Here is a 72,089-nt window from a genome sequence, read left to right as displayed (position 1 = left end):
GCTAAGACATTAATTACTAAATTTGAATTGAAGCTTAGATACTTTTGGCTCTGTTTGTTTGGTTATTTGAGACAGAGTCTCACTCTGTCACCCAGGCTGGAGTGCAGTGGCACGATCTTGGCTCACGGCAACCTCTGCCTCCCAAGTTCAAGGGATTCTCATGCTCTAAAAAGTCAAAAGTCAAAAGTTGATTTCGACTGTAGAGCTCTTAAAAAAAATCTTTTGACCAGATTTTAGATGGACAAATAGCAAACGTTCCTATTTCTTGGCTTCATTTCTGAAATTTGCACCAAGAAGAAGCTTTTTGTTTTTGTTGTTTTTTGTTTGTTTGTTTTTTGCAGGGCTGGGGGTATATTTGCCTATTAGAGGTCTAGAATAATCACTATTTTATTTATTTATTTGCTTTTCCCGAGACAACTCTGTCACCCAGGCTGGAGTGCAGTGGCTCGGTCTCAGATCACTGCAACCTCCACCTCCCAGGCTCAAGTGATTCTCATGTCTCAGCCTCCTGAATAGCTGGGACTACAGGCGCATGCCACCATGCCTGGGTAATTTTTGTGATTTTAGTAGAGACGGGATTTCACTATGTTGGCCAGGCTGGTCTCAAACTCCAGGCCTCAAGTGATCCGCTTGCCTCGGCCTCCCAAAGTGCTGGGATTACAGGCGTGAGCCACCATGCCCAGCACTAGAATAATCACTATTTAAAGCTGTTGTCTTTGAAATGTTTTAACAAACTTGTTGAGTATGTGGTTCCATTTAGCTCAGGAGAGAAGGCTGAACAAACAAAGGGACAAAAAGTTTTCATAAATTTCATAAATTTAAATATAAAATATATAAATATTTTATATTTAAAATATAAACCGATGTTTAAAATCAAAGGTATACCTGAACAAATGAGAAAACCAACACAAATAAACACAGGAGACCCAAACCAAGAAGCCCTTTTAAACCAAGCCCTTCATTAAAACTTGGCTTTAATCAAGTTTCCCAAAGAAGGAGCAAAAGTTAGCAGCCCTTACAAGATCCAGACCCCTCCCAAGGACAGCTTAGAGAAAGTTTCCCTAGCAACAATTGGGGTGCAACCCCACATTTGTTCACCATATTCTCTATGGCCTCAGCTTTTCAGCCCAGTGTCTGCCAGATCTTCCACAAAGGCAGACCTTCCCGTGTGTGCCCAGCAGACAGACAATGAGAAGAGACAGTCACTAAAAGAGGAAAACAAAAGCTGCCCATGGGGGTGGAAAGAATTACAAATGGGTACCCCAAAACCTCAAGAGTCACACCAAAAATTCAAAACAATTAACCAAACTAATTCTTATAAATGTTTCTCTCCTGAGCTAAAGATATCCCCTGAGGAAAAGAATTTTTTGGTTGGTCCAGAGAACTTTAGATCTGTTTCAAATCCAGTCTCAGCTGGAATGCTGCTTAGCTAATTCCCTAAATGCTAACATTTCAAAAACATGGTAAGGTTTACATCTCCAAAGGACTGAGAAAGGCCTGGAAAATGCTGGAGTGACTTTAGTAAATCCTGCAGCAAAGTTGAGCAGGCAACTTGAACATTTAAAGAATTTTCTGCGGGTGTTAAAGGAGAACTCTCCAGAAAAAAAAGTTTTAGCCGTAACAGTCCAAATTTCCAAAGGTTGGCCAGGTGCATTGGTTCATGCCTATAGTCCTAGCACTTTGGGAGGCCAAGGCTGGAGGACCACTTGAGTCCAGGAGTCTGAGACCAGTATGGGGAATATAGTGAGAAAGCCATCTCTACAAAAAAAATTTTAAAAAAATTAGCCGGGCATGGTGGCACATGCCTATATAAGTCTCCACTACTTGGGAGGCTGAGGTGGGAGAATCACTTGAGCCTGGGATGTCAAGACTACAGTGAGCTGTAATTGTGCCACTGCAACCTCTGCAGTTTGTCTCAAACAAAACAAAACAAAATAAATTTCCAAAGGTATACCTGTAACTGGGACTCAAAACCTGTAAGCCTTTTTATGGGGTATAATCAGATGCATAAATTATGCCTGAAGAGGGTGCAAGTATGCAGTTCCCCTCAAGACCTGAAGTTTCTTCTAAAGATAGCCTAAGAAAGTAAAGACCCTCATTATCAAGGCAATGAAGGTTGAGACAATTAAGACAAATTTCCCTGAGAGATGACACATTTGAAAAAACAGACATTTCAGACCCCCGGCTGGACTCACAGCTGGCCATCTGACATAAGCCCAACAATGTATGCCCTCTGAGGTGGTAGAGACTGGAGAATAAATTTGCTGGTGACAAAGCCAAGCTTCTCAAGAAATTAAGCAGGATGAAAGGAGAATCTTATGATTTTTCCTCTTTATGACAAGCCCTACAAAAAGAGAGTGACAAGGGAAATAAAGACCATCTTTGGAAACTAAAGAACAATAACCAACAGTACCTGAAGCAGATTCACAAGAGTCACATTTCAAAAAACTAATTGTTTTTTCTTTATTTGTAATTTTCTTTTTCCTGCCAATCTGAACCTGGAAAAGAAGAAACGGAAATTTTTTACCTTCCTCTCTTGACCAGGTACCACAGATAGAAGTCTGGGAGAAGCTAGTTGGGTGCAGTGGCTCATGCCTATAATTCCAGTACTTTCGGAGGCCGAGGCAGGTGGATCACGAGGTCAGGAGTTCGAGACCAGCCTGGCCAACATGGTGAAACCCCGTCTCTACTAAAAATACAAAAATTATCTGGGTGTGGTGGCAGGTGCCTCTAATCCCAGCTACTCGGGAGGCTGAGGCAGGAGAATCGCTGCAACCCAGGAGGCAGAGGTTGCAGTGAGCCGAGATCACGCCATTACACTACAGCCTGGGCAGCAGGGGGAGACTCTGTCTCAAAAAAAAAAAAAAAAAAAGAAGTCTGGGAGAAGCTGACTTTCGTAAAAAATCCTACCTATTTCTATTGGCTTCTGCAAGTTCTCCCAGGTTTCCAATCAAAGGTCTTGGAGTGAGTGGAGTGTCTCTATTGGTCCCAACTGAGTTGCCAAATTGTAGAGGAGAAAATATAATTTTTTTCTTTCCCTCATAGGTTCTTATTTGAGACACTCCCCAAAACAATGAAGCCATCCTTGTAATTAAAGCTGGCAACAGAAAACACCTGAAAAAAGGCCTCAATCTGAACCATGTCAGGAGGTTTAGAACACAGGAGGACTCATCCAGTGAATTCCAGGGCTGTGAAGATCAATGGATTGCAAAAGCGTCCTGCAGGTACCTTTGCTTGGGTCCATGGTGGCATCAGAGATCAAGAGGGAACTGCTCTGTATCCCACTTCTGACACCACGTAATATAAACTAATAAGAAATAAAACCAATGCTGTGGATCAGCAAACAAAAGAGAAGATATTTTAGCCCAGCATGATGGCTCATGCCTGTAATTTCAATACTTTGGGAGGCTTAGGTGGGAGGATCACATGAACCCAGGGGTTAGAGACCAGCCTGGGCAACATAGTAAGACATTGTCTCTACAAAAAATAAAATTAGCTGGGCACAGTGGTGCATGCCTGTAGTCCCAGCTTGGGAGGCTGAGATGGGAGGATCACTTGAGCCTGGGAGGTGGAGGTTGCAATGAGCCAAGACTGTGTCACTGTACTCCAGGCTAGGTGACAGAGCAAGAGACCTTGTCTCAAAAAAAAAAAGAAGGTATTTTAATTGGTGTTTTTCATGACTTGCAATTTAGGAGACACAAATCTGTTACATTCAGACAAGACTGGGCAGGGGCTTATAAAGGTTTCTTGCAAGTTTACACAACTTGAAAATTTTAGCACAATCCATGATTGACAATGGTTGATTGACAGCTTGTATGTCTCTAGGCAGCGATGAGCTTAATTCAGCACAGTTGTCTCCTCAGGAGGTTGGTGATTAGACCTGATGTAAATAGTTCAAATCAAATGCAGCTGCTTCTTAAAGAAGTTTTAAATTTGGCTCAGTTCAAAGAGGTCAAATTCCTTCTGGGTGTGTACGTGACTGGGGTCCAACTCCTTATGCCCTCTTGGCTCCTTTTTAGAGACCTCTGACATAATCATCTCCATTTTAGATTTCTTTTCACTCTATCTATTATCTATATATCTATCTATAGTGTATGTGTGTATGCATAAATGCTGTTAAGAATTCCTTTGGATTTCACAGAATGCATAGATTAATTGGAAGAGATTTTCCTGTTTTTAATTTTTAATTTTATGTTGAGTCCTCTGATCCAGAGACTGTCTCTCCATTTATCCAGGTGTTCTTTTATATCCTTTTTTTTTTTTTTTTGAGACAGGGTCTTGCTCTGTCACCCAGGCTGGAGTGCAGTGGCATAATCTTGGCTTACTGCAACCTCTGCCTCCTGGGCTCAAGTGATCCTCTCACCTCAGCCTCCCAAGTAGCTGGGACTACAGGCATGCACCACACCCAGCTAGTTTTTCTTTTTCTTTTTCTTTTTCTTTTTTTTTTTTTGAGACAGAGTCTTACTCTGTAGCCCAGGCTGGAGTGCTGTGGCTCAATCTCAGTTCACTGCAACCTCTGCCTCCCCAGTTCTGGTTCAAGCAGTTTTCCTGCCTCAGCCTCCTGAGTAGCTGAGATTACAAGTGTGCACCACCATGCCCAGCTAATTTTTTTTTTTTTTTTTTTTTTTTTTGAGACGGAGTCTCGCTCTGTTGCCGGGCTAGGGTGCAGTGGTGCAATTTCAGCTCACTGTAACCTCTGCCTCCCGGATTCAAGTGATTCTCCTGCCTCAGCCTCCTGAGTAGCTGCGATTACAGGCGCAAACCACCATGCCCAGTTAATTTTTGTATTTTTAGTAGAGACGGGGTTTCACCACATTGGCCAGGATGGTCTTGAACTCCTGACCTTGTGATTCACCCGCCTAAGCCTCCCAAAGTGCTGGCATTACAGGTGTGAGCCACCATGCCTGGCCTAGTTTTTCTATTTTTAGTAGAGATGGGATTTCATCATGTTGCCCAGGCTGGTCTCAAACTCCTGTGCTCAAGTGATCCTTGCGCCTCAGCCTCCCTAAGTGCTGGGCTTACAGGCATGAGCCATTGCATCTGGTTGTTTATATCTTTTTATACAATCATACAGTTTTATGCAGTCTTTGTAGGTAGTCTAGTTTCTCCTGCTATTGTAAAGAACATTTTTCCATTGTGTTTCCTGATTTATTATTTTGTCCTATATATTTAGTTGTGATAAGTATATATAACATAAAACTTTGCCATTTTAGGCCAGGCACAGTGGCTCATGCCTGTAATCCCAGCACTTTGGGAGGCTGAGGCAGGTGGATCACAAGGTCAGGAGTTCAAGACCAGCCTGACCAATATGGTGAAACCCGCCTCTACTAAAAAAATACAAAAATTAGCCGGGCATGGTGGCGTGTGCCTGTAATCCCAGCTACTCAGGAGGTTGAGGCAGGAGAATTGCTTGAACCCAGGAGGCAGAGGTTGCAGTGAGCTAAGATCACGCCATTGCACTCCAGCCTAGGCAACAGAGCAAGACTCCATCTCAAAAAAAAAAGTTTGCCATTTTAACAATACTTAAGTTGTTAAGTATTGTTAAAATGGCAAATTTTTATGTTATATATATTTATCACAACTAAATATATAGGACAAAAGAATAAATTCACTATTTCCAATCTGCTTAATACAACAATTCAGCATTAAGTACTGTGATTTCTCTGAAATGTGTATTTGGTCTTCATCTTGTTTCCTGGCACACAACTTCTAAAATCCTTAGAATCTTCATTAAAAAAAACTATTTATTTATTTTAAAAAATAAAGACAGTGTCTCCCTATGTTGCCCAGGCTGGTCTCGAACTCCTGGGCTCAAGGGAACCTCCTGCCTTGGCCTCCCAAAGTGCTAAGAATACAGGCGTGAGCCACCATGCCTGGCCTCCTTGGAATCTTCAAAGTGATGTGTCTTTTTTTATGCTAACGTTTGGCAGCCTGTAGGTAGCTTCAGTGGGGTCTGGTTACCTCAAAAACCAAGGTCAGAATAAGAATTGGGACTTTCAGCCCCACCCCTCAACCTCCAGGGAGCAAAGAAGGGCTGAAGGTTAAGTTGATCACCAAAGGCAAAAGATTTAATCAATCATGCCTACGTACTGAAACTTACATAACAAGAGAACAGGGTTCTGCGAGCCTTGGAATAGCTGAACATGTGGAAGTTCCTGGAGTGTGGCGCACCTAGAGAGGGCAAGGAAGCTCTCCATCCCTTGCCCCATACCTCTCCCTATGCATTGCTTCCTCGGTATCCTTTGTAATATCCTTCATAATAAATTGGTAAATGTGTTTTCCTGAGTTCTGTAAGCTGCTTTAGCAAATTAATTCAACCCAAAGACAGGCAACATAGTGAGACTCCTGTCTCTACAAAAAATTTTTTGAAAAAATTAGCTGGGCATGGTCGTGCACAGCTGCAGTCCCAGCTACTTTGGGAGGCTGAGGTGGGAGGACTGACTGAGGCCAGGAGTTCAAGGCTGGAGGACTGACTGAGGCCAGGAGTTCAAGGCTGCAGTGAGCTGTGATCACACCACTGCACTCCAGCCTGGGCAACAGAGTAGGAATCTGTCTCTCTTTTTTTTTTTTTTTTTTTTTGAGGAGTCTCGCTCTGTCGCCCGGGCGGGAGTGCAGTGGCGCTATCTCGGCTCACTGCAGGCTCCGCCTCCTGGGTTCACGCCATTCTCCTGCCTCAGCTTCCCGAGTAGCTGGGACTACAGGCGCCCGCCACCACGCCCGGCTAATTTTTTGTGTTTTTAGTAGAGATGGGGTTTCACCGTGTTAACCAGGATAGTCTCGATCTCCTGATCTCGTGATCCGCCCGCCTCGACCTCCAAAAGTGCTGGGATTACAGGCGTGAGCCACCGCGCCCGGCCTGTCTCTTTTTTTTTTTTTTCGAGATGGAGTCTCGCTCTGTTGCCCAAGCTGGAGTGCAGTGGCGCCATCTCGGCTCACTGCAAGCTCCGCCTCCTGGGTTCATGCCATTCTCCTGCCTCAGCCTCCTGAGTAGCTGGGACTACAGGCACCTGCCACCACGCCCAGCTAATTTTTTTTTGTATTTTTTAGTAGAGACGGGGTTTCACCGTGTTAGCCAGGATGGTCTCGATGGGGTTGAACTAGGTGGCCTCTAAATATCTTTGCATCCCCGAACAGCAGCATTATACATTTAGCCCTTAACTGGAAGCCCTCAAGGAAACTCAGACTCTGGGCTTCCTCCTTCATACCTGTCAGGCCACTTGAATATGACTTTTCATTTCTAGGCTACTTGCCTTTTCCTTTTTTCTTCTTTTTGTCTTCCTTCCTCCCTTCTCTCCCTGTTTTCTTCCTTCCTCCTCTTCTTTCATTATCATGAAAAAATTTATCTCACATAATGAGAAGTCCAGGTGAAAACAATGCTGCCTTTTAATGGGCTTGGTGCAAAAGTAACTGTGGTTTTTGACATTAAAAGTAATGGCAACGGCCGGGCGCAGTGGCTCATGCCTATAATCCCAGCATTTTGGGAAGCCAAGGCAGTGGATCACCTGAGGTCAGGAGTTCGAGACTAGCCTGTCCAACATGGCAAAACCCCGTCTCTGCTAAAAAATACAAAAATTAGCCAGGTGTGATGGTGGCCGCCTGTAATCCCAGCTACTCAGGGGGCTGAGGCAGGAGAATCATTTGAACCTAGAAGGCAGAGGTTGCAGTGAGCAGAGATCATGCTGTTGCATTCAGCCTGGGCAGCAAGAGCGAAACTCTGTCTCAAAAAAAAAAAAAAAACAAATGAATGGCAATAACTTAATATGAAATGTATACTTTTTTTGAAAATCTTTTGGGGAAAGGAAAACACCTTGTGATTTTGATTACCCTGAGGATGTCCTAGGTATGGCTTGGGGATTTATGTAACTTTAAGGACCACCCTAGAGTAAGCATGTTAATTATGATGGCTTTTGTCCACTAACTTCAGAAGTAGCCATTAAATAAAGCTGCAACCTAAGTCCTCAGTTTCCTGATCCTCCCTAGGGATTTATTAAGTTTACTTGTTATGGGATGTTTTTATATGACCAATCTTTATATTTCAACCATCTTGCCTCAGTTACCTCTTCTTGAGTCTTTTCCCACATCCAACTTGTCCTTGGTTTACATCAACCCTTCCAAACTCTTACCCCACTAGCTGGTCTATTTTTTTTCCCAGTCTTACTTATTACCATTCCAATTCAGGCCTTCACTGCAGCCTCACATACCTCACATACACCATAATATATGATGTAGGCAGTAAAAATTATTTAAACCCTGATTTCATGGACTTTGGAATCTTTGGGGAAGCAAGATACATAGACATAAAACTATTATGAATTAATATAGTCTATGGTTGCTTTGAAAATGAGAATGATATAGAGTGTAAAGTCCCTCATCACATGCCATGAATAATGAAAGATTTTAAACCAAAAAAAAATAGAAAGTATAAAGATGGTGGCCAGGCGTGGTGGCTCACACCTGTAATCCCAGCACTTTGGGAGGCCAAGGCAGGTGCATCACCTGAGGTCAAGAGTTTGAGACTAGCCTGACCAACATGAAGAAGCTCTGTCTTTACTAAAGATACAAAAAATTAGCTGGGCATATTGGGGTGTACCTGTAATCCCAGCTACTCGGGAGGCTAAGGTAAGAGAATTGCTTGAACCCGGGAGGTGGAGGTTGCGGTGAGCCAAGATTGTGCCATTGCACTGCAACCTGGGCAACAAGAGTGAAATTCTTACTCAAAAAAAAAAAAAAGATGGTAAAGAGATTTTACAAACTATAGATTTTTACATTTAAAGGATCCTCAAATTAAAAGACAAATAGAGAACAAAAATTTAATCAAGATGATAAATGGTTAATATCCTTAAGATAGAGAGGTGAATATTAAAAAGTCTTTATGTTCTTAGGAAAAGTTCTACAGCCATAGTAACAAGTAAGTAGCAGAACTGGCTTAACCCGCTGAAATCAATGGCAGCTTGCTTTGGTGAAAATGTCTTCAAAAACCAACTAATCAGAGACAGCTCAATGTCTGAAAGGCAGCTAGTCAGCAACAGTCTTGCCAGGACAAGCTATTCTAGTCTCTGTAACTAACACAAGCCATAGTTCTATGACCCACTATTGCCTCTATAATCAATACAACTGTAAGGGTTTAAGGAAGAAGAAAGAAACACAAAAAGGGGCTCAATAGTCACAGACAAGTGTATTTTGGAGAATAAACCTGAGAGGGAATTCTGGCTGGTTTAGGTCAGGGGCCTTCTCTCTTATAGACTAAGGATATTTAAGGGTTTAGGGAGGGAGAGCTTATCACAGATTTGGAATGTTTCTGGGTGGAGGAGAGTTTTATTGTGGGGTTGGCATGTTTCTGGTCAGAGGGGGATTTATCTTGGGGTTGGAATGTTTCTGGTTGGAGGTGTCATTTAATGGTCATGCTGACATTAGCCATTAGGGTGATGTTTCTGGGGCTGGATTAGGCGTTTTTTAATCAAGGGGAACTTAAAATGGCGGTGTTTGTCCAAGATGGTGATGCTCTTGCTCTGTCAATCCAGATCCTATAGTTATAAAAGGACAAGGGGCAGTGTGTTCTTTCTGGCTACTTCCTGCTAAGGCGAGGAGTGAGGAGAGTTCTTTGATCTCAGATTGACTGTAGGACTAATGCCGTCTGTAGATGTTTTGAGGTAGTTGTCTGTGAAATGGCCATGCTCCTGTCAGTTAAAAATCTTTGAAAAAGGTTAATTAGGCAGCGTAAAAACATTAGTCCTAGACACATCATTAGGAGAGGGCCCAGGAATGGGATGACCCATGTTGTGATTTTGTTCCAAAACCAACAATCTATTTGGTTGTTTTGGTATTCACTTAGTCTTTTAGCCCTTTCTGTAAGTTTTTCAGCAGCATCTCTTACTAGGCTTGATTGGTTGAGGTAGAGGCAACATTCCTCACCCAACGAGAGGCAGAGGCCATTTAAGATCTCCTTTTTCAGCCATTATAAGATCTAGTCCCCATCTATTTTGGAGGATTACTCCAACCAAGCAGTCTAGTTGGTCTTGGACTCTTATAAGACTTTGGGCCGTATCTTCTAAAGAACCCTGTAGTTCTGTTGAAAGCGCTTTAAAGTATGTTAAGGAGGTGGCCAATCTGCCTGCTCCCAATCTAAGTCCGGCGGTTATACCCAAGGTGGCCATCAAGGGAATGACGTGGGAAGCCCTCCTCTTCCTAACATATTGGGCAGATGGAATGGGCAAAGTTTGACTAGGAGAAACTAGTCCAATGCAGGGGGAAAGATAAACTAGAGTACGTGTTCTTGTACAGTTGGTGGGGAGACAAAGATATGTATTGGTTCCATATAAAAATAATAAGACTTGGCTGGGTGCGGTGGCTTACACCTGTAATCCCAGCACGTTGGGAGGCTGAGGCAGGCAGATCATGAAGTCAAGAGATCAAGACCATCCTGGCCAACATGGTGAAACCCCATCTCTACTAAAAATACAAAAAAAAAAAAAAAAAAAAAAAGCTGGGCGTGGTGGCACATGCCTGTAGTCCCAGCTATTTGGGAGGCTGAGGCAGAAGAATCACTTGAACCCAGGAGGTGGAGGTTGCAGTGAGCCAAAATTGTGCCACTGCACTCCAGCCTGGGCAACAGAGTGAGACTTTGTCTCAAAAAATAAAAATAAAATAAAATAAAAAATAAGCCTTTGTTGTAAATATAGGCAGAGATATGGAAAGAAAGCAAGTGAATTAAGGCTGAAGTGTTTTTTCTTTCCTGAGGTTCATTACTCCGGTGGACAAGGAGGAGGCCAGAGAGACATCCACTATAGTAGAGATATAGGAAGAGTTATTCTTTATACATTTAATACAATCAGATATTGCACCATTGATATTGAGCCATGGATAAAGTGGGCACTAGGGACAGCATAAATTAGGTCAGAGGCATTGGTTGAGGGAGAGGCTGTAAAATGAGCCAGTTGTGGAAATGCTCCATTTGCATCAGGTGATATGTGATAGTCAACTCAGTTAGTGTGATGGTCAGAGGGGTGTTTAACAATGATAGTGCATTGGTTAGGTGTTAAGGACCCTACAGGGAAATTTCCCTCAGAGGCTGAAAAGCAAAGTGAGGCTTGTTGTAAAAGGGTGGTGTGTTTAGTTATGGGCCCTTCAATGGGAGGGCCTTGGGGCTTGAGGCATTGTAGGGAGTTGTAATAGGTTTGAAATGATTTGTTGGCTTGATTGGCCCTGGAAGTGGGATAATCACCTACCAGGGCGTCAGCTCTTTCAAAAAAGGAAGCTCCTTTTCGGAGTTTATAGATTATGGTTATGTTTCCTGTTAAAAGGTCATGAAAGGGTGTAGGAAGGGCTGTATAGGCTGAGGAAGACAGTGATAAGCACATCCAGGATTCTGGAGCAAAGGAAGAGTTAGCTTGCAGCATGAGGGATTGTGTAAGGTTTATAGAGCATTCCAGTTTGAGAGCAGTGAGGAGTGGTTGTATTGGTCAGGTTGATGTGATTATGGAATTTATATTGAAAGAAACAAGCAAAAGGAGAAAAAGGTTATTTGAGTAGGAGTAAAGTCCTGGAAAGCTCCTTGAAGCCATAAGTCCCATAGAATAGTAAGGAGCTGATCAGGATGGATAATGGGAGTTTCATAATGTTACCAATAAAGGTCTGTAACAAGATTGGTTGGGAAGCGATGAAAGTTTGAGAGAGAAAGAGACATAGCAGCTTATGTAAATTTCTCTTCCTTTTCCTCCAGGATTTGGTGAGGTGAAGGGAAGTGGGTCCTGTGGAGACACAAAAGAAGGCTGAAGGGGTTTTCGATTTGGTTGTTTTGGTATGTAGTGAAGAGAAGTCTGTTCTCTTGAGAGAGGTATAATGAAACCAGTTGGGGAGTCCCTGGGGTTTTGCTCCTGTGCTGTTGCAGGAATCAAGGGATAGGAGAGACCAATGGGTGGGACAGGAGGATTTATTAGGTGCGTACTGGCCCAGAGGATTAACATCCAAAGGCTGAGCCCCGAACAAAGACAGGGCTTGACTTTTATACATGCGTCCAAAAGGGGGTTGGCTATACATGCATCCAAAAAGGGGTTCACCAGTTTGATGGTGCAAAACCTGTAGGGCGGGCAAGCAGGCTTACAGAAGCAGAACAAAGGCAGTTTGTGAAACAGTGACAGATTGTGCAACTTAAACTTATCTTGTGACCTTATACAGAAGGAAAAACAGGAACTTACAAAACTTTGCAAAATAATTATGAGAATGGTAAGGGGGGAAGGGGAAGCTGAAAGAGGAGAAAAACTTGTTTTTCTCACCCCTGCTCCAAGATGGGAAGGAGAGGCTCTGGGGCCCATCCCTTGAGGGCCCTGGCTCTGCAGATGAGGCTATCAAAGCCCTGCCAGAGCCCCGCCTATCGCTGAGCCCAGGGTGAGTTAGCCTAGTACAAGAAACTTTTTTTTTTTCCTGCTTCAGTGGGTGTAGTAAAGATGATCTGATAAGACCCATTCCATTTAAGTGTGAGGGGAGGGTTGAGGGGAGAACTGGGATCTTTTACCAGAACCCAGTCTCCTGGCTGTAGGAAGTGATTAGAGGAGTCAGCGATGGGTCGTGTCAGGTATTCGTCAGCATATTCCCAAATGAAATGGCAGATGGTATGTAGAAGTGGGGAAATGAGGCCAGGCGCGGTGGCTCAAACCTGTAATCCCAGCACTTTGGGAGGCCGAGGCAGGCAGATCACAAGGTCAGGAGATTGAGATCATCCTGGCTAACACGGTGAAGCCCCATCTCTACTAAAAATGCAAAAAATTAGCCAGGCGTGGTGGCGGGCACCTGTAGTCCCAGCTACTCAGGAGGCTGGGGCAGGAGAATGGCATGAACCGGGGAGGCGGAGCTTGCAGTGAGCCAAGATCATGCCACTGTACTCCAGCCTGGGCGACAAAGCGAGACTCTGTCTCAAAAAAAAGAAGAGGGGAAATGAGAGGGGTTGGTAGAGGTGGGGCTTGACCCTGAGGTACAGCAAAAGGGTCAAGTGGTCTCCCATACATGAGTTCAAAGGGGCTGAGCATTAAAGGTTTACGTGGGAGCACCAAATTTTTAGAAGGGCCAAAGGTAAAAGTGTAACCCAGTCTTATGTGTCTGGAGTGAGTACCTGGTGTGGGTGTTTTTTAGAATGCCATTCATTTTTTCACCCTTTCCCAAAGATTGAGTTCAAGAGCGGATGCACAGCTTCCAGGTGATTTGTAGGGCTTGTACAAGTGTTTGAGTAATTTCAGAAATGAATTCAGGACCATCAGACTGAAGAGAAAGAGGCACCCTGAACCTGGGGATGGTTTCTGTTATTAATTTGGAGGTGACAGTAGAAGCTCTTTCAACCCATCCTGAAAAGGTATCAACCAGAACTAAAAGAAATCGAACTTTTTTACTGGGGGCATATGGGTAAAATTAATTTGCCAGTCCTGTCTTGGAAGGTGTCCCCTGGCTTGATGGGTTGGGAAAGAAGGGGTCTAGTGTTGGAGTGGGGTGAAGCTTTCTGACAAAGAGCATTAATAGGAAATGGCTTTCAACTGTTCCTTTATATCTGGTGTTATATGTATGTGGAAACTTAAAAAATGTTGTAGGGGGGAATGGCTAGTGTAGAAGAGGTTGTGGGTGTCCTGTAAAATAATTATTTTTTCAGAGGCAGGTAGGACTAATTTGTTTTGTATGAACCAGTATGGGGGTTTGAATTGTGTCCCCGCCATGACTAGTTGTTGTATTTGGTGTTCTGAATAAAAGGAGGGGATATGTTGTGTGAGGGGAAATAGGTATTGAGGAATTGGATGATTGGTTGAGGTGTGTTGTGCCCAATAGTCAGCCTCACGGTTCCCTAAAGAAATGTGGCTTTTATCTGATTGATGTCCTTTGCAATGGATAACTACATCCTTTTCTGGAAGTATAGCTGCCTTTAGTAGATGATGGATTTGTTTTCCATTAATGGTAGGAGTTCTCTTAGCCATGAGATAGCCCAGCTTGTTCCAAATTTGGGCATTGGAATGGATGATTTTACAGGCATATTTAGAGTCGGTGTATATATGAACTTGTGTGTTTTTTGCTGGGGTTAGTGCTCTTATTAGGGCAACTAATTCTGCTTGTTGGGAGGATGTGCCCAAAAGCAAGGGGGCAGCCTCTATGACTCTTCTTGGTGGGAGAGAGTGTATCATCATGACAAATGGCAAAATTTGCTATCCATAATTGGAAATATCCCTCAATGATGGCATATCCTGTTTGGAGGGGAGGATTTTTTGATGCACTGCCATCTATAAACCAGTCTGGGCTCCCTTTATGTTAGTGGAAGTAAGGTGAAAGAACATGGTGAAAGAAGCAACAGTGTTGGTCGGGGTCCAAAATTGCTGTTGAAGGTAAAAGAGTAGGAGAATTAGTGGGGGAGCACCTATGAAGAGAAATAGAGGGTTGAAGGAGGGTTGAATGTAGGGCTTGCATGTGAGAGGATGAGACGGAAGTGAGCGTCTTACAGCTGAGCATATCTTGTAGACTGTGAGAAGAAAATACCTAGAGGGGTTCGTAGAATGTGAGTTTTTGTGCCTCAGGGATAATTAAAGAGGCTGTGGCCAAAATTTTTAAGCAAAGGGGCCAGCTTTTGTAAATGGGGTCTAGTTGTTTTGAAAAATATGCCACTAGTTGGAGGGAATCTCCCATGGGTTAGGCTAACAGTCCAAGGGCCTGATTATGAGAACTGTGTAAATATAGGTGAAAAGGTCTTAGGGGATTTGGAAGACCTAAAGTGGGGGCCTGTAATAAGGCACATTTTAGGTGAGAGAAAACATGATAAAGGCCTGGGTTGGGAGTGAGTGGTTGATCAAAATTTCCTTTTGCAGGGCCGGGCACAGTGGCTTATGCCTGTAATCCCAGCACTTTGGGAAGCTGAGGCGGGTGGATCATGAGGTCAGGAGATTGCGACCATCCTGGCTAACACGATGAAACCCCATCTCTACTAAAAATACACACACAAAAAATTAGCCAGGCGTGGTGGCATGCACCTGTAGTCCCAGCTACTTGGGAGGCTGAGGCAGGAGAATGGCATGAACCCAGGAGGTGGAGCTTGCAGTGAGCCGAGATCACACCACTGCCCTCCATCCTGGGTGACAGAGCAAGACTACATCTAAAAAAAAAAAAAAAGATTTCCTTTTGTGTGTTCATAAAGAGATTTAGTGATAACGGCAAAATTTGCTGCCCATAATCAGAAATATCCCACTAATCGAAGGAAAGAAGTAAGTCCCTTTGTTTTAGGAAATGGAATTTGTTGAATGGCTTGTTTTCATGTCAGCAGAATTTCTTGGGTATTTGTAGTTATGATTAATCCTAGGTATAAAACTTTTGCAGAAGTTAATTGGGCCTTCCTTTTGGATACCTGGTACCCACATTCAGTCAAAAAATTCAAAAACTTGGTGGTGTTTTGAATACAATATTCTAGAGACAGGCTGCAAAGAAGTAAATTGTCAACATATTAAAGCAAAATGGTAGGTTGTAGAGGTAGTTGGGAGAGGTCCAATTGAAGTACCTGAGCAAAATAGTGAGGGCTGCCCCTAAACCCCTGGAGGAGGACAGGTGAGTTGTTGGGAGTAGGCTGTGTCAGGGTGAGTCCAAGTGAAACCAAAAAGGTTTTGAGAGGAGGGATGTAGAGGGATAGTAAAAAAGGCATCTTTGAGGTCTAATACAGAGAAATGGCTAGTGTTGGGAGGAATTTGTGACACTAGGGTGTAGGGGTTTGGGACAACAGGACAAACAGGAACAATAGTGGAGTTGATTTGTCACAAATCCTGAACCAGTCTATAGGAGCCATCCGGTTTTTTAAGGGAGAATAAGAGTATTGTGGGGAGAATGGGTGGGGATTAAAATAACGGCAGCCAAAACTCAGGAGATGATGGCCTTGAGTCCCCATAATCCCTTAGGGTTGAGGGGATATTGTGGGACCGCTATATAGTGCTTAGGATCCTTCAGTGAAATTTGAATTGCAGAACGGTGGGTAGCTGCAGTGGGGGAGTTGGTGTTCTGTACTATGGGGTTTACATGGCTGAGGAATTTGGGATTTAAGTCTGTTTGATGTGGAGTGTTTGAGGAGGGGTTCTGTTCTTGATATAATAATAAATAAGGGTGGCTTTGGTGTAGGGTTGAGAAATGAATGATTCCTCCTAGTTTGTGTAGGATGTCCCTCCCTAATAAAGGAATGGGACAATGAGGAATGACCGAAAAAGAGTGAGTGAGGGTGACTCCCTGAAATGAGTAGTATAGAGGCGGTGTGTTGTATGGGGTTTCTTGTATGCCCTTCATGCCAACAACAGAAATGGATGAATATTCTAATGGGCCTTAATATTCAGTTAATACAGAGAGACTTGTCCCAGTATCCAAAAGAAAGGTAATAATCTTACCGGATACCTTCCTAATTACCCTGGGTTCTGTAGATTCACTAGACATGAGGGTGAAGGAAACCAGGCACCCTCAGTCATCAGTTGTCAGCACCAACAGTGAAGAGATTTCCTCCTGTGATGGTCAGTGAACTTCATTATGAGCCACACCTGAATAGGGAAGGTGTTCCCAATGGGGGCAGTCCATCTTCCAGTGTCCCCAAAGACCACAAGTTGGGCACGGTTTGGTGGGAGGCCAGGGGTTAGGACAAGCCTTTGCCCAGTGTCCAGGGTTGCCACATTGAAAACAGACTCCCCATTAGGTAAGGGAGTTTTCGTTTGGGTTATTAGGAGGCTTTGTGTAACTGGCTTTTGGACAGCAGAGGTGAGCATCTGGTATTTTAAATGGAGATGTTTCTTCTTGAATTTGTGTTCCTCATCTTTGTTGTTAAAGATACAGAAGGCCACATTTAGGAGGTCCTGCTGGGGTGTCTGGGGACCCTCCTCTAATTTTTGTAATTTTTTCTGGATATCTGGGGCAGATTGGGAAACAAATTGGAGGTGGAGAAAAGTTTGACCTTCTCTAGATTCTGGGTCCAAATTGGTATATTTAGCATAGCTTCAGTGATGCACAATAAGAAAAGGGAAGGATTTTCCTGGAGCTCTTGGGTAATTTCTCTGAGTTTTTCATCATTAACTGCCTTATGGGCATGCCCATGAGAAGACAGGTAATCATGTGGTCTCTTCACCTGATGCCATTGTCTTCATGTTGGTAAGTCCAATCTGGGTCTCTACAGGGGACTGCATCATTGACCACTGGATTTTGTATAGGGGCTTGATTATGGAGTTCATCTGCATGTGTTTCAGCTGAACGCCGGATGTGCTTTTTTCATGAGGAATGAGGGTGGAGGTTAGAATGATATAAATGTCATGCCAAGTTAAATTAAAGGATTGAGTTGTGTTCATGAATTCCCTGCAATAATGAGATAGATTTTCAGAGAAAGATCAGGTACTGTTCGATCTGTGACAAGTCAGACATGGAGAAACGGGCATGAACATGAGCAATGCCTTCAGCCCCAGCCACTTCCTGGAAAGGGAGAATGGCAGATGTGGTTTGACTGGTTGGAGTAGTTTTTGAATGGGTAATGGGTGGAGAAGGAGGAGGGGCGGGATTTGGGGTTAAAGCTTGGGGCAGGAGGGGCCAAAGGAGTGGAGGGTTTTGACAGATCCTGCATTTGGGCAGATGCAGGAGGTTGAGAGTACAGAGAGGGTTCGTCTGCAGGAATAAAAGGGGTTTTGGAGGAAGGGGTTTCAGAGAAAGGAGAGAGCCGGGGAGAGTTTTCATTAAGAAGAAGGATTTCGGCTGGGCGCGGTGGCTCACGCCTGTAATCCTGGCACTTTGGGAGGCCGAGGCGGGCGGATCACGAGGTCAGGAGATCGAGACCATCCTGGCTAACACTGTGAAACCCTGTCTCTACTAAAAATACAAAAAAATTAGCCAGGTATGGTGGCCAGCACCTGTAGGCCCAGCTACTCGGGAGGCTGAGGCAGGAGAATGGCGTGAACCTGGGAGACGGAGTTTGCAGTGAGCCGAGATCATGCCACTGCACTCCAGCCTGGGCAAGAGAGGAAGACTCCGTCTCAAAAAAAAAAAAAAGAAGAAGAAGAAGGATTTTGTGAGGGTTGCAAGCTTGACATAGGGAGGGTTGGGATTTAAGGTAGAAGAAAGCCTGAGTATAGGGAACCTCTTGCCATTTGCCATTCTTGGTGATAAAGGTGTCAAGGTCCCTGAGAATTTGAAAGTCAAAAGTGCTGTTTTTGGGCTATCGGCTGTCATTATCTAATTTGTACTGGGGTCAGGCTGTGTTGCAATAAAAAACTAAACGTTTCGGCTCTAGGTCCTCCCGTAAGCCAAGTTTGGTGAGGTTGTGAAGGAGACACCCCAGTGTGGAGGACGTAGGAATATGAGATTGTTTGGCACCATGTGGACTGGTAAGAGGAAGCCAAGGGTGTCTGCTTTTGTTCTAGGCGTCCCCACACAAAAGACAGAGACCCGGAATCCTCTTTACAAAGAGAAGGGTAAAGCTGACGAGACTGGGCGTCCCCAAGATTTCTTCCAGCTTAGTCCCACTGGTCCTCTGAGCACTGGAATGGCAGACCTGAATTTCCCGGGTACTGCGAGAAAGCCAGGGAAGGCAAATCTTTATCAGTTGGCTGGATTAGTGTCCGATGTTGGGTGTTCTGGTTGGAATCAGCAGAGGGCCTCCCAGACTGGAGCTGTGTGAGGAAGAGAGAGAGAAGAGGGAGGAAGAGGGGACAAAGGTTACAGAGTGAAATACCCATTGCAGGTGGTTGGAGGTGGATCCCTGAGACATGAGGGTTTTGAGAACCCACTGGAGAGTAGCCCCAGCCCAAGCCTCATAGTCCCCTTTAGATTAGTTGTCCTCCTCACGCAAATTGCTTGAAAAGTGAAGACAGAGAAAAGACAAGGCGGATGGCCAGAGACCCTCAGGATCCAGGAGTTAGCCTGGGATGAGCTGCCATTGCCCAGTGCTTCCTGGGTTGCAAGAGAGCCTCTACCCCCAAGACCTGTCCAAGGTTTTGGCACCAAATATAAGGGTTGAAAAAAGAAGAAAGAAACATGAAAAACGGCTCAACAGTCAAAGACAGGTTTAGTTTGGAGAGTAAACCTGAGAGGGGCTTCTGGACAGTTTAGGTCAGGAGCCTTCTCTCTTATAGACTAAGGGTATTTAAGGGTTTAGGGAGGGGGGAGCTTATCACAGGTTTGGAATGTTTCTGGGTGGAGGAGAGTTTTATTGTGGGGTTGGGATGTTTCTGGTCGGAGTGGGGTTTATCTTGGGGTTGGAATGTTTCTGGTTGGAGGTGTCATTTGTGGTTTATGGTCATGCTGACATTAGCCATTAGGCTGATGTTTTTGGGGCTGGATTTAGGTGGTTTTTAATCAAGGGGAACTTAAAATGGCAGTGTTTGTCCAAAATGGTGACGCTCCTGCTCTGTCAACAACCACTAGATAAATGCTTCCCCCAAACCTCATAAGATCAGCAGTTTGTTTTCCTTAAGGATATTGTGCCTGATGAATATAGTTTTCCTTTAATAAGTAAGTCATAATATGTATTCATTTAATTTCAGATACTGAGAGGTAGATGCCTCCTCTGACAGAGGCAGATAAAAATAAGCAAAGATGTCATTAGACACATGTGCAAAGGGCGTGAGACAATAGTTCACAAAGGAGGAAATGCAAATGTCTTGAAAAATGAGGAAATGTTCAATCTTTCAAGTAATCATAGAAATGCAGATTGAAATATTGAGATAGCTTTTTCTTTTTTAAAAAAAGATTAATGCTAGTAAGGGTTTACTGAAATAAATGACACCAACTTAAAGCCTTGAAAAATATTTTATCTCAATAGTTTTATTTTTATCCCTTCTCCCATGAGAGAGAGAAAAATAAATAAGGAGAAAGAGAGAGAGAGATGGGGAGTGAGAGGGGAAGAGGAAGGTAGATATGGGAGGAAAGAAAGAAAAAGAAGGGAGAAGCCTTTTGAACAAAATTTGGCTATGTCAAAAATAAAGTCAGATGAGGTATAGAACAAGATCCTGGAGATGTCAAACCAAGTGGTAAGAAGCCCATTTTACAGGAGTTACAGCAGTTTATAGAGCATAACGGAGGAATATTTTGACCTTTTTCAGGATTGGCTGTTATACATTAATATTTCTGTAAGTTCAAGCTGATTTGTCTTGAGCTGATTGATTTAATTTTACTGATTCATGCTGATAAGAATGTAAAGCTTATGTTTTGTGTTTTATGATTAGAGCTAGCCTTTAGGGGAAATAGGGATGACTTAAAGTTTGCTTACTTGGTTATGGGCGATTGGCCTTGGGGTGTATCTTATCAATGGCCTCTATTCTTATTTTTCTTTGACAACCATGCTAATGAGAGATAATAAAAAGAATGAAAGAGCCCTTTTGGCTGTCTGAGCAGCACCATAGTGGTTGGTGAGAACAAGCACCAAAGGTGGCAGAAAGGGAACCAAGAAGAAAGTGGTTGATCCATTTCCTAAGAAAGATTGGTGTGATGTAAAAGCACCTGCTATGTTCAATATAATACTGGGGGCCTGGCACGGTGGCTCACGCCTGTAATCTCAGCACTTTGGGAGGCCGAGGTGGGCAGATCATGAGGTCAGGAGTTTGAGACCAGTCTGACCAACATGGTGAAATCCCGTCTCTACTGAAAATACAAAAATTAACTGGGCGTGGTGGTGCACACCCATAATCCCAGCTACTCAGGAGGCTGAGGCAGGAGAACTGCTTGAACCCAGGAGGCGCAGGTTGCAGTGAGCTGAGATGGTGCCACTGTACTCCAGCCTGGGCGACAGAGCGAGACTCCGTCTCAAAAAAAAAAAGAAATATTGGGGCTGGGCGCAGTGGCTCATGCCTGTAATCCCAGCACTTTGGGAGGCTGAGGTGGGCAGATCACCTGAGGTCAGGAGTTCGAGACCAGCCTGGCCAATATGGTAAAACCCCGTCTCTACTAAAAATACAAAAATTAGCCGGGCATGGTGGTGGGTGCCTGTAGTCCCAGCTACACGGGAGGTTGAGGCAGGAGAATAGCTTGAACCCAGGAGGTAGAGGTTGCTGTGAGCCAAGATCATGCCACTGCACTCTAGCCTGGGCGACAGAGTGACTCCATCTCAAAAAATAAGTAATAAATAAATAAATAAAAATAATAATAAAATAAATAATATATAATAATATATACATAATAAATAAATAAATAAAGGTAAATAAATAAATAAATATATAAAAGTAAATAAATAAATATTGGAAAGATGCTAGTCACCAGGACCCAAGGAACCAAAATTGCATCAGATGGTCTCAAGGGTTGTGTGTTTTAAGTGAGTCTTGCTGATTTGCCAAATGAGGAAGTTACATTTAGAAAATTCAAGCTGATTACTGAAGATGTTCAGGGCAAAAACTGCTGAACTAACTTTCATGGCATGAATCTTAACCATGACAAAATGTGTTCCATGGTCAAAAAATGGCAGACCATGACTGAAGCTCATGTCGATGTCAAGACTTTCCGTGGTTACTTGCTTCATCTGTTCTGTGTTGGTTTTACTAAAAAATGCAACAATCAGATATGGAAGACCTCTTATGCTCAGCACCAACAGGTCCACCAGATCTGGAAGAAGATGATGGAAATCATGACCTGAGAGGTGCAGACAAAATGACTTGAAAGAAGTAGTCAATAAATTGATTCCAAACAGCACTGGAAAAGTCATAGAAAAGGCTTGCCAATCTATTTATGCTCTTCATGATATCTTCATTAGAAAAGTAAAAATGCAGAAGAAGCCCAAGTTTGAATTAGGAAAACTCACGGAACTTCATGGTGAAGGTAGTTCTGGAAAGGCCACTGGGGACAAAACAGGTGGTAAAGTTGAAAGAGCTGACGGCTATGAGCTGTCAGTCCAAGAATCTTGTTTAAAGTTTAGACTTCTAGTAGTGACAAAGAAAAAGTCCTATTTGTGGGGGGGAAAAAAAAGAATAAAAGAGACAATTCAGGTAAGAAATTGAAAGAGTCTAATAAACATTAAAAAAACCCAACCTCACTAGTTATCAGATGTGAATTACAATAACATATACCACCATGTTTTAATGATTGAATTCTAAAGTAATGAGGGTGCAGTAACTGTCTTACGTTCTTCTCTCACTTACTGCTGTCATAGTGGCTCTGTGTATTTCTATTTTTTTTTTAAAGACAGAGTCTTGCTCTGTCGCCCAGGCTGGAGTGCAGTGGCGGGATCTCAGCTCACCGCAAGCTCCGCCTCCTGGGTTCACACCATTCTCCTGCCTCAGCCTCCCAAGTAGCTGGGACTACAGGCACCTGCCACCACGCCCGGCTAATTTTTTGTATTTTTAATAGAGACGGGGTTTCACCATGTTAGCCAGGATGATCTCGATCCCCTGACCTCGTGATCTGCCCACCTCAGTCTCCCAAAGTGTTGGGATTACAGGCATGAGCCACAGCGACTGGCTCTTTTTTTTTTTTTTTTAAGAAGGGGTCTCACTCTGTCACCCAGGCTGGAGTGCAGCAGCGCAATTTCGGTTCACTGTAACCTCCACCTCCCGGGTTCAAGGGATTCTCCTGCTTCAGCCTCCCAAGTAGCTGGGATTACAGGCACCACCACTCCCGGCTAAATTTTGTATTTTTAGTAGAGACAGGGTTTCACCATTTGGCCAGGTTGGTCTTGAATTCCTGATCTCAAGTGATCCACCTGCCTTGGTCTCCCAAAGTGCTGGGATTACTGGCGTGAGCCACCTCACCCAGCCGAAATGTATTTCGTAAAATTCTGGAAACTGGCAAGTGCTTGGATTCAAGGACAAGGAGTGACAACTGCAGGGGGCCTTCTTGCTGTGTCATAACATGTGAAGGCATCACAGGATAAGAAGAGTGCAAGGCTGGCTTTTATCACAAACCCACTCTTAAGATAACTATAAACCCACTAATCTGTTAATTTATGAAAAGATTAATCCATTCATGAGGGCTTAAGGGCTGTCTCTTAAAATTCTCACCTCCTTTTTTTTTTTTTAGAGTCAAGATCTTGCTCTGTTGCCCAGGCTGGAGTGCAGTGGCATGATCATGGCTCACTGCAGCCTTGACCTCCTGAGCTCAAGGTATCCTCCCACCTCAGCCTCGTGAGTAGCTAGGACCACAGGTGTGTGCCACCATGTCTGTCTAATTTTTAAATGTTTTGTACAGATGGGGTCTTACTACATTGACCAGGCTGGTCTTGAACTCCAGTCCTCAAGCAATCCTCTCGCGTTGGCCTCCTAAAGTTCTGGGATTACAGACATGAGCCACCATGCCTAGCCTAGTCCCACCTCTTAATAGAGTCACCATGGTAATTAAATTCCAACATGAGTTTTGGAGGAACACAAACCATAGTGGTATGAATACTTTGAAAAGAGTTTGGTGGTTTCTGATTATGTGAAAGACAGAGTTACCACATGACCCAGTAATCCAACTGTTATATACTTCCCCAAAAGAAATGAAAACATGTCCACACGAAGACTTGTGTGCAACTGTTCATTGGAGTTTTTTTCATAGTATGTATCTCCCAACTGGAAGCAACCAACTGGTGAATGGATAAACTGTTTTACATCCATACAATGCAAAGCTACTTACCAAAAAGAGCTACTTTAGATTTTTCTGTTTGTGAGCCAAAACAAAATAGAAACAAACAAACAAAAAACCTACCAATACACATCACAACATGTATGAATCTCAAAAGCATTATGCTGAAAAGAGCTGAGTGTGGTGGCTCACACCTGTAATCCCAGCACTTTGGGAGGCCGAGTGGGGTGGATCACTTGAGGTCAGGAGTTTATGACCAGCCTGGCCAACATGGTGAAAGCCTGTCTTTACTGAAAATACAAAAATTAGCCAGGTGTGGTGGTGGGCGCGTGTAATCCCAGCTACTCTGGAGGCAGAGGCACGAGAATTGCTTGAACCAGGGAGGCAGAGGTTGCAGTGAGCCAAGATCACACCAGTGCACTCCAGCCTAGGTGACAGAGCAGGATTGTCTCAAAAAAACAAAAAACAAAAAACAAAAAAAAAAGCATTATGCTAAATACAAGGAGCCAGACACAAAAGATTCTACTATATCATTCCACATTTATAAAATTTTAGAAAAGGCAAATATTGTATATAGTGATAGAAAGCAGACTGATGGTTAGATTAATGTGAAATATTTTGCCACATAGTGCAATGGAAATAACATAAAAAAAAAAACAAAAAAGTCAGTGTCTATCATCAAGATAGCTTCTAAGGAAGCTTCTACTGATATTTACAATTTATTGTCTATATCAAAGGCTATTTTACTTGTGGCTTTTTGGAGAGGCCAGTGGAGATTACAGCTCTGCCAAATTACATTTTTGTGAAGCAATTTGCAATCACATTCTTGTTATATGGAGAAAAATCCTTGTTCTTGAAGGGAATTCTTAAAGGGAAGGGATGGTTGCTGTCTTACTCTTCTTCATTTTTCCTGCAGATATCTAATGTATATTCACTTGAAGTAAGTCTTATTTGGGGAGTGTAGCAATATGTGTCAAGGCACTTAACATTGTGTCAAGGGTCACAGTGCCAAGCACCATGTCAAGGCAGAGGGAAGATGATTGATGATGTATCCTGAAGAATACTGCAGTCAAAGCTTGGAGAATGAATTGAGTGCTGTGGAAACCCTGATGACAGGGACTACAATGAGGAAGAAGACCCAGAGCAGCGAAAGCTTTGGCAATCTGGCCAGGGAGACTATTGGATAACTAGGTATCCTGGATTTATGCAAAGGCTCTACAATGAGATTACTCAGTTTATAATTTGGATTAACCTGTCGTTTCTGTGGGCTCACCCAGGAATTTTCCTTACAGTATGATGTAGGGAAATGCCTTTGACCACTCCCCTATCTCTTTATCAATACCTGGGTCACACCTTTACCTAGCCCCCTTCCTTCCTTCCTTCCTTTCTTTTCTTCTTTCATTTCTTCCTTTCTTTCTCTTTCTTTCTTTTCTTCCTTTCTTCCTTCTTTCTTTCTCTATCTTTTTCTTTCCTTCTCGCTTCCTTCCTTCCTTCCTTTTCTTCCTTCCTTTGTTCTTTCCTTACTTCTTCTTTTTTTTTTTTTGAGACCCAGGCTGGAATGCAGTGGTACCATCCAGGCTCACTGCAACCTCTGACTCCTGGGTTCAAGTGTTTCTCCTGCCTCAGCCTCCCGAGTAGCTGGGACTACAGGGGTGCACTACCATGCCCGGCTAATTTTTGTATTTTTAGTAGAGACGGGGTTTCACCATGTTACCCAGGCTGGTCTCAAACTCCTGACCTCACGTGATCAACCCACATTGGCCTTTCAAAGTGCTGGGATTACAAGGGTGAGACACCACGCCTGGCCCCTTTCTTCTTTTTTTTCCTTCCTGCTTCCTTTCCTCCTTCCTTCCTTCTTTCCAGAAATTCGTGTCAGTTCATCCTGTTTCTTTTTTATTGACTAGATCGGGGTCAGAAAACTGACCTGCAGCCTGTTTTTGTATGACCCATGGGCTAAGAATGGCTTTATCTTTTTAAATGGTGCATAACAAATCCCCAACATGCCTGTCTTTTGAGTTATGCCTCTCCCAGTCTGGATCAGTTGCTTTCTACATTTGCTGTTTTTGATCCTGTGATTTTCCTTCGCCATCACTTTGTGTCTCTCCTGTTTCCTCTATTCCCTTCCCTTTCCCTCCCCTCCCCTCCCCCACTCCCCTTCCCCTCCCTCCTTCCCTCCCTCCCTTCTTTCTTTCTTTCCAGGGGAATTGGCAGGGGAGCAGGAAGTCAAATCACATGTCACCATGTGACTCTTGGGACTCCTTCTTCTCGTTTCTTCTCCTTTGTAGTAGGGGCAGGGCCAGCAGCAGGAGCTACAGAGCCAGGGCAGCAGAGGCGGCCACAGCCCTGTGGGAGAGCACACTGGCAACTTGCCAATACCCTGGGCAATGACACCTTTAATGTTCTTTCCATTCAGCTCACTGATGATCTTGCTGCACTGGTTGCCATTGGCCTTGTTGCTTATATTGTACAGGATCTTCTTGATGTCCTTGGTGCTGGGCAAGGGGTTGCCCCCGAGGGCAGCCAGTAGGTAGGAAGGACGACCTTCTGTGACCCGGAGGAAAAGAAAGTCACACCTTCCTCTTTTAGTTTGTTTCTTTTCTTATTCCTGTGTTGCTGCTGAGAAATCCAATCCAATTCCAACTCCCCCACCACCCTTTCGTGCCACCCTTCTACCCCTTCTGGAAGCCTGAGAATCTCCTGTTTGTCCTAGATATTTTACATTTCATAATCATATGCTTTAGTGCAGGACAATTTTCATCTATTATGATGGACACTTTCAGTTTGGTCCTTCTATTCTGAGTGTGTTTCTTCAACTATTTCTTTTTTTTTTTTGGTGACGGAGTCTCACCCTGTTGCCCAGGCTGGAGTGCAGCGGCCCAGTCTCAGCTCACTGCAACCTCCGCCTCCTGGGTTCAAGCGATTCTTCTGCCTCAGCCTCCCAAGTAGCTGTGACTACAGGTGCATGCCACCACATCCAGCTAATTTTTTGTATTTTAGTAGAGACGCGGTTTCACCGTGTTGCCCAAGCTGGTCTTGAACCCCTGAGCTCAGGCAATCCGCCCGCCTCGGCCTCCCAAAGTGCTGGGATTTCAGGCGTGAGCCACCACGCCCGACCTGAAGTATTTCATTGTTGATTTCTTCCCCTCTGTTTTACTCTTCCTGGAAATTCTGTTACTTGGCTGCTGAACTTCATAGATTTCATAAATTTTCTTTCCTTTTTTTCTCTCATTTCCTATCTCCTTGTCTTTTTGCCACGCTTTCTGTGTAATTTCCTCAATTTTATCTTTCAATTCTTCATTAAAATGTTCATTTCTTATCATGTCTTTAACGTCTAAAATTTCTTCTTGTTCTCTGAATGTTCCTCTTTTTACAAAATAACATCTTGTTCTTGTTTTCAGAATGCAGTATCTTTTCTTATCTTATCTTTCTCAAGACTGAGAAATGGAAAACTACAGAAACCACAACTTGAAAAACAGCACAGAAACCACAATTTGCAAGACAGATAAACTATGTCAGCAACAGCTCAGCTTGGACCCAGGTGTTCAGGAAACAAAACCACAGACTTTTTCACAGACAGCCTTGCCTAGCCTATCAACACAGTCAGTGACTCAACTTTGCAACTTTTGACCAATTCTTTCCTGTCCTAACTCTACCCTTCCTTCCTGCCCCTCCCCCAACTCTTGTTATCCCCGCCCTAAAAGCATCCTTTGGCTGACGCCTCCTCAGTGAAACCGTATAAAACTCAAACGTTAAAGCTACTCGGCGTCCATTTGACTGACTCCATTTGCTCACTATCTCCCTTGCCTGGCACATTTCTAATAAACTAAGCTTCCTTAGTTATTGTTATTTGTTATTTGTTTGTTCTATGTTTTAACCATAACAGATTTATTTGCTGCTCTTTTATGAGAAACTTTCTTTTTTTTTTGAGACAGAGTTTCACTCCGACGGGGTTTCACCATGTTGGCCAGGCTGATCTCAAACTCGTGACCTGAAGTGATCCGCCCGCCTCAGCCTCCTAAAGTGCTGGGATTACAGGTGTAAGCCACTGGGCCTGGTCTTTTATTTATTTATTTTTTTGAGATGGAGTCTCGCTCTGTCACCCAGGCTGGAGTGCAGTGGTGCTATCTCGGCTCACTGCAACCTGCACCCCCCGAGTTCAAGTGATTCTCCTGCCTCAGCCTCCTGAGTAGCTGGGACTACAGGCACCTGCCACCATGCCCAGCTAATTTTTGTATTTTTAGTAGAGATGGGGTTTTACCGTGTTAGCCAGGATGGTCTCGATCTCTTGACCTCGTGATCCACCTCCCTCGGCCTCCCAAAGTGAGTGAGTGAGCCACCGCGCCCAGCCCGCGCCTGGTCTTTTATGAGAAGCTTTGACTGAACATGAGTTAATTTTCTTTCATCCACATAGTATTCTGTTTCTCCAAGGTGTTTCCCTGCTTGTGTGCTCTTTGTCTTGCATGATAGAGGCTTACTTAAGAGTTTTGGTAATTTTTGGTTTCTTACGATGAGGAATGAAGGACTACAGCTGATTGGAAGTTTGCAGTATATGGAGAGCTCTTGTATTTCTGATTTTACTGTAGGGCCATTTATTTGTTGGGTAATCTTATCAGTTTCTCTTCTTTCCTCTTGGGCTGCTTTGATTCCTGAGAGAAAGGTGTGACAATCCCCTTCCTAGAGGGTAAAGATCTGGCTGACATGGTTTGGGCACTAAATGATTGATGAAGGCTGTGAGGCAAGAGGCAGGGACTTAGCAATCAGCAAGCATGGTATTGTGTAAACCTCTATTTTTGTTTGGTCCCAAAGCCCTCAGCTGTACTTGATGTTTCCCAGTCCACAGACTCCAAATTCTGCTGAAACTAGGGAGAAACAGTCATCCAGCAGCATGAGAGCAGGTAGAAGATCTGGGTCTGTTTGTGATTCTACAATATAATCATTTCTGTTTTCAATTTTTCTCTACTGTTGCCACATAATTCAGCTTTCTCAGTTCTTCTGAGTTAGTCTGCAATCATCTCTTTGCTTTTTAGCCTTCAAAGGTTTATCATCGGCCAGGTGTGGTGTGGCTCATGCCTGTAATCCCAGCATTCAGGAGGCTGAGGCAGGCAGATCACCTGAGGTCAGGAGTTCGAGACCAGCCTGGCCAACATGGTGAAACCCCGTCTCTACTAAAAATACAATAATTAGCCGTGTGTAGTGGCATGCGCCTGTAGTCCCAGTTACTGGGGAGGCTGAGGCAGGAGAATGGCTAGAACCCAGGAGGTGGAGGTTGCAGTGAGCCAAGCTTGTGCCACTGCAATCCAGCCTGGTGACAGAGTGAGACTCTATCTCAAAAAAAAAAAAAAAAAAAAGAAATGTGAAGACAGGAGATTTGGGAGGGGCCAGGGGCAGAATTATAGGGTTTGGCTATGTCCGCATCCAAATCTCATCTTGAATTTTAGTTCCCGTAGTCCCCACATATTGTGTAAGGCGGTGGGATGTAATTGAATCATGGTGGCAGTTTCTCCCATGCTATTGTTGTGATAGTAAGTTCTCACGAGATCTGATAGTTTTATAAGGAGCTTGCCACTTCACTTGACTCTCATTCTCCTTCCTGCTGCCCTGTGAAGAAGAACATGTTTGCTTCCCTTTCCACCATGATCATCAGTTTCCTAAGGCCTCCTCAGCCATGCTGAACTGTGAGTCAGTTAAACTTCTTTCCTTTATAAATTACCCAGTCTTTGATGTGTTGATGTGTTCTTATAGGAGTATGAGAAAAGACTAATACAAACTATTTCAATAAGCCATAAAAAGCAGTAAAAAGGCCAGACAGGGCCAGGCACGGTGGCTCATGCCTGTAATCCCAGCGCTTTGGGAGGCTGAGGCAGGTAGATCACCTGAGGTCAGGAGTTCAAGACCAGCCTGGGCAACATGGTGAAATGCCATCTCTACTAAAAATACAAAAAATTAACCAGATGTGATGGCAGGCATCTGTAGTGCCAGCTACCTGGCAGGCTGAGGCAGGAGAATTGCTTGAACCCAGGAGGCAGAGGTTGCAGTGAGCTGAGATTGCGCCACTATACTCCAGCCTGGGCGACAGAGCAAGATTCTGTCTCAAAACAAAACAAAACAAAACAAAAAATGGGTCAGGCACAATGGCTCATGCCAGTAATCCCAACACTTGGTGAGGCTGAGGTGGGAGGATCACTTGAGTCCCAGAATTTAAGACCAGCCTGGGAAACATAGTGAGATGCATCTCTATTTATATAATCAAAAAAGAAAAAAAAGGCAATATTCCTTTAACAGTGTGAGTGTCTCAATGACAAGAAATCAGGTATTTCTATTCCCCTAGAGTTGTTTTTCTTTTTCTTTTTTCTCCCTCTGTTGCCCCGGCTGGAGTGCAGTGGCTCGATCTCTGCTCAATGCAACTTCTGCCTCCCAGGTTCAAGTGATTCTCCTGCCTCAGCCTCCTGAGTAGCTGGGATTACAAGTGAGTGCCACCACGCCTGGCTAATTTTTTGTATTTTTAGTAGAGATGGGGTTTCGCCATGTTATCCAGGATGGTCTCTATTTCCTGACCTCATGATCCGCCCACCTCGGCCTCCCAAAGTGCTGGGATTACAGGCAGGAGCCACTGTGCACGGCTGAGCATCTCTTATTTTCTCCACCCACAGGTAAAGAATACTTTCACCAATATTCTGAATTGTATTTTCTCAAGCCCATTTGATAAATCTGCACATTCTTGTCCTTTAAGCCAAGAGTCTTACCTATTAATAAGTAGGTGGAGCTGTACCTGGATATTAATTCAGTAGCATCACCTATGAGCAAAGTGTCCATTTGGGGTAATCAACATCATCACTAATTCTAATACAAAATGTTTTGGCATAGTCATCAGTGACACGTAATTCCTCAAAATAAGTGGCTGTCATTGCTTCAGTCTCTTCATTCTGCCTCTGGTAGCTCCTTGCACTCCCTTCGGCCATATGGCCCCTAGAGCAGCCCTGGGGCTGGTGCTGAGGTCCAGAAGCTCAGGGTGGAATTTTTAGTTTCCAAATATTTTTTATCTGTGGTTGGTTGAATCCCCGGATGTGGAACCCACAAATACAGAGGGCTAACTGCGTATGTGTGTATATGTGTGTGTACATGTTGAATGTTGGTGTTAGTTTATACTTTATGTTCATTTTTAAAACTGTCTTTTTTTGAGACAGGGTCTTGCTGTGTTGCCCAGGCTGGAGTGCAGTGGTACTATCATACTCACTGCAATCTCAAATTCATGGGCTCAAGTGCTCCTCCTGCCTGCCTCAACCTCCCAAGTAGCTGAGAATACAAGTGCTTGCCACCACACCCAGCTAATTTTAAATTTTTTTTTGTAGCAATTGGGTCTCACTATATTGCCCAGGCTGGTCTTGAACTCCTGGCCTCAAGTGATCCTCCCACCTCAGGCTCCCAAAGTGCTGAGATTGCAAGCATGAGCCACCACACCTAGCCTGATTATTTGGTATTTTCATTGTGTTAGTCCATTCTTGCACTACTATAAAGAAATACCTGAAACCGAGTAATTTTTCTTTTTTTTTTTTTGAAACAGAGTTTTGCTCTTGTTGACCAGGCTGGAGTGCAATGGCATGATCTTTGCTCACCACAACCTCTGCCTCCAGAGTTCAAACAATTCTCCTGCCTCAGCATCCCAAGTAGCTGGGATTACAGGCATGCGCCACTATGCCTGGCTAATTTTGTATTTTCAGTAGAGACGGGGTTTTTCCATGTTGGTCAGGCTGGCCTTAAACTCCTGACCTCAGGTGATCCACCCACCTCAGCTTCCCAAAGTTCTGGGATTACAGGTGTGTGCCACCGGAAACGGGGTAATTTTTAAATAAAAGAGGCTTAATTGGCTCACGGTTCCACAGGTTGTACAGGAAGCATGCTGGGGAGGCCTCAGGAAACTTTCAATCATGGTGAAAGACAAAAGAGAAGCAGGCACGTCTTACAGGGCCAGAGCATGAGGAATAGAGAGAGTGGTGAGGTGCTACACACTTTTAAACAACCAGATCTCCTGATAATCCACTCACTATCACGAGAACAGCACCAAAGGGGAAATTTGTGTGCAAGATCCAATCATTTCCCACCAGACCCCGCCTCCAACACTGGGGATTACAATTTGTCATGAGATTTGGGTGGGGACACACCCAATTGGTGGGATAATGACCCAATTCATTATCACTCAATTTAAGTATGTCTTAAAATTAAAAAAAATTTTTTTTTTGTCTTATAACTGATGAAGTGGCAAATATTTCTTAATTTTTCTCATGACATCTGCTTGGTCCCAGGAGTTACTTAATGGTGCACTTTTAAGTTTCCAAGTAAATTTTAAGTAATTTTTTTTTTTGAGACAGAGTTTTGTTTGCTCTTGTTGCCCAGGCTGGAGTGCAGTGGCGTGATCTCAGCCCACTGCAAACTCCGCCTTCTGATTTCAAGAGATTCTCCTGCCTCAGCCTCCCAAGGCTGGGATTACAGATGCCCACCACCATGCTTGGCTAATTTTTGTACTTTTAGTAGAGATGGGGTTTCACCATGTTGGCCAGGCTGGTCTTGAACTCCTGACCTTGTGATCCATCCACCTCGGCCTCACAAAGTGCTGGGATTACAGGCATGAGCCACCATACACAGCCAATTTTAAGTAATCTTTAACTTTAAAATTTTAATTGCCAGAAGGTCAGAGACTGTGGCCAGTAGAATATTCTGATTAGTAGATGTTTTTTCCCTCCATTCTAACTCTAATGCCCTTTCCTTGAGCTAAAGCTTTTCTCCTTAACTCTGTCTTCCTCTAGAATAAGGGAAGACATTTTCGGGAGGTTCTTATTTTCCTCTGACCCCTGGCCACTAGTCCAACTAGTGCAACACATACCTGAATCTTAGAGTAAGTGGAGCACAGGATTAAACTGCAACTCGTGCCACACGTGTCATTTTTAGCCCTCTCCACAGTGCATTGCACGTAGGACTAGTAGATAGCATTTCTTGAAGGCTCACCGTGTGCTGGGCATTGTACTAAGAATATTGTATACAGTATCTCATTTAATCATCACAACACCTTTGTTTTCTGCCACTTTGTGCATGAGGAAATGGAGGGAATGAGAAATTGAGTAACTTCCCCCAAGGCACACAACTTAAGGTGATAACACCAAGAGAAGTGCCCAGTGTTTGTCTGACCACAGAGCCCACGCTATGTGAGCACTCACATGAGATGTGTTGAACAAATCTTATTTTGTCATTTGCTGAAATAAGGTTTGTTCAGCAAATGAACACATTCAGTGAATCTGTTCAGTAGTTCACAGCCAAAATGGAATTTGTTGCCACTGGGTTATGCATCCACATAATCCTCTGTTATCACTTTATATAGTACACTCAACACTTGGTGAAAATCCTCAGGAATTTGGAATTGTCTTCCTTTTGGACTATTTTCAAGCTATCTCTGAAATAAGAATGTGAAGAAATACAAGGCTGGTAAATTATTAAAGCTGCTACCTATCTCTTAATGTCAGCGGTTTTCGTGTTACATGTCTTTCTGAAAAACCAATAGACACCTAACCACATCCTTGTTCTTAATGCTTCCTGTTAATGCTGTTAAAGCTCAGGAAATTGTGAACTTTCTAAATTACTTAAGATAATTTGCAATCTTCCTCAAAAATCACTTTTTGTTGCTTCATCTTGTTGCATAACTTTGCTTTATCCTCACGATAGATCCCATTTTCCACAATTAATTACTTATACATTTTAAATTTGTATTGTATATGTTCATACAAACAAAAATAAAATAAAATAAATTGAATATATATGGAGTAAACTTTATTATTTATTTATTTCACTTATTTATTTATTTATTTATTTTTTTTTTTTTGAGAGGGAGTCTTGCTCTGTCACCCAGGCTGGAGTTCAGTGTCACAATCTCTGCTCACTGCAACCTCCGCCTCCCGGTTTCAAGCAATTTTCCCACCTCAGCCTCCTGGGTAGCTGGGATTACAGGTGTGCACCACCATGCCCGGCTAATTTTTGTATTTTTACTAGAGACCGGGTTTCACCGTGTTGGCCAGGTTGGTCTTGAACTCCTGACCTCAGGTGATCCACCTGCCTTGGCCTCCCAAAGTGCTAGGATTACAGGTGTGAACCACCACCTGGCCTTATTATTTTTAAAGTTTTCTGTGGTTTTTCTTTTTTAAAGTTTTCTTCTTGAATTCAATGACAACAAGCAATGTTTGAAATTATCTTTTGATTTTAAATATCTACTGTTTCTACTTTAAAATGAAAGAAACACGATATGTACAAGTTAAAACAATAGAGCTGTTGATGATCATTTACTTTTTTATTGTGACAAAGTATATATTACATAAAATTTATCATTTTAACTTTTTTTTTTTTTTTTTGAGGCAGAGTCTTGCTTTGTTACCCACGCTGGAGTGCAGTGGCGCGATCTCAGCTCTCTGCAAGCCCTACCTCCCTGGTTCACACCATTCTCCTGCCTCAGCCTCCCAAGTAGCTGGGACTACAGGCGCCTGCCACCAAGCCCAGCTAATTTTTTGTATTTTTAATAGAGACAGGGTTTCACTGTGTTAGCCAGGGTGGTCTCGATCTCCTGACCTCGTGATCCGCCCGCCTCAGCCTCCCAAAGTGCTGGGATTATAGGCGTGAGCCACCATGCCCGGCCTTTTTTAACCGTTTTTAAGTGTAACATTTGGTGGCATTATGTACACTCACCATTGCACAACTGTCACCACGGAATTTCCCCCAGATTGCAGAATTACTTTGGGAGCACTATTTTGGTGATCTGAGGATTTTCAGAGGCTTTCACTTGAATGTTCTTAATATAATAGCCCTCCCTCACTCCATCAATCAAAGAACAGTTGCTAAATATACCTTTTCCCACTATTCATTCTGAGACTAGAGAAGTAACCACTGAATGGCTCCATCACGCCATTGGACACACTGGGAAACTGACTCTGGTCAAAGTTCCATCTATCACCTGGGTTCTGTAAACTTCTACTCTGAGTGGTGGACTATGCTGGATTTGTTGTTGTTGTTGTGTTTGTTTCATTTCATCTTACTTTATTTTGTGTCTCCATGGATTAGCATCAGTTCAGAGCCAAAATCAACTAACCCCCCCCACCAAAAAAAATATTTATCTTTCTCCAGTTTATAGTCACACTGGGAAATGGCCCTACTTGTCTCTGGGGAATGTTTTACTGAAGATCCACAAAACACACCTGTGGTCACATTGCAGTGTGCTTTTGGGCTCCAAGTCTGTGAACTAGCTTAGTTTGAGAAACTGGCTAAGAGTGTGTGAATTTCTGCTACAGTGAATTAAACTAGGTTTCTGCCCACTAGACCTAGAATCATTGCCTGGATATGTGAAGAAGTACTTTGGGCTGCCCTTGTATTTAATTCCTACAGTCTTATGACTGATTACACGATGTTACATATCCCGAAAGGTCATACCCTCTGATCATACACACTTCATCCCTGTGGGTTACTCTGGTAATTGTACTCACCTTGTGTTATGCAATTTGTGTTCACCCAAAATCTGTAAGTTGAAACCCTAACCCCCAATGGGATGGTATTAGGAAGTGGGGTCTTTGGGAAATAATTAGGTATAGATGAGCTCATAAGGGTGGAGCTCCTGCTATAGGATTAGTGTCCTTAGAGAAGAGAAAGAGAGGAGATCTCACTCTCTTTGCCATGTGAAGACAGGCATCTGTGAACCAGGAGGCAAGCCTTTACCACAAACCAGCCATGCTGGCACCCTAATCTCAGGACTTCCAGTCTCCAGAACTTGAGCAATAAATGTTCGTTGTTTAAGTACCCATCTATGGTGTTCTGACTGACTAAACCCAAACTGACTAAGACACCTTGTCACTGCAAGCTAAGGATTGCCACTGGCCTCTACCACTCCTGGATCCTTTATTCCAGCTGAGATCAGGAAATTCAATTCCATGGCAACATCCTTTGCCACCATCTCCTGCTGGCAAAGAACAGCTGCAACAGAGTTTTATAAGAATGCTCAAGTCTCCTTACTGTTGCATCTGTAATGCCTGGGTATAGGGGACGTCCTCCAGGCTCTTCCAGGGATGACTGTCTTTCAGAGTGGCAGGGCAGGCTGTTCATAACAGATTCATGCATTATTCTTGTTTCCCTGGGCCTTTAGACTCCTTCCTCTACTTGTATACAATGTTCATAACAGCATTATTCATAATAGTCAAAAAGTGGAAACAACCCAACATGTGTTCATTGGCACCATCCTAAGGCTTAGTGTTTATCTGCCCTTTATTTAAGATGAAGAGGTTTTCCTTGCACATCCATTTATTCACCCTGTTACCAAAATGCCAGGGGTTCTGTCTAGGTACTGCTGCTTGATCACTGAGACAATGGGTATTGCCAGGGAAGAAGGCTTTAGTTGGGTGATGCAGCTGAGGAGTTGGGAGATGAGTTCTAGATGAGTCCCAAATCCATCTCCCTGACTGATTAAAATTAAGGGTTTGTATAACAGAAAAGAAATGTAACCATTTTTGGGAAAACAAGAATTAGGAAGGGGTAAAGGGGAGAAGTTGGTCAACAAGAAGCAGGTGGCTGCTTAGGCAATCATGATTGGTGAGGGGTCTGGCTCCTCATTGTCCAGATGCAGTGATCTGGTGAGTTTCAGTTCCTTGATAATATCTGGGAGGCCTGATGGTTGGCTTCATGAGGAAGGAACTCAGATTAAGACAAATGTAACTTTCTCAAGTTTTAAGACTGGGAGGGTCAGTTTTCTTTCAGTTTCTTTCTTTTATTCAAAAGAAACCACAAATACCAGTTCTATCAGACAGTTGGGCCATTTTCAACCCAAGGCATCTGAGTTCCTCCTCAACAAGGTAGGGTGACTTTAAATGTCTACGGAGGTGGGGTGTGGCTTGTCCTCAGATTATGTGTTTGTTTATAGGGGTGTGTGAAAAATTTCCCCTATCATTCAGCCTTCATGATGGAAGATCTTTTTCTCCTTTTTTCTTCCTTCAAGTCTCTATTTCCTTTCATTTTCCCCTGCAATCAGCTGCCTGTTCTTCTATCTCCTCCCTATTCCCAGCTGTAATTTTATCTAGTCTTTGTGAATTAAGAAACCGGTTTAAGAAACTGGTTTGTAAGCATGCATTTTAATCATTTCAAGTCACAGTCAAGTTAGCAATTCTTGAATTTTTTTCTGCAACATTGTGGCCTGGGGAAGGTGGGAAAGGAGCTTTTGGGGGATCATTAAGAGAGCACAGCACAAAGGTATACAGCAAATATAAGCAAATGTATACTTCAAGACCTAACCATGCCACGTTATAACAGAAACACTTTTCTCCAGGACTCTTGTTGGCATCACCCCTTAGGATCCAGATATGTTGGAGAAGATACAAATCATTCTGACAAATCAGTAAATATTTTTTGAGGATCATTGCTGTACCATGTACCATGCAAAATGCCAGGAATACAACAGTTAAACACAAAACACACATGATTCCTGCATTTGTGCACCATGTTTTTATGAACCTCATAGTACTGGCTAGAATTGTGAAATCACTGTAGGCATCATCTCTACTGCAGAGAAGAAAACTTTTGCATATATTGGAGAACGGAGCCTCTAGTCATATTTCAATATTGTCTCCAACTCCCTTTTAATTCAAGGCCTTCTTCATTACAATCCACAGCCTAGAATAGAAATTTAGACTAGTTGATAGCCTACAAGAGTTGACAAGGCAGAGGAGATGCTCAGAGATAGAAAAGGAGGCTTGTCAGAGTTTCCAAGTTAACTACATTGTGTATCTCAGATGAGAGAAAAAGGGTTTCTCTTGTTAATTAAGAAATTCCTTTGGAGATTAATGAAGACAGAACGCAGGATGTGCAAGAGAATATTCTCAAACCAAACAGCTTTTAACCTGGGAGAATAAAGAGACCCAAAGGGCTAGTCTTTGTCTAGAGCAGAGAAAACACAGAAGAAAATTTAAAAATATTCTTCCATTCCAATATTTGTATAATCTTGAGGAAAAGTCCTTTTTAAGCAAAAGACAAAATCTTTAATCCAGAGGATATAGAAGAAGAAAAAGATTTATGTTTGGCTACATAAAAATTAAAAACAGCGTAGTAAAACATGTGACTAAAATGTTAAAAAGCAAAGAGCATTCTGGGGAAAAATATTTGCAACACTTAAGATTGACACATACATTTCTTACAAGTAATAAGTCCAACAACTTAATAGGAAAATTGGCATTCTACTGACACTCGTTTGAATTTGGGAAAAAAAATCTTGTAGAAAGAAAATTGGCAAAAGACATAAACCTACTGTTAAGAGAAAAATACATATTAAATAGCATGCATTAAATACTAAACAAAGTAAATATGGCATATAAATAATTGAGAAGATGTTCAACTACATTCATAATTAAGGAAATGCAAATTAAAATAGCAGAAAACCATTTTAAGTAGACGGATAAATCTCCATGGTGCTGGGGAATTTGCTGGAAAATAGACATACTTGGAACTATAAATCTTTGTAGCTGCATTGGTGGGCAATTTGGCATATTTTTTTTTATACTTTAAGTTCTGGGATACATGTGCTGAACGTGCAGGTTTGTTACATAGGTATACATGCGCCATGGTGGTTTGCTGCACCCAACAACCCGTCATCTAGGTTTTAAGCCCCGCATACATTAGGTATTTGTCCTAATGCTCTCCTTCGCCTTGCCCCCCAACCCCTGACAGGCTGCAGTGTGTGATGTTCCCCTCCCCTCAGTGTGTGATGTTCCCCTCCCTGTGTCCTTATGTTCTCATTGTTCAACTCTCACTTATGAGTGAGAATATGCGGTGTTTAGTTTTCCGTTCCTGTGTTAGTTCGCTGAGAATGATGGTTTCCAGCTTCATCCATGTCCCTGCAAAGGACATGAACTCATTCTTTCTTATGGCTGCATAGTATTTCAAAATGTAAAACACAATATTCTTTACATCAGTCATTTCCTGTTTGCTTTCCGACCCATTCCCTACCCTTCTGCTCTGCTCTGTCCCACAGAGGCTGAGCCCTGCAAACTACAGTTCCTAAGCCCCTTTGCCAACGGGCTTTCATTTAGAATCAGCCAATGGAAAGTGATGGCAGGAGACTGAAGGGTGAATAATTGAATGGGAGAGCCAGCATATTTCTTTCCCCTTTCTGCATCTGGGGGTCTTCCCAGCAGCGGCTGCATCTGTCTCATATATGACCCAGCTCCCACCAGGCAGGACAGTCCTTCCCACCCAGCTTCTAGCCTCTGGTCACACCGGCTCCTCAATTTGTCCCTTTAGCCCTTGGTGGTTTTATGCTGTTGCTGATCTTTTCTTTTTTTTTCTGAGTGGGAGACACAGTTTCATTCTTGTTGCCCAGGCTGGAGTGTAATGGCGCCATCTTGGCTCACCACAACCACCGCCTACTGGGTTCAAACGATTCTCCTGCCTCAGCCTCCCGAGTAGTTGGGATTACAGGCCTGTGCCACCACACCCGGCTAATTTTGTATTTTATTTTATTTTATTTTTTGAGACGGAGTCTCACTCTGTCGCCCAGGCTGGAGTGCAGCGGCGTGATCTGGGCTCACTGCAAGCTCCGCCTCCTAGGTTCACACCATTCTCCTGCTTCAGCCTCCCAAGTAGCTGGGACTACAGGTGCCTGCCACCACGCCTGGCTAATTTTTTTGTATTGTTTTTAGTAGAGACGGGGTTTCACTGTGTTAGCCAGGACGGTCTCGATCTCCTGACCTCATGATCCACCCACCTCGGCCTCCCAAAGTGCTGGGATTACAGGCGTGAGCCATTGCGCCCGGCCTAATTTTATTTTTTGTATAGATGAGGTCTCACTTTGCTGCCTAGGCTGGCCTCGAACTTCTAGCCACAAGTGATCCTCCCGTTTCAGCTTCCCAAAGTGTGGGGATTACAGGTGTGAGCCACCTCACCTGGTCCAACCATTTTATTTATAATAATTTTTCCTTCATTCTTAGCTATGTGAGCGTCTGCAGGCAAATACCTCAGCACAAGGATACTCAGTGAAGCATCGTTTTTAAGGGAAAATGCATAGAAACAATCTAGGTATTTATTGATTGGTGATTCATACAATGGAATGCTATACAGCAAATTAAAGGAATGAGGTAGATTTATATATGTGGAAAGATAGGCAAGATATTGTTAAGTGAGAAAAGCAAGATGCCAAACAGCATGTACAGTATGAGTTAAAAAAAAAAATACACATAGGCTGGGTGTGGTGGCTCACGCCTGTAATCCCAGCACTTTGGGAGGCCGAGGTGGGCAGATCTTGAGGTAAGGAGGTGAAGAGATTTGAGACCATCCGGGCTAACATGGTGAAACCCTGTCTCTACTAAAAATACAAAAAATTAGTCGGGCATGGTGGCACGAGCCTGTAGTCCCAGCTACTCGGGAGGCTGAGGCAGGAGAATCGCTTCAACCCAGGAGGCAGAGGTTGCAGGGAGCTGAGACTGCGCCACTGTGCCACAGCCTGGGCGACAGAGCGAGACTCCATCTCAAAGAAAAAAACAACAACAAACAAAACAAAACAGCACAGCCGGGCACAGTGGCTCACATCTCTAATCCCAGCATTTTGGGAGGCCAAGGTGAACAGATGACTTGATGCCAGTGTGTCCAGAATTGATTCCTTCCGGTGGGTTCTTGGTCTCACTGACTTCAAGAATGAAGCTGCGGACCTTCGCGGTGAGTGTTACAGCTCTTAAAGATGGTGTGTCAGGAGTTCGTTCCTTCAGATATGTCCAGAGTTTCTTCCTTCTGGTGAGTTCGTGGTCTTGCTGACTTCAAGAATGACGCCGCAGACCTTCATGGCGTTACAGCTCTTACAGGTGGCCCCGCCCACGTCCTGCTGATTGGTCCATTTTACAGAGCGCTGATTGGTCCATTTTACAGAGTGCTGATTGGTGCATTTACAATCCTTTAGCTAGACACAGAGCGCTGATTGGTACATTTTTACAGAGTGCTGATTGGTGCATTTACAATCCTTTAGCTAGACACAGAGTGCTGATTGGTGCGTTTTTACAGAGTGCCGATTGGTGCATTTACAATCCTTTAGCTAGACACAGAGCGCTGATTGGTGTGTCTACAATCCTCTAGCTAGACAGAAAAGTTCTCCAAGTCTCCACTCAACCCAGGAAGTCCAGCTGGCTTCAGCTCTCACCAGGAGTTCAAGACCAGCCTGGGCAACATGGCAAGACCTGGCTCTACAAAATTGAAAAAATTAGCCGGGCATGGTGGTGCATGTTTGTGGTCTTAGCTACTTGGGAGGCTGAGAGAGGAGGATCACTTGAGTCTGGGAGGTCGAGGTTGCAGTGCGCCATGTTCATGCCACTGTACTCCAGCTGGGGCAACAAAGTGAGACCCTATCGCAAAAAATAAATAAATAAAATAAAAATTTTAAAGACATACATGCATACATATGTGCTTTAAAAAATAGTGTCTAAAAAACACTCTGGAGCTAGACAGCCTGGGATTACATCTCAGTTTCACTACTTGATAACTTGTTGGGCAATTTACTTGAGTTCTCTGTTTCTGTATCTATCCCTGGTTCCTTATCTGTAAAATGGTGTTATGATAATAATCCTCATAAGGTTTTTTTGACTATTACATGAGTATAATTCAAGAGTTGGCAAACTAATAGCCATAGGCCAAATCTGGCTGTTGCTTGTTTGTTTTTTTTTGAGATGGAGTCTCGCTCTGTCACCAGGCTGGAGTGCAGTGGCCCAATGTCAGCTCACTGTAACCTCCGCCTCCTGAGTTCAAGTGATTTTCCTGTCTCAGCCTCCCGAGTAGCTGGGACTTCAGGCACACACCACCATGCCCAGCTAATTTTTGTATTTTTAGTAGAGACAGGATTTCACCGTGTTGGCCAGGATGGTCTCGATCTCCTGACCTCGTGATCTGCCTGCCTCGGCTTCCCAAAGTGCTAGGATTACTGGCGTAAGCCACTGCGCCTGGCGCTGTAGCTTGTTTTTCTAAATAAAGTTTTATTGGAACATAGCTGCATCCGTTAGTTAACATACTCCCTATAGCTGCTTTCATACTACAACAAAGTGTTGATTAGTTGCAACGGAGACCAAATGCTCCACAAAGCCTAAAATATTTGCTATGTAACTTTTACATAAAAAATTTGCTTTCTGCTGAGTTAATGCATATAAAGTGTTTAGGAGAGTACTTGACACGTAGTAAATGTTCAGTGTTTATGGTGGTTATTGTATAAACATGGAAAATTTCTGCAAGGATTCCTACTTGGGAGTCTGGAACACCATTCTTTGATACCATTTGACTTTTTCTTTTTGTCTTATACCTTTTTATGTTTGATTCTCCATAAATTATTTCTTTAGTTAAAAAACCAATTAGCAAGCCAGGCGCGGTGGCGCATGCCTGTAATCCCAGAACTTTGGGAGGCCAAGGTGGGTGGATCACCTAAGGTCAGGGGTTCAAGACCAGCCTGGCCAACATGGTGAAACCCGGCCTCTACTAAAAATACAAAAATTAGCCAGGCGTGGTGGCACTCGCTTATAATCCCAGCTAGTCAGGAGGCTGAGGCAGGACAATTGCTTGAACCCAGGAGGCAGAGGTTACAGTGAGGTGAGATCGTGCCACTGCACTCCAGCCTGGGCAATAGAGTGAGACTCAGTCTCAAAAAAAAAAAAAAAAAACCCAATTAACTTAAAAATAATTTTAATTGTCATTAATTATATAATTTATATTATTTATATTTAATGTCCTTTTACATTAAGATAAGCAGAACTGGGAGAGATCTCGTAGTTTGGCACACTATAAACCCTAAACTGGGCCAAGAGCAGTGGCTCACACCTGTAATCCCAGCACTTTGGGAGGCCAAGGCAGGTGGATCACCTGAGGTCAGGAGTTTGAGACCAGGCTGGCCAATATGGTGAAACCCTGTCTCTACTAAAAATACAAAAAATTAGCTGGGCCTGGTGGCACGTGCCTGTAATCCCAGCTACTTGGAACATTGAAGCAGGAGAATCACTTGAACCCAGGAGGCAGAGCTTGCAGTGAGCTGAGATCATGCCATTGCACTCCAGCCTGGGCAACAAGAGCAAAACTCTGTCTAAAACAAACAAACAAACAAAAAACCCTAAACTGTAGATTCTAGGATTTATGTGGTTTTGAAACATACAAAGCTATCCGGGACCTTTAGGGGTCCATCTGGGATGGTTTGTCATATCCGGAGCTGCATTTGAGGGCTGGTTCATTTGCAAGTTCCCGGGAAGGCAGAGATAACATGAATTGGCATTTTCCACAGCAACTTGTCAAGAGCTTTATCTTTTCTCCCATCTGTTTGGATTGGATACTTACAGCTCTACAGCTGCTCTTTGGAAGAATCTTACAAATTCTGAGGAGAGAGCACTTTGCCTGGAAATCATGCTAAAGTTTTCTTTGTAGCTACTTCAGTTATCTATTGCTAGATAATAAACCACTCCAAACTGCTCCTGTTTTTGTAGGTCTGGACACTAGACAGGGCTTGGCTGGATGGTTCTTTTAGTTCATGTGGTGATAGCCATGTTCACTCACTAGGATGGCTTCAGTGAGACGATGGGCTGGGGTTCTGACAAAATCCACAATGAAGATGGTTATGTTGGAGGTATCTAACAGTTGAGTTGAGAAGGCATGAAGAGTTGGACCCCCAGATGAAATCTGACTGTAACTGGGCCAAATTGTAAAACCAGCTGCATTTGATTTGAACTGTTTATGCTTTGCCTGATCATCAACCTGAAGAGTGTAAACCAAAAATTATACCCTAAGCCCCCAACCAACTGAACAGACAGCTGTCTAGGCCGAGGGGACCCCAGAGCAAGCTGAAAAACTAAATTCCAGGCCATGATGGGAAGGAAGGGTTGGACGTACCTCATTATACTCTCTCCCTTTTAAAGTTTAGGTATAAGAGACCAGCTTTAACATTAAAATAGAGATCATAAGACTGACAAAACAGACTCTTTGGTAATAAGATACCAAATTCCAACTGGTATAATATCACATGACAGATAACAGACCTTGAAGAAAATTAAAATATTTTACCTCAAAATATATTTCTTTGGCATATTTTGAAATGGTCCTGAGAAGCCATCTTTTGAGAAAGAAATTTTTCATCTGTAGAGGATCTTTATTAATGCAGCTAGGCTTTTCCCAGATCTAGCAGAGATAACTAAGAGTCTGACACCTGTGAAATTCCAAAAGACACGTTTACCATCTATTCTCTCTGAAGCCTGCTATCTGGAGGCTTCATCTGTATAACAAGAATCACAGCCCACCCCCCTTATCTCAACCCAAGCATTTCTTTCTACTGACTTTGTCTTTTTTTTTTTTTTTGAGATGGAGTCTCGCTCTGTCACCCAGGCTGGAGTGCAATGGTGCAATCTCGGTTCACTGCAAGCTCCGCCTCCTGGGTTCACGCCATTCTCCTGCCTCAGCCTCCCAAGTAGCTGGGACTACGTGTAGGTGCCCACCACCACGCCTGGCTAATTTTTTTTTTTTTTGTATTTTTAGTAGAGACGGGTTTCACCATGTTAGCCAGGATGGTCTCGATCTCCTGACCTTGTGATCCGCCCGCCTCGGCCTCCCAAAGTGCTGGGATTACAGGCGTGAGCCACCGCGCCCGGCCTGACTTTAAGTCTTCAGCTTAACTCTTTTGACCGATTCCAAATCAGAAAATCTTTGAATCCACCTATGACTTGTAATGCTCCTTCCTTGAGATGTCCCGCCTTTCCTGGCCAAACCAGTGTATACCTTAGATGTATTGATTTGTCTTTGCCTATAACTTCTGTCTCCCTACAATGTATAAAACCAAGCTGTAATTCAACCACCTCAGGCACACTTTCTCAGGACCTCTTTTAGACTGTTCCCTGGGCCATGGTCACTCATATGGGCTCAGAATAAACCTCTTTAAATATTTTGCAGAGATTGGCTTTTTTTTTTTTTTTTACCGACAAGAGACAGCTATGCTGAACTAGATTGATCATCAAAGACGTACTAAATTGTTAACCAGCCATCATCCATTATGAACTATGCTAAAACCTTCTAGATGTGTAAACTCACAGTAGTCCTTCTAAGCCTCTGCCTAATCTCACCAAGATGGAACATGATTTTCCTATTTGCTGGATCTGTGTCTCCCAAATTGCAATTCCTGAGACCCAGATTAAAATGCATTTTCTTTTGTTTGCCACTCCACAGTGATGGTTTTACTTCTTATTAGTTGGCTGGCTTGAAAGTCCAAAAAGGCTTCACTCACATGCGTGGAGCCCCAGTGGGCCTCCATGTGGCCTTTCTCTCTCTATGTAGTCTCTTCTCTTTCAGTTGTCTTGGCTGAGCTTCTTTACAGCATAGCATCTAGCTTCCTGAAACAAAAATGGAAGCTTCCAGGCCCCTGAAAAGTTAAGCCTAGAACAGGAACATAAAACACAACTATATTGGGAATAAAACCTTTCCATCACTAACTTAGGTTCAAGTGGTGGTGGGGGGAGGAAGTGGGCCTGCAAATTTCGTGACATTAGACAGATTAACTAGAGGGAAAAAAAACATGCTTTATATTCATACATGTGAGAGCATTAGAAAGAAGCAGCTTGCTGAACAGCTAGGGGTAAGGGTATATTACAACAACAATTTAATAGGGAGAAGGAATGGGAAAGCTAGAGCTTCTGTGGGAAGTACAAATGGGCTTTTAGGGAAACCAATGGCAGGTATTACAGTTTATGATAATGTTTGTTTATGCAATTTCTCACCCAGGTGCTAACCGTCAGGCTCCTTCCTGGCTGGAAGCTCCCCCAGAGAGGGGATTTATGGCAGCTTCATTCTCCAAAGGCCCTGACTATAGTCAGATAAGGGAAGCTCAGAAGAGACCTCTTTCTGTATCTATAACTTGCATGTCTTAAAAGAATCATTGTACCATAGGGTGGGTTGTGATTCCCTTTAAACTCCACCTCATTCTGTTTATTAGTCAAGGGAAGTCACAAAACCAGACGGAATTCAAGGGAAGGAAACCGACTCCGCCTCTAATGGCTGCAACAGTATGCACATTCAGGGAGGAAAGGAATTAGCAGTGGCCATCTTTCTGGACCATCTACCACAGTGGCTAAAGTTAACACCTAGAAAGGAAGGTCCTGTTTTCAGCTTCCTTGACTGCTGCTCCAGGTGTCAAACCCTGAAGGGTGAGCTGACACTAAAGACTGAGTGGTTATTTTCTCCAGAAGAGGAGAAAGATATTGAAAATGTGGCCGGCTGATTCTCCCTGACGATCACACAGACAGACCTGCATGACAGTCACACAGACAGGCCTGCATAGCACCCCAGTTACACAGACGAATTTCCCCAGAGCTACCTTAACATTGAGCAAATAGTTAAACCTAGGGAAATTGGTGCCCAGACAGCAAAGCTAGAAATGAAACATATGGCCAGTAGGAGCCTTGCGTGGGCTTCTCCCTAACCTGGAGCAAACCAAAATAATAGAGACAGTCTTTCATTCCTAGTGCCAGGACCAGTCTCGGGTCAACGAAATCTGAGACAGTCAAGGTAACAGAGGCAGCTGTTTGAATAGATTCATTGGAGAGTCTAAGGCAGCTCTCCAGACCAAGCTGTAAAGCAGATAAGATAGAAATAATCACTCTGGTACCACAGTAGACAGGCCTTGAAGGTACTGGGCCCCTCACAGCTTAATCCGACTTAGAAAGCATTTTTGCCTTTGACCTTCTAGTTGAAACAAAATTAGTTACCAGTAGACTTAGGCGAATGCTACACTGCACCTAGGCACATAACCCCAACCTATCTAAACACTAAGACAATTGTAACACTTTGAGTTGGCCTGGTGGAATTATCTCCAGCCTTCTGCCTGTATCTGGTTACAGCAATAAATTCCCTTCTTTCCTAGTCTGTCTGCTTCTCCTTACCGGGCCTCAAGAAAATGCAGCCGGACTTGGCTTGGTTCCGGGAACAAAAATGTATATTTTAGGTAGGATGTAATTACAGGGATTGGCAATCAAACACATACAATGTACTGAAACCATGGACTATGTGTAGCATTAGACAGAAACAGGAAGCACCCAGGATAGGGAAATGGCTGCTTCCTGGAGTCTCTCCACTGCCACTCACCACTGCCACTCACCACCGCCACACTGGCTGCTCAGATATGTGGTAAAGAAGCCAAGGCTCACGTGCCCACGAGTGTTCTGCCCAGGAGGGGAAAAATTCTTTTTCCTTCTACTCATCTTAGATTTACAGGCTGGGCCCTGTAAATTAGATTGACAAAAGACAGATTAACAAGATAAGAAGGTTTTTATTTTATTTTATTTATTTTTTATTTTTATTTTTATTATTATTTTTTGAGACGGAGTTTCGCTCTTGTTGTCCAGGCTGGAGTGCAGTGGTGCGATCTCAGCTCACCGCAACCTCTGCCTTTCAGGTTCAAGTGATTCTCCTGCCTCAGCCTCCCGAGTAGCTGGGATTACAGTCATGCATCACCACGCCCGGCTGATTTTGTATTTTTAGTAGAGATGGGGTTTCTCCATGTTGGTCAGGCTGGTCTCTAACTCCCAACCTCAGGTGATCCGCCTGCCTCAGCCTCCCAAAGTGTTGGGATTACAGGCGTGAGCCACTGTGCCCGGCCAAGAAAAAGTTTATTTTTATTTTTACTTTTTATTTTTTATTTTTTTTGAGACGGAGTCTTGCTCTGTCACCCAGGCTGGAGTGCAGTGCAGTGGCCCCATCTCGGCTCACTGCAAGCTCCGCCTCCTGGGTTTACGCCATTCTCCTGCCTCAGCCTCCTGAGTAGCTGGGACTACAGGTGCCCGCCACCATGCCCAGCTAATTTTTTTTTGTATTTTTAGTAGAGATGGGGTTTCACCTTGTTAGCCAGGATGGTCTGGATCTCCTGACCTCGTGATCCGCCCGCCTCGGCCTCCCAAAGTGCTGGGATTACAGGCGTGAGCCACCACGCCCAGCCGAAAAAGTTTATTAACATGTGCTGCCTGTATACACATGGGAGCATTCAGTGATGAGTAACTAAAAAGGGTGGCTAGAACTGGGGCTTGTCCAGCATCTTAACAAAATGATGAAGGGAAACAGTGACGGGTTAGTCAAAGCACGTAAAATGGAGTCGGGAGGCCATTTCGGTTTGGACCTCAGGCCAGTCTTTTTTTAAAAAAATTTTAAATTAATTATTTATTTATAGAGACAAGGTCCTACTACGTTGCCCAGGCTGGTTTAGAACTCCTGGGCTCAAGCAATCCCCCTGCCTCTGCCTCCCAAAGTGCCAGGATTACAGGCGTGAGTCACGGCGCCCAGCCACCCCATGCATGTCTTAAGCAGAGAACTTCCTGGCTAAACAACTGCCAAAACATCTGTGACTGCTTCCTGCTGAGCTGGGAAGTCCCCAGGAACAGGCCACCTTTTAAACAATTACAGCCTGTCCCCTGACTCCAAGACTGCTTTAGATACGATCACACTGATCATAATAGTTGAAAAACAACTTTTTTTCCCTTCCCTTTCCTCCTTGCCTTTCCTCACCTCTTCCTTCCTCTCTTTCCCACCACCTCCCTACCCTCTCCCCACGTTCTCACCCCCTCCCTACCTCATCTCCCATTGTCTTTCAGTACTGATGGAGTTGACATCTGACGGTGTGGGAGGCTTATGTGGATCCCAAGCCCTTGGTCCCTTGAAAAGTACAGCCTGAATCTTCATTCTGCCCCCCACCGCAGCCCAGCCTGCAATGTCACTTATAAAGCAAGCTCAACCTTGGTGTCTCCTCCTTCTCTTGTAGGGGTCACCAGAGGTCTTGGTCCAACAGGCCCTCTTAGCATGTGGTGGGCAGAGGAGGAGCCACTTGACTTTAAGAAGGTGTGTGAGCCACTGTCCACCTCCAGCATCCAGTCTCAGCCTGTGGAAGTCCTTAAGTTCTTTCTCTTTCCAGGCCCTGGGCTGAGGTGGTTAGTGAAGGAGCAACTGGAGAGACAGCAACTGCTTCGCTCTCGCCTCCCCTTCCCTTGCCAGGTCACACTGTACTTTCACTCACCCAGTACCTGGTATTCTAATGCCTGCCTTTCCAACCTCCCAGCTGGCCCCAGGCCTGTTTATCTGCAGGATGAGAATGCTCCCACCTGCCCTGCATCTCCTGTGCTTCCTGGAAGATTTAGAGGAGCTTGGAAACGTTAGGTGCCATGGACTTTTAAAGTTCCATTTTGCAAATGGGAAACCCACCTCCCCAAAGCCCCAGACCTAGCGAAAAACAACTTTTCTAGTCGCCCCTTTCCTGATTCATCCTTTTTTCTTTTAAAGCCCGAGTCTCTTTTTTGATTTCTGGAGCACTTCTCAAGGTAACCTGGAAGTGTTTTCAGACTGCAGTCACTCACATTTGGCTCAGATAAATTATTTGATGTTTAAACCGTGCCTCAGTTTTTTCTAGCTTGATAAGAAAGAACATTTGTAGAGAAATGATAATACAAAGGAAAACGACTTTAAGTTTCTAGGGTGATAAATTGTGAGAAAGTAAATATGTTTAAATGGGGGAACTAATAGATGATAAGAGCTAGTTAATGAAGTTTGAAATGTAGATTCCTCTGGTGTCATCTCTGGGCAGATAAGAATCTACAGTTGTCTCCCGTAATTAACTTTGGTCCTTCCTGGTAGAAAGGGAAGGGCAGACACCTTTAAAAATTTTTGTCCTGGTGAACCAGGCGTGGTAGCTCACGCCTGTAATCCCAGCACTTTGGGAGGCCGAGGTGGGTGGATCACGAGGTCAGGAGATGGAGACCATCCTGGTTAACACGGTGAAACTCTGTCTCTAGTAAAAATACAAAAACAAAATTAGCCGGGCGTGGTGGCGGGCGCCTGTAGTCTCAGCTACTCGGGAGGCTGAGGCAGGAGAATGGCGTGAACTCAGGAGGCGGAGCTTGCAGTGAGCCGAGATTGCGCCCCTGCATTCCAGCCTGGGTGACAACGCGAGACTCAGTCTCAAAAAAAAAAAAAAAAAAATTTGTGTCCTGGCTGGCGTGATGGCTCATGCCTGTAATCCTAGCAGTTTGGGAGGCAGAGGCGGGAGGATTGCTTGAGCTCAGGAGGTTGAGGCTGCAGGGAGCCATGTTTACACCACTGCACTCCAGCCTGGTGACAGTGCGAGACCCTGTGTCAAAAAACAAACAAACAAACAAAAAATTATGTCCTGGTTTTAGGCAAATATGGAGGGCAGGCAGAGAAGTTTTCTTGTATCTGCATCTGCTTCTGATACGGACAGGGGACAGGGAAATACTGGGTAGAAGAGGGTGGATCCCTGGCAAAGACCCCGCCCTCAAGCCTGAAGACCTGCGGCCCTAAATGAGGAAAGGCATTCCTGTTTTCAAGACAAAGAGGTTGCCTTTTGGCCCTCCACACCCTCTATCCTGCCCCCATATAAACCGCAAACCCCAAGCTCCACAGCAGAGCAGCAGGTGAGTAGAGGAGGAGACCAGCAGATGGGCGGTGGAACAGCACAGCAGGGAAAGAGAGAAGAGGAGAGACGTCTGGATGCCAAGAGGAGTTCAGCTGGTGGCGGTAGGAGAGGAGTCCAGCCGCTGGGCAGCCTGACTCCAGGGGAAGATCACCTTCCCACTCCATCCACCCACCGTCTGGCTCTCCACCCATCCCTCTGAAAGCCACCTCCACCACTCAATAAAACCACGCACTCATCCTTTGAGTCCGTGTGTGACCCGATTTTTCCCGGACGCTGAACAAGAGCTCGGGATACAGCAAGCTATCATGTTGGCCCCTCTGCCCTTGTGAAAAGGCAAAGGGTCCATTAAGCTGGTTAACATTCAAGCTGTCTTCGGGCGGCCAAGCTGAAAGCTTTGTAACACTGGGGCTGCAGGCATCCACTCCTAGCCACTACGGCCGCGCCAGACCCCCGAATGCTCACCCCAGCCTCTGCACCTGCCTGTCTGCATGCTCTCTGTCTCACAAGTGGATTGAGCAGTGAGGCAACTGAACAGGTGAGCTACACTTCTGTTGCATGTCCTGCAAGGGGAATCAGGGAAGTCTCCCATTTCCCTTCCTTTCACTGTCTTCATCCCAAAATAATCAATATGCCAAAGTGGCATGTTTGGAGTGGCATGTTTTGCTACTCTTCAATTCACTTGAAGAATTCATTTGTGGGACTTACCCTTTAAGTTGCTTTTTTGTTTCCTTTTTTTCCTTCATTAAACGTCTCAGGAGCAGTATAAAATATGATTTTCCTTCTCTCAACCTCCCTGCCCCATAACCTCCCGTAGTCTAGTCTTTACATTCACCACCCTACTGAGATTCATCAGTTGAGCCTCACAATGGCATTCTAATTAACAAATCCCATGGCTTTCTCATTGCTCACAAGTCCTCTTATGGCATTTGAGTGTATTGATCACTCCATACTTGACGTATTATCTCTTCCTGGTTTTTCTGATATTCAAAGCCCTGGTTCTCACCTGTCTGACCCTTCTGCTTCTCCTTCTGGGATGTATGTATATATATTTTTAGATTAACTTTTTGAAGGCCAGGCATGGTGTCTCATGCCTGTAATCCCAGCGCTTTCGAAGGCCAAGGCAGGCAGATCACTTTGAGCTCAGGAGTTCCAAGACCAGCCTGTGCAACATGGTGAAGCCCTGTCTCTACAAAAAATACAAATATTAGCTGAGTGTCGTGGTGCACACGTATAGTCCCAGCTACTTGGGAGGCTATTGATATAGGAGTTAAAAAGAAATGATTTAGGCAGATAGTGAGGGTAAGAAAGTCCTCAGTAAGGTTTTCCTTTTAATGAAAAGCAGTCCCCAAATCATTTCTTTTTGAAAAAGTCAGCCTGTAAAATTGAGCTGCAGACATAGATAAGCAAGCTGGAAGCTTGCACAGGTGAATGCCGGCAGCTGTGACAATAGGAAAAGGTTACCTGGGGGCTAGGCATGTTCAACATGGCAGCTCCATCTTCCCTTTTCTTTGTCAACCACATGTCCAGTAAGGAACAGGCAACATGGCTCTGGCCAGATAGAAAACCCATTTGCATAATAAAAGATTAAGGTGGGATGGCCAGCTTCTTCGTGAGCTATGTAAATGTCACACCTGGTCCAACCAATCTTTGGGCCCTATGTAAATCAGACAATGCCTCCTCAAGCCAGTCTATAAGACCCCGTGCACCTCACTATGGGACTGGAAACCCACTCGGGCACCCCTCTCTCTGCAGGAGAGGGAGCTATTCTCTTTTCTCTTTCTTTTGCCTATTAAGCCTCTGCTCTTAAACTCATCTCTTGTGCGTCCATGTCTTCGATTTCCTTAGTATGAGACAATGAACCTTGGGTATTTTCCCAGGCAAATGACACCGCTTCACTGTGGCGGGAGGATCACGAGAACCTGGGAAGTGGAGGTGGCAGTGAGCTGAGATCGTGCTGCTGCACTCCAGCCTTCCTGACAGAGTTGAGAACCTGTCTCAAAAAAAATAAATAACAAAAACTTTTTGAAATAGATTACTTTATAGAGCGGTGTTAGGTTCACAGCAAAATTGAGCAGAAGATACAGAGTTTTTTCCATAAATCCTTGCCCCTACATATGCACATCTCCACATTATCACCATCTCTGGGACATATTTTGAAAATCATTATTTTCTGTCTTCTTGGCTAGCTCTTCTTGTTTCTCTTGCCCTACCCTCGCATCTTCATTCCATCAGCCCCAGAGACTAAAAGAATTGGAAATAGACCCAGCCAAATGGGCGCTGCGGGTGAAAGGGTGCTCAGTAAATAGTTTTTGGTCTCTGGCAACAAGTGCACCTCAGTGTATGTGGAATGATATGAGACCCACTGCAAAGACCTAGCATTGGTCGGGCCTGGTGGCTCACACCTATAATCCCAGCACTTTGGGAGGCCGAGGCGGGAGGATTACTTGAGGTCAGAAGTTTGAGACCAGCCTGGCCAACATGGTGAAACCCTGTCTCTACTAAAAATACAAAAGTTATCTGGGCATGGTAGTGCATGCCTATAATTCCAGCTACTTGGGAGGCTGAGGCAGAACCACTTGATCCCAGGAGGAGGAGGTTGCAGTGAGCTGAGATCACACCACTGCACTCCAGCCTGGGCAACACAATGAGATTTTGTCTCAAGAAAAAAAAAAAATGGCTAGTCGTGCTGGTTCATGCCTGTAATCCCAGCACTTTGGGAGGCCGAGACGGGCAGATCACAAGGTTAGGAGATCGAGACCTTCCTGGCCAACACAGTGAAACCCCGTCTCTACTAAAAATACAAAAAATTAGCCGGGTGTGGTTGCGGGCGCCTGTGGTCCCAGCTACTCGGGAGGCTGATGCAGGAGAATGGCAAGAACCCGGGAGGCGGAGCTTGCAGTGAGCCGAGATCACGCCACTGGACTCCAGCCTGGGCGACAGAGCGAGACTCCCTCTCAAAAAAAAAATAATAATAAAATAAAATAAAAGACCTAGCATTAAGAGCTGTCTTCAACAGACATACACCTTCAAGCAAAATTCTTCCAGAGATAGGAGTATCTAAGACAGGGCCAGGAAATGGGACAGTAGAAGGAATGGTCAATACTGCACAGTCTGTGTTCTGGAGAGGCTTGACAATCTTATGGGAAGGAGAAGCTGAACAATGAAATTAGAGACTGTGATATTATGAAATATGTATTCGGCCTTTGTCCTGTTTCCTGGCACAAGAACTCTACAATCTGTGAAATCTGCAAAGTGAGAAATGTCTTTTTGTATGCTAATAAATTGACTTATGGCTGGCAGCTGCTAGGCTTCAGGATGGGGGCTGGTCACCTGAAAGACTAAGGTAGGATTTGCTGGTTTGAACTTTTAGCCCTACTCCTCAACCTCCTGGGAGGGGACAGGGGCTGAAGGTTAAGTTGATCACCAGTAGCCAATGGTTTAATCAATCATGCTTATGTAACAAAGACTCCATAAAAACCCTGAAAGTCAGGGTTCAGAGGTTTTTCGGATGGCTGAACACATGGAGATTCTTGGAGGGTGGTGCATTCAGAGAGGGCCTGGAAGCTCCATGCCCCTTCCCTCACCCCATGCCCTATGCGTCTCTTCATCTGGTGTTCATCATTATTCTTGTAATATCCTTCATAATAAACCAGTAAAGGTTAGTTAAGTGTTCTTCTGAGTTCTGTTAGCTGCTGTAGCAAATTAATCAAACCCAAGGAGGGGTTTTTGGGAAACCCAATGTATAGTTTGGTCAGTCAGAAGCACAGGTAAAACAACCTGGAGCTTGCAATTGGCATCTGAATGGAAAATGGGGCAGTCTCGGGAATTGAGTCCTCAGGCTGTGGAATCTGATGCTATCTCCAGGTGGATAGTGTCAGAACTGAGCTGATTTAGAAGACACCCAACTGGTCAGGATTGATTGATTAGTTGCTGGTGAGAAGAAACCCCTACACATTTTGGTGATCAGAGGTCACAGGAGCCTTCTACGTTGATTGTTAGTGAGAGACTAGGGGAAACTCCTTTTTTTTTTTTCTTTCCTATATTCTCAGAGATCCTAACCTGAGAGGAGAAATTTGAGTGCTGGAACACAAGGATTGCTACCAGCTGCTCCTGGGCAAATGGCCAAATCAACATGCCAGGGATCTGACTGTGACCTTGCCTGTGTGTGTGTGTGTGTGTGTGTCCAAACTACTGGGGTTCCTAAGAGATAGCCACCTAGAAAACAAAAGCAAAGCAAGCAAAACCATAATCAGTCTGGTCTGGTGGCTGGAGGGGACTAATGGGCAGTGATGTAAGAAAGCCATAATTACTGAATCATAGCTATATTTATAGTTGTATCTTCTTAAATGTTAAAGATTTTACTTAATGTATTAATTAAATGAGAAAAGTAGGCAGATGTTATAACCTGTTCAAAGGAGTCAAAGAAGAAATTTATGTGGAGTAAAGAAATGTAGAAATGATCGTGCAAACTGGCTTGGGGTGGGGCAGGTGGGTTGGCCTCTCCCTAACAGACAATTGTCATATATAGATAAGAATTATTTTACATTAATTCTTGTATCTTGTTATCAAGTATAGTATTAATTACTTTGCATTGCTAACAAACCTATAGAGTTATAAAGTAACTCTCTAGAATCAGATAACCAGGAAGGATGCAATTTATAAAATGCAGTTTTCAATGGAAGCACAAATTTCTCCCTAAAATGTAAAAGTCTGGAAGAATACATAACAAAGTCTTTGCCCTGTACAAAGGTGGGGGGGCGGCCAAGAGCGGAGGCTCACGCAGGCAATCCCAGCACTATTAGGAGTCTGAGGTGAGTGGATTGCTTTTAGTTCATGAGCTCGAGACCAGCCTGGGCAACATGGCAAAACCCCTTCTCTACAAAAAAAATTAGCCAGGCGTGGTGGCATGCGCCTCCCAGCTACTCGGAAGACTGAGGCAGGAGGATCACTTGCACCGGAGGTCAAGACTACAGTGAGCCATGATCACACCACTGCACTCCAGCCTGGGTGACAAAGTAAAGTAAGACCCTGCCTCAAAAAAAAAAAAAAAAAGTTTGGGGATATCTATGTGTTTTCCTTTAAACACTTATGTAAAGTTAAGTGCTTTTACAAGAAGGTATTCATTGCAAAATTTGCTCTAAAAGACAGAAACCACATTTAAAAGTTGACGTGAGTTGAGTGCCATGTAGTCTAAAAGATGAGCACAGCTCTGTAGTCAGTGGCTGGGTTTGCATCCCAGATTCACCCTTTACAGCTGTTTGAGCTTAAATTACATAGCCTAAGGCAGTTTCTTCAGCTGTGAAATGGAATGATATTAACAGTGCCCGTTAAAAACATTTTAACTGGGGGTGGGGCGTGGTGGCTCATGCCTGTAATCTCAGCACTTTGGGAGACCAAGGTGGGCGGATCACCTGAAATCAGGAGTTTGAGACCAGCCTGTCCAACAAGGCGAAACCCCATCTCTACTAAAAATACAAAAATTAGCCACACGTGGTGGCATGCACCTGTAATCCCAGCTACTCAGGAGGCTGAGGCAGGAAAATCGCTTGAAGTTGGGAGATGGAGGTTGCAGTGAACCGAGATTGCGCCACTGCACTCCAATCTGGATGACAGAGGGAGACTCTGTCTCAAAACAAAACAAAACAAAACATTTTAACTGGGAGGCCATTAGTCTGAGATAGTCCCAGCTTTTTGGGTTCCTATGTAAGCAAACTGAGGCCCAATGTAAAAAGTAAAACAAAACTGGAGACTTAACCAACCAGAAACTGTCAATTAACTTCTAACTAGGGACTTTCCATGGGTTTATACCCAAATAAGGGCAGTGTCTACTTGTAGCCAATCAGGAGATGTTTCCTCATTTGAAGATCCTGGCACTCTTCTTAAAAATGTTGACCATAAACATGTGGGTTTACTTCTGGACCCTCAATTCCATTCAACTGATCTACATGACAATTCTTAGACTACAACCACACAGGTTTGAGTACTACAGCTTTTCATTAAGTTTTTTGTTTTTTTTTTTTTGAGACGGAGTCTCGCTGTGTCACCCAGGCTGGAGTGCAGTGGCGTGATCTCAGCTCACTGCAAACCCTGCCTCCAGGGTTCAAGCGATTCTACTGCCGAGTAGCTGGGATTACAGGCGCCCACCACAATGCCCAGCTAATTTTCATATTTTTAGTAGAGATGGGGTTTCACCATGTTAGCCAGGCTGGTCTCAAACTCCTGACCTCAGGTGATCTGCCCACTCAGCCTCCCAAAGTGCTGGGATTACTGGCATGAGCCACCGCTTCCAGCCCTCATTAAGTTTTTACATTGCAAAGTGTGAGTCCTCCAACTTCGTTCTTCTTGATTGTTTTGAGTATTCTAGGTCACTTGCAATTCCATATGAATTTTAGATCAGTTTGTCAATTTCTGTAACTAGCTGGAATTCTGATCATATCTTCAAATCTGTAAATCTATAGATCAATTTGAGGAGTATTGCTTTTGTTTGTTTTGTTTCTGAGACAGGGTCTCACTCTGTCACCCAGGCTGGAGTGCAGTGGTGTGATCATAGCTCACACCAGCCTTGGCAGCCTTGACTTCCTGCACTGAAGTGATCCTCCAACCTCAGCCTCTTGAGTAGCTGGGACCACAGGCATGCACCACCACACTCAAGTAATTTTTTTTTAAATGTATTTAATTTATGTTTTTTGAGAGGGAGGTTTGCTCTGTTGCCCAGGCTGGAGTGCAGTGGCATGATCTTAGCTCACTACAACTCTGCCTCCTGGGTTCAAGTGATTCTTGTGCCTTAGCCTCCTGAGTAGCTGAGACTACATGCATGTGCCACCATGCCAGGCTAATTTTTGTATTTTTAGTAGAGATGGGGTTTTACCATGTTGGCCAAGCTGGTCTCGAACTCCTGACCTCAGGTGATCCATCCACCTCAGCCTCCTAAAGTGCTGGGATTACAGGCATGAGCCCCTGTGCCTGGCTGGGCTAATTCTTAAATTTTTTGTAGAGATGGGGTCTTCCTATGTTGCCTCGGCTGGTCTTGAACTCCTGGGCTCAAGTGATCATCCTACCTCAGCCTCTCAAAGTGCTGGGATTACAGACATGCACAACTATGCCTGGCCAAGTATTGCTATCTTAACAATATTGTCTCCCAATCCATGAACATAGAATGTTTTTCCATTTATTTGGATGTTTTTTAGTTTCTTTCAAGAATGGTTTGCAGTTTGGGGAGTATAAGTTTTGCATTTCTGTTGTTAAAGTTATTCCTAAATAATGTATTCTTATTGATGCTATTGTAGATGAAACTGTTTTATTAATTTTATTTTTGAACTGTTCATTGCAAGTGTGTAGAAACACGATTGATTTTTGTGTATTGATCTCGTATCTTGCAACCTTGCTAAACTTATTTATTAGTTCTAATCTCCCCTCTTAAGGCTTAAACTCTAGTTGGAAATCAAGGTTAGGGGAGGGGTACAGCCAAGGACTTAAATTTCTTTTTTTTTTTTTTTTGAGACGGAGTCTTGCTCTGTCGCACAGGCTGGAGTGCAGTGGCGCGATCTCGGCTCACTGTAACCTCCGCCTCCCGGGTTCAAGCAATTCTTTGCCTCAGCCTCCCGAGTAGCTGGGATTACAGGCGCCCACCACCTCACCCGGCTAATTTTTTGTATTTTTAGTAGAGCCAGGGTTTCCCCATCTTGGCCAAGCCGATCTTGAACTCCTGACCTCGTGATCCACCCACCTCAGCCTCCCAAAGTGCTGGGATTACAGGTGTGAGTCACTGCGCCCAGCCAGGATTTACATTTCTTATTGTTCACCCTTCACTTTTTGTTTTTTCATTTTTACATTTATTTTATTTTCTTTCTTTCTTTCTTTCTTTTTTTTTTGAAATGGGGGTCTTGCTATGTTGCTAAGGCCGGTCTCAACCTCCTGGGCTCAAGCAATCCTCCCACCTCAGCTTCCCAAGTAGCTGGGATTACAGGCACATGCCACCATGCCCAGTCACTTTTTGATGTATAAAACTATGCACATGTATTGCTTTCGTAGAGATAAAAATAACATAAAAAGTATCCTGGCACAGTCCCCAGGACAACTCTTTACAGCTGCCACTCATCAGCTTAGTGTCCTGACAATTAAGGCCAGGCCAAGGTCCCACTGTGACCTTTTTCCCTCCCTAAAGCTGCTTTGGGACTCTTTACCTTAAAGGGGTTAAAAAGAGGGAGAAATATTTATAAATTCTAAAAGTAACAAGATAATATTTTAAAGTACTTAGCCATTAAAAGTAGAAACTTTTATTTATCAAGATACAATTAAGGTATCTGGCAAAGATGGCATGTCAAATCACTGAAGTAAAGAAAGACTGAAAAAATGCTAGAACAAGTGGGTAGGCACTTGGAAAATATATATAGATGAATACTTCACACCATATGTAAGAATCAACTTCTAATGGATGAGGGATCTATATGTAAAAAAGGAAACCATTCAAGCACCATTAAAAGTAATAGCAGGGCTGGGCACAGTGGCTCATGCCTGTAATCCCAGCACTCTGGGAGACTGAGGTGGGTGGATCACCTGACGTCAGGAGTTCAAGACTAGCCTAGCCAACATGGTGAAACCCCATCTCTACTAAAAATACAAAAAAAAAAATTAGCTGAGCATGGTGGCACGCACCTGTAATCCCAGCTACTCGGGAGGCTGAGGCAGGAGAATCACTTGAACCTAGGAGGTGGAGGTTGCAGTGAGCCAGTCATGCCGCTGCACTCTAGCCTGGGCAACAGAGCGAGACTCCATCTCAAAAATAAACAAACAAACAAACAAATACATAAATAAATAAAAGTAATGGCAAAACGTCAATCACTTTTGCACCAACATATTAGAAAAAAACACGGGTAGATTCCTCTTTAACTTCAGTGTAGGGAATGGCTTTTGAAATGGGGCTCAAAATTCAGACGTAATAAAAGATTGATAAATGTGATGATATGTAAATGCTTAAATTTGCATGAGAAAAGTACCATAAAGAAGGACAAAGGATAACTGACAAAAATGGGAGAAAATATTCACACATATACCATAGACAAGGAGTAAAATCCTTAAAATACAAAAAATGCTTAAAATTTGAGGACAAAGGACCAAAAACTCAACAGAAAAGTGGGAAAAGGTGTGAACAGACAACATACAAAAAAAGATAGAAAAATGTCTCTCAAATGTATGAAAAAATGTCAGACTCATTCATAATTAGAAAAATGCAGATTAAAACAACACTGAGATACCATTCTTACCTGGAAAAGTTCAGATAGACAAAAATTTAAAAATACAGCCTGACAGTATATTCTGTTGGAGAGACTGTGAGGGAAATACACAGTCTCATTCATTACTGGTGGGAATGAAAATTGGTTCAACCCTTCTGGAGGGAAATTTGGTAATATCTGAATAAACGACATACGCACTTACATTTTGACCCAGCAATCTCATTTCTAGAAATTTACCCTGAAGATAAACTTTCAACAATATAAACATACATATGCATAAGTTTATTGCAGGTTTGATTTTTTTTTTTTTTTTTTTTTTTGAGACAGAGTCTCGCTCTGTCGCCCACGCTGGAGTGCAGTGGCGTGATCTCGGCTCACTGCAAGCTCTGCCTCCCAGGTTCACGCCATTCTCCTGCCTCAGCCTCCCGAGTAGCTGGGACTACAGGTGCCCGTCACCACACCCGGACAATTTTTTGTATTTTTAGTAGAGACGGGGTTTCACCGTGTTAGCCAGGATGGTCTTGATCTCCTGACCTCGTGTTCGGCCTGCCTCAGCCTCCCAAAGTGCTGGGATTACAGGCATGAGCCACCGCGCCCAGCCAAATTTTTTTTTTTTTTTTTTTTTTTTTTAAGACAGAGTCTTGCTCTGTCACCCAGCCTGGAGTGCAGTGGTGCGATCTCGGTTCACTGCAACCTCTGCCTCCAGGGTTCAAGTAATTCTCCTGCCTCAGCCTCCCAAGTAGCTGGGATTACAGGCATGTGCCACTACGACCGGCTGTATTTTGTATTTTAGTAGAGACAAGGTTTCACCACGTTTGCCATGCTGGTCTCAAACTCCTGGCCTCAAGTGAGCTGTCTGCCTCGGCCTTCCAAAGTGCTGGGATTACAGGCATGAACGACTGTGCCTGGCCACAGTTTAATTTTAATTGTGAAATATTGGAAGCAACCCAACTGCCCATATATAGAAGAATAGTTGAATAAATTGTGGTGCATTGACATAACAGAGCAGTGTGCATCTGTATAAAAGAATGAGGAAAATCTCTACAAATGGCTATGGAGTGATTTCCAGGACATATAGTTAAGTGGGGGAAAAAAAGTCCAAAGGAGTATCTATAGTGTGGTCCTTTTAACATGAAAAAGAGGGGTATATAAGAAAATACATATGTATATATGTATGTACTCCTTAGGCAAAGGAAATACAAGTATAAACTAGAGTTGAAATAGACTGATTATAAGGAATGGATGGGAAGGAGGTGGGAATAAGTGGGGAGAATAGGATCATAGTAGGAGGGATGAGGTGGAAATAAGGGAAGTAAGAGCATGATGCTGCAGCCAGACTGCCTCCAGTTGAACCCTGAATTCCAGCACTAACCATAGGCCATGTATCTGCAACAGTGTCTGACACATAGCAAGTGCTCAACTAATACTACCTATTGCTATATTGTGTTTTATGTCTTCCTGTATGTTTTAATGGTTTTTACTATATGGTTTCCGTATGACTCTAGTTAAATTTATTCCTAAGTATTTTGTAGTCTTTGTTAACTGTTATGAATAGACTATTCCCACTTCCATTTCTAGATACTTACTTCAAGAATTGAAAAAACATACTGGTTTTTATACCTTTTGCATATTTATCATTTTTTTTTTTTTAGACAGGATCTCACTCTCTTGCCCAGGCTGGGGCAGAGTGGCATGATCATGGCTCACTGCATCCTTGACCTTCTGGGCTCAAGGGATCCTCTCACCTCAGCCTCCTGAGTAGCTGGGACTACAGGCATGCACCACCACACCCAGCTAATTTTTTATTTTTTGTAGAGACCAGGTCTCGGTATGGTTCCCAGGCAGGTCTTGAACTTCTGGATGGACTCAAGCAATCCTTCCACCTTGGCCTCTAAAAGTGTTGGGATTATAGGCATGAGCCACTGCATCTGGCCTGTATTTTTATCTTGAATACAACTACCATATCACTACTTTTGTTGATTCAAGTAGTTTTTTTTTCCAAACCAGAGTCCTTGGGACTTACAGGCATAAATCTTTTTTTTTTTTTTGAGATGGAGTCTCGCTCTGTCGCCCAGGCTGGAGTGCAGTGGCGCGATCTCGGCTCACTGCAAGCTCCGCCTCCCAGGTTCACGCCATTTTCCTGCCTCAGCCTACCGAGTTGCTGGTACTACAGGCGCCCACCACCAAGCCTGGCTAATTTTTTATATTTTTAGTAGAGATGGGGTTTCACCGTGTTAGCCAGGATGGTCTCGAACTCCTGACCTCATGATCCGCCCGCCTAGGCCTCCCAAAGTGCTGGGATTACAGGCATGAGCCACAGCGCCCGGCCACATAAAACTTATAATCAGCTGAAAGGGATCATTTTATCTTTTCTTGTCCAATATATATACCAGTTGTTTCACTTTTTTGTATTACGTATTCTTATGTATTTATCATAATATTTAAAATAATATAGTTCCAAGTTCTAATAGTCCATCATTTAAAACAGGAAAAAGAAGAAAATCATATAAAGGGAAATACTGATAAATTCTATTATATTAAAATTAAGAACTTCTGGTCTTCAAAAGATACCACAATGAAAATGAAAATACAAGCTACAAACTGGGAGAAGATATTTGGCACATAACTGACAAAGAATTATAACTGAGAAAAATATAACTAACTTCTACAAGTAAGTAAGAAATACCAAACAACTCGGCCAGGCACAGTGGCTCACACCTGTAATCCCAGCACTTTGGGAGGCTGAGGCGGGCAGATCATTTGAGGTCAGGAGTGGCAGACCAGCCTGGCCAAGATGGTGAAACCCTGCCTCTACCAAAAAAATACAAAAGTTAGCCAGGTGTGGTGGTATGTGCCTGTAATCCCAGCTACTCAGGAGTCTAAGGCACGAGAATCACTTGAGCCCAGGAGGTGGAGGTTGCAGTGAGCCAAGATCACTCCTGCACTCCAGCCTGGGACAATGCATCGAGATTCTGTCTAAAAAAAAAATTAAAGAAATGCCAAACAACCCATGAGAAAAATGGAAGAAAAGCACATACATACATTTCATGAGTATACAACCCACAGAAACATGAACAGAAGCACAGTCTCACTACTTAACAGGGAAAGGCAAATTCAAACCACAATGAGATAATTTTATAACCACCATATTGCAAAACAAAAAAAAAAGGAGTTAAGTTTGATACAATAAGCAACCTTACACATGGCTGATGGGACTCCAAATTGGTGTATTGATTTTGGAAACCAATTTAGCATTATCTAGAAAACCTGAAATGGATGTGCTCTATGACTCAGAAATTCCATTTACTGGGCATGTGCTCAGGAGAAACTCTTACATGTGGGCACAATGAGGCAAACAAGAATGTTCAAAGCTATATTATGTATCATAACAAAAAACTAGAAACAGCCCTTATGTTCTCAATTAGAATGGACAAATAAATCCTGATATAACAATATAATAAAACACTGAAAGCAATGAAAATAAACTACAGCTACATGAATTAAAATCTATACATTTCATTGACATAATGTTGAGAAAGAAAAAAGCTAGCTGCCAAAAATATATTTATAATGTGGTTTCATTCATATTAAGTTAGACATGTAAAAATAAAAGTATATGTTTAAAACTATATGTTTTAAGGACACATGCGTATTTGATTAAACTATGATTAAATTAAATTAAACTTGATTAGAGAATGAGAAAACTAAAATCAGGTTGGAGAAATTTGCAGGCAGGATCAGGGAAGAGTCTACTGCGCATTTCTTAAAACTAGATATTTCTTGCCTTGACATCTCAGCAAACAAACAAACTGGGTATTTCTTAAACTAGGTGGTGGTACACTGGTGTTCATTTGATGGTTATTGTCTATACTACTTGTTATTAAACTCGGCTGCAATTGGGATCACCTAAAGGGCTTTAAAAAAATACCGATGCCTCACTCCCACCTCAGAGATTTTGATTTAATTTCATGAGGTCTGGCAAATATTATCCTAAATGGAAACCCTAAAGATTCCTTAAAATGTATTACTCTAAAGATAAATGGCCTCATTCCTGATTTTTAAAAAACTTTTCATTTTGAAATAATTTTAGACTTACCTCAAAGTTTCCAAAATAGTAGAGTTCCTGTAGTATCTTTTACCCAGCTTCCTCTAGTGTTAACACTTACGCAACCTAGTACAATGATCAAAACTGGGAAATTAACATTGCTAAATACTGTTTTTCAGCCGTTATTCAAATATTGCCAGTTTTCCCACTAATGTTCTTTCTTTGGTCCAAGGTGTAATCCAGGATCCTACATTTCTCTAAGCCATCATGTCTTCTTAGTCTATTCCGATCTGTGACAGTTCCTCAGTCTTTCTTTGTCTTTCATGACCTTAATACTTTTGAGGACTGCTGATTAGTTATTTTACAGAGAATAGCTGAATTTGGTTTGTCTGATATTTTCTTATAATTAGATTGAGGTTATGCATTTTTGGCAAGAATTCCACAGCAGGTATGTTGCCCCCTTCTTGGTGCATTATGTAAGGGACTATATTATGTTGATATATCCCATTACTGGTGATATTAACTCTGATCACTTAGTTAAGGTGGTGTCTATGAATTAATCAAGTTATCAAATCTCTCTTATTTCATTCTCAAAGGAAAACTAATCAGTTATGGCGGACCTTTGCCACTCTAATGCATGAATAAAGAGGTGCTGGATTAAAATACATGGGCATACAGACATACATGCACATATGTGCACATACACATTAAAGACAAGATATTTCAACTCCATTATATTCATCAGTGATATGGTTTGGCTGTGTCCTCACCCAAATTTCATCTTGTATTGTAGTTCCCATAGTCCCCACATGTTGTGGGAGGGACCCTGTGGGAGGTAATTGAATCATGGGGGCGGTTTCCCCCGTGCTGTTCCCATGATAGTGAGTTCTCATGAGATCTGATGGTTTTATAAGGGGCTTTCCCGCTTTTGCTCAGCACTTCTTGCTGCTGCCATGTGAAGAAGGAAGGTTTTGCTTCCCCTTCCACCGTGATTATAAGTTTCCTGAGGCTTCCCCAGCCCTGCGGAACTGTGAGTCAATTAAACCCCTTTCCTTTAAACTACCAAGTCTCAGGCAGTTCTTTATAGCTGTGTGAGAATGGACTAAAACAGTCAGTTATTACCACAATAATGCTTCATAACACACCTCCTTATGTCCCAGACTTACAACAACAAGCTCATGGATCTTTGCGTGGGCTGGAGCATCCTTGCTTTAGGCTATAGGTTGCCTGAGTGTGGCTCCAGGCTTCTACTTGGGTTCAGGACTGCTCAACATGTTTCCTCAGTTCTTTGGACCAGCAGCTAACTGGGGCATGTCCTTTAAACTTTTTGTTTTGAAATAATTTTAGACTTACTACAGTGTTTCCAAAATAGTACAGAGTTCCTGTATATCTTTTACACAGAATTCCCTGGTGTTAACATCTTACACAATCACAGTACAGCGATCATAACCGGGAAATTAACATTCATACAATACTGTTCTTCAGCCATTATTCAAATATTGCCAGTTTTCTCACTCAATGGAAAAACTCATAAATTTTCGTTAAAAAAATCACAGAAACAGCTGTGCGCAGTGGCTCATACCTGTAATCCCAGCATTTTGGGAGGCCAAGGCAGGCGGATCATGAGGTCAGGAGTTTGAGACCAGCCTGACCAACATGGTGAAACCCCATCTCTACTAAAAATACAGAAATTAGCCCGGTATGGTGGCACGTGCCTGTAATCCCAGCTACTCAGGAGGCTGAGGCGGAGAATTGCTTGAACCCAGGAGGTGGAAGTCGCAGTGAGCTGAGATGGTGCCACTGCACTTCAGCCTGGGAGATAGAGCAAGACTCCATCTCAAAAAAGAATAAATAAATACATCCATAAATAAATAATCACAGGAACATATCGGAAATTATTGTCTCTTGAAGCAAGAACTGTCACACTGTTCCTTCAACGCATAGTTCTTTTCTTTTTTTATTATTTGTTTGTTTGTTTGTTTTTTGAGACGGAGTTTCGCTCTTTGTCGCCCAGGCTGGAGTGCAGTGGTGTGATCTCGGCTCACTGCAACCTTCGCCTCCCAGGTTCAAGTGATTCTTCTGTCTCAGTTGCCCAAGTAGCTGGGATTACAGGCATCCGCCACCATGCCCGGCTAATTTTTTGTATTTTTAGTAGAGATGGGGTCACACCATGTTGGCCAGGCTGGTCACGAACTCCTGACTTCAGGTGATCCACCCGCCTTGGCCTCCCAAAGTGCTGGGATTACAGGCGTGAGCCACCATGCCCGGCCTCAACTCATATTTCATTAGTCAAAGTAACTCACAGGAAATACATTCCTTCCCTAGTAGGGAGAACTGCAAAGTCACATGGCAAAGGGTATAAAGGTAAAATTTGGATACAGAGTATGAAAAACTAAGAATAGTCATGTGGTCTACCTAACTGACCTTGTGTTTTTTAAAAAGTGACAAGTCGTGAATAGTTTTGCAATGAAAAGATAAATAAAATCAAGTGACATGATCTTTGACATACAGTAGTAGCCCCTAAAGTAATTGGAGAAAAACATGTGTGTCTTACGGTGAGGATAGATCTAAGGGCTATGGCTAGATTAAAAGAGTACTAAAAGAACCCTCAGATAGTCACATAGTTTAACATAATTCAGTCATCCCTTCTCTCTGTTAAACTGAACTTTTTCTCAGTACACCTAAAATAATTTCAAAAAGGTATGTTCTTCCTCACCTACTTCTAACTTGTTTCAAAGAACATAATTTCAGGCATAGTGTAAATATTGACTTTTAAAAATAGAAGTTATATTACTTTTTTTGGCCAGGTGCGGTGGCTCACGCCTATAATCCCAGCACTTTGGGAAGCCGAGGTGACTGGATCATGAGGTCAGGAGTTGAAGACCAGCCTGGCTAATATGGTGAAACCCCGTCTCTACTAAAAACACAAAAAATTAGCCAGGCGTGGTGGCGTGCACCTGTAGTCCCAGCTATTTGGGAGGCTGAGGCAGGAGAATCGCTTGAACCCAGAAGGCGGAGGTTGCAGTGAGCCGAGATCATGCCATTGCACTCCAGCCTGGGCGACAGGGTAAGACTCTGTCTAAATAAATAAATAAATAAAAATAGACTTTATATTACTTTTTAAAGTGTATCCACTGGAATCTAAATAGCATAGGGTTTTGGTATATTCCATCATTCATCAAACAAGAGAGAAAATAACACTCTTCTTCAATAGACAGACATTTTATATAATTTATTTTATCTTTGAAAAATTTTTCATTCCTTTTCCCCACAAAATTTGATTTTAATATGTGTTCAAAAGTCTTTTATTAATCATCTTATCATATTTCTCTGAGCAAAAATGTGTCTAAGAATTGAAATTATTTTAAATTGTTTTTATTTCCTGTCATCTTAAAGTTCTTTTTTTTTGAGACAGAGTCTCGCTCTCTCGCCCAGGCTGGAGTGCAGTGGTGTGATCTCCACTCACTGCAAGCTCCACTTCCTGGGTTCACGCCATTCTCCTGCCTCAGCCTCCCGAGTAGCTGGGACTACAGGCGCCCGCCACCATGCCCAGCTAACTTTTTGTATTTTTAGTAGAGACGGGGTTTCACAGTGTTCGCCAGGATGGTCTCGATCTCCTGACCTCGTGATCCGCCCGCCTCGGCCTCCCAAAGTGCTGGGATTACAGGCGTGAGCCACTGCGCCCGGCCGATCTTAAAGTTCTAAGTGGTCAATGTTTCTTCTGGATTAAATGATCACTACAGTTATTAGTAATAAACAATCACAAAAAGTGAATATACTTTTAAAAAATAATTCTTGATTATTGTAAGAAAAACAATTCTCAGAGAATTGAAACTCTTGGTCCAGGTCCAGGGACACCTGGGAAGCTGACCCTGAATTTACTTTCTTGCAAAATTAGTTCTCAAAATGTACTAAGTTACTGTAAGTGTAGAATGTTGTGTGGACCATGCTTTTTCCACCTGAAGTGTATCTGGTTGTCGGGGCTATTTGTTGTATAACCTTTCATTGAGGTGGTACAGCTGCTCACAAAGAACGTTATTTATGGCCGGGCGCAATGGCTCACGCCTGTAATCCCAGCAACTTGGGAGGCCGAGGCGGGCAGATCATGAGGTCATGAGTTTGAGACCATCCTGGCCAACATGGTGAAACCCCGTCTCTACTAGAAATACAAAAATTAGCCAGGCGTGGTGGCATGCACCTGTAATCCCAGCTACTCCGGAGACTGAGGCAGGAGAATCACTTGAACTCGGGAGGCGGAGCTTGCAGTGAGCCAAGATCGGGCCATTGCACTCCATCCTGGGCAACAGAGTGAGACTCTGTCTCAAAAAAAAAAAAAAGTTATTTATTAAGTTATAGACACCCTGAGGAACGATATGACTAATAAATTATAAAAAGTCAAAGAGCAGATAGTTGAAGAGCTTCCCAGTGCCAAGGCAGTCCATCTTGCTTTACCTTCATCCCTTGTAACTGAGCATGACCCATGAAATGACAAGTCTTGGAAGCTGTGCCTGGGATATTGCAAGGCCTTTTGCTCAAAGCAGTGCTTGCTTGCATGCTGAACTACCTGTCCTGCATCCTTTGAATAAGATAAGTAAACTGGTATTGAAACTGTGTTGTTTTGATCTGGGCGTGGTGGCTCATATCTGTAATCCCAGCACTTTGGGAGGCTGAGGCTGGTGGATCACCTGAGGTCAGGAGATTGAGAACAGCCTGGGCAACATGGCAAAACCCTGTCTCTACTAAAAATACAAGCCGGGCATGGTGGTGGGCGCCTGTAATCCTAGCTACTTGGGAGACTGAGGCAGGAGAATTGCTTGAACCTGGGAGGTAGAGGTTGCAGTGAGACGAGTTTGCACCATTGCGCTCCAGCCTGGGCAACAAGAGTGAAACTCCATCTCAAAAAAAAAAAAAGAAAAAAGAAAAAAGAAACTGCGTTGTTTTGTTAGTCTTTCCATCAATCCAGATTTGTATCAAAAGTGGCGATTGATTCCGGTGTTTTGGGAGTGATGAAAAAGAAAAATTAAATTTAAAATAAAGTGGCAATTGATATGAAGACCTCTGACCCCGTAGAGGCAAAAAACTCTTATGTTGTAAGAAGATGAACAGGGAACAAATAATTTTGATGCCTGAAAGATTGCTTAACCATCACGTTGTTTGATATGGCTCCATCCAAGAATTACTCTTATCAGTGAAATTTAAAAAATCATTGATCTGATTCACTAAGAACTGATTAAATGGGTTGAAAAAAGAGAAGCAAGCGGAGCAGGGAAAAACTAGAAATACTATCCCCCATGTTCGTTTCTTATGGCTTTGTTGTAAATGAAAGCACTGACAAAGAGATGGGAAAGGAGAAGCCAAGAGCGCTAAGCCTAGCAAAATCTGATCTTCATAGCTGCCCTAGTACCTGTGAGGGACAGGGAGGGACAACATAGTTAAATCACACTGCCATCCCACTGAGATCCCTCCTTAATCAAACTAGCCAAGATCCCAATAGGGGCATGCACGGCATTACAGAGGACCAGCATTACCATATAAAGAAGCTGAGTAATTTTGTTGAAAAACACCAGCAACTGCTTAAGAAATCCTTGTGATCTTGGATCCTTAGATAAAATGATCAGGATGCCAAAAATGTAATTGTGGATTCTGCATAATGAACAGTTTGCATGGAATGAGCATCTATATTATGGAAACAAATTGTATCTAATGGCTCCTTCTGTCATTCCTGAACTTAACACTAATAGCTGAGTTAGTGGGTACTCCAATATGGAAGTAAAACATTACTGGAAATACTTATTTTAGTGAAATGGATGTCATATGGATGCTCATGACTTTTTAATAAAATGCACAGGGTTCAGCATCAAATCCATGTAAACCTTTGGCAATGGGGCCAGGCGCGGTGGCTCACGCCTGTAATCCTAGCACTTTGGGAGGCTGAGGCGGGTGAATCACCTGAGGTCAGGAGTTCGAGACCAGCCTGGCCAACATGGTGAAACTCCATCTCTACTAAAAATACAAAATATTAGTTGGGCATGATGGCAGACACCTGTAATCCTATCTACTCAGGAGCCTGAGGCAGGAGAATCACTTGAACCTGGGAGGCGGAGGTTGCTGTGAGCTGAGATCGCACCATTGCACTCCAGCCTGGGCAACAGAGCGAAACTCCGTCTCAAAAACAAACAAAAAAACAAACAAACAAACAAAAACATTGGCAATGTTGAACTTTTCCTGAGCATCATACTCCTGGAAAATAGCAATAGTTTAAAAATCCCTCCACTCTTTTGTGGTCCTGGAAATGGCTTACTGCAAAAATCCACCCTTCCCTATATGATTTAGATAAGACCAATGGATGACGACCCCCTGGTTTACCTAAGACAGACAACACAGGCTCTCCAAATTCCCATTATTTTATCTCATAAATGATTAGATGAACTGTTTGTATTGACCAGTCTGGACAAAATACCTGCTAATCTGACTTGACCAAAATCTAGTTAGGCTTCTCTTTTCCCCTGAGGCCCCTGAACTTCGGCCTACCGTTGAGTTTAAACAAGCATTGGAATGTGGAACAACCTCCTTAATGACCCTTCCAGAATTGGCTGACTGCAAAGAAAAACTGTCCAATGTGCCACTCTCTGATTCCATTTCCCCCACACTCTGTTCCTTCTAACCTTGTTTGCTCCAGTGGAGTATTCTTTCACAATAGCTTTCCCCCTGCCACCCCCATTACGTAAGTCTTTTTGAAAAAGGCCTTTCTTTATCTAAGTGTGGATTTGTTTTTATTTGACTCCTTGTAGCATAAATAGGTAGAATGGAATAGAAGGGGTTTTATTATAGTGATTTCATTCAATTATTTGAACTCTTTCTGAAGTATATGCCAAAACCCACATAGTTACTGATTATCAAAAGTTGATTTTTAAATGAAATTTGGTATGTCAACTTTTTCAGCTCTCTTTCAATTTTGTTGAAAGCAAAGAATTGGGAAACATCTAACTTGCAAAAGATGCATTACTCCATCATCAGAGTCATCCACTTCCTCATTGGCCAGCACTGATATTTAGAAATGTATCCTTCCTGGAGCCCTGGAGGTTTCTCCTCCCATAAGCAATGCACCATAGTGGGTGTATATCAGTAGCAGGAGCTTGGATATAAATGGGGAGCTGGAAGAGTAGGACTGGGTAACATCTGAGAGCTAGCATGATAGAAGATCTCTTTTAAGAAAAAGCATAGACAGAAGTTGAGAATCTAGAAACTCATTTTCTTAAAACTAACTGCCAATGGTCTCCATTCTCTGTCTTCATCAGAGCTGCCATTTTGCTGTTGCCGCTTGCTAGTGTTGAAAAAGCCTCCTGCTTCAGGTTCACTATCAGCATGAATCAAGAAAAGATGGCCAGATTTCAGGCTCAGATCCAGAATGGAGATAAGGGTACCTTCCCTTGCAGAAAGAAGACAACATATAGAATAGCAACAGCTGATGTCAAAAAGCCTGTTTTCTTTTTTAAAATAGCAGTGAGTAATTATTACTGGAATGGAATAGATAAACCTAAATAGAGGTAAAGGGGTAATCCCAGGACTCAGGCTTGCCTCTCTTATAGCATTGTAATTACTCATCATGCAAAAGCCAAAACAGTCTCAGCAATGCTCCCTGGAATATTAAGGCAGCTGGGCACTGACAATGTTACAAGTTCTAGGAAGTTAGCCAAATAGTCTTTCTCGTAGCAAGTATTGAATAGCAAAACATGAAAAGTAGGAGACTAGTGGCTCTGTCCTCAATTACTGGCTTTGCATTTCCTTTATTATTTTTTGGATTTTAAGCTTGCATACACTTACCAAATAATTACATGTCAATCTTATCCCGTGTCCTAACTCTTCTTACTAGCACTGCAGAATTCTGTCTTTTCAGCAAGGTTGAAATTATGAATGCTCTTTTTGTCCCTAACAACTATGTCAAGATATAATTCACATGCAATACAATTCACCCATTTCAATATATTTTGGCTAATTCATTATTCATTTACAAATTGTGGTAGAGTATATATAACATAAAATTTGCCATCTTGGCTTTTTTAAGTGTATAGCTTAGTGGTATTAATGAATGATATTCACAATGTTGAGAAGCCACCACCACTATTTACTTTTGAAACTTCAACATGCCCAAAATAAACTCTAATTATTAAGCAATAACTCCCCAACCTCTGATAATCTCTAATCTACTTTTGTTACTGGAAAGGGGTCCTGATCCTGACTCCAAGAGAGGGTTCTTGGATCTCATGCAAGAAAGAACTCAGGGTGAGTCTGTAAATTAAAGTGAGAGCAATTTATTAAGAAAGTAAAGGAGTGAAAGAATGGGTACTCCATAGACAGCAGCCCCAAGGGCTGCTGGTTGCCCATTTTTATGGCTATTTCTTGATACACTAAACAAGGGGTGGATTATTCATGCCTCTCAGTTTTAGATCATATATAATAACTTTCTGATGTTGTCATGGCATTTGTAAGTTGTCATGGCACTGGTGGGAGTGTAGCAGTGAGGAAGACCAGAGGTCACTCTTGGTACCATCTTGGTTTTGGTGGGTTTTAGCTGGCTTCTTTACTGTAACTTGTTTTATCAGCAAGGTCATTATGAACTGTATTTTGTGCTGACCTCCTATCTCATCCTATGAATCAGAATGCCTTAACTGTCTGGGAATGCCACCCAGTAGGTCTCAGCCTTATTTTACTCAGCCCCTTTTCAAGATGGAGTTGCTCTGATTCCAACACCTCTGACATTTCCCACCTTCCTTTTATAAGAGAACCCGTAATCCTAAGGGCTGCAGAGGGACAAAGATCCATTTTCTGT

At 43.2% G+C, this 72,089-nt stretch overlaps 1 pseudogene; it reads left to right on the top strand.

Annotated features, from left to right (window-relative positions):
• Window positions 1-21,141: 21,141 nt before the first annotated feature.
• LOC100454835 (uncharacterized) lies at window positions 21,142-45,787 on the top strand (annotated as a pseudogene).
• The last annotated feature ends 26,302 nt before the right edge of the window (window positions 45,788-72,089 follow it).

This window comes from Pongo abelii, chromosome 10 (assembly GCF_028885655.2).
Source record: "Pongo abelii isolate AG06213 chromosome 10, NHGRI_mPonAbe1-v2.0_pri, whole genome shotgun sequence".
In the NCBI taxonomy this organism is placed as follows: domain Eukaryota; kingdom Metazoa; phylum Chordata; class Mammalia; order Primates; family Hominidae; genus Pongo; species Pongo abelii.
The sequence above is the reverse complement of the archived record's forward strand: the minus strand, read 5'-3'. Positions and strand labels throughout refer to the sequence as shown.